The 72,089-nt window shown below is 42.1% G+C and overlaps 3 protein-coding genes and 1 pseudogene across 4 annotated transcripts; 3 read left to right on the top strand and 1 right to left on the bottom strand.

Annotated features, from left to right (window-relative positions):
* The first annotated feature begins 12,027 nt into the window (after positions 1 to 12,027).
* On the top strand, positions 12,028 to 15,183 carry LOC148879523 (uncharacterized). Its single transcript, XM_088961076.1, has 4 exons — positions 12,028 to 12,385; positions 12,505 to 13,183; positions 13,279 to 14,666; positions 14,762 to 15,183. Exons 1-4 carry the CDS (start codon positions 12,272 to 12,274, stop codon positions 14,840 to 14,842), a joined length of 2,262 nt encoding a protein of 753 aa, XP_088817202.1. The 5' UTR covers positions 12,028 to 12,271; the 3' UTR covers positions 14,843 to 15,183.
* Positions 15,184 to 47,247: 32,064 nt separating this feature from the next.
* Positions 47,248 to 54,535, top strand: LOC148879522 (disease resistance protein RUN1-like; annotated as a pseudogene). The gene is made up of 4 exons (XR_016104262.1): positions 47,248 to 47,857; positions 49,565 to 50,655; positions 54,032 to 54,310; positions 54,388 to 54,535. The product of XR_016104262.1 is annotated as a disease resistance protein RUN1-like (transcript).
* Positions 54,536 to 54,617: 82 nt separating this feature from the next.
* Positions 54,618 to 56,321, top strand: LOC148879521 (disease resistance protein RPS4B-like; the record flags this gene model as incomplete). The annotated part of the gene is made up of 1 exon (XM_088961074.1): positions 54,618 to 56,321. A coding segment is annotated over one exon (1,284 nt), but the record flags the coding sequence as incomplete, so codon positions are not given.
* Positions 56,322 to 62,482: 6,161 nt separating this feature from the next.
* On the bottom strand, positions 62,483 to 70,686 carry LOC148879520 (binding partner of ACD11 1-like). The gene is made up of 5 exons (XM_088961073.1): positions 69,945 to 70,686; positions 64,111 to 64,214; positions 63,938 to 64,013; positions 63,350 to 63,433; positions 62,483 to 63,250 (listed from the first exon to the last, which is right to left on the bottom strand). The coding sequence occupies exons 1-5, from the start codon at positions 69,948 to 69,950 to the stop codon at positions 62,681 to 62,683; spliced, it is 840 nt and encodes a 279-aa protein (XP_088817199.1). The 5' UTR covers positions 69,951 to 70,686; the 3' UTR covers positions 62,483 to 62,680.
* Positions 70,687 to 72,089: the final 1,403 nt, after the last annotated feature.

Raw genomic sequence — 72,089 nt, 5'->3', positions numbered from 1 at the left:
GTGGCCTTCTCCACCACTTTCAGGTGAGCAGCCCGCACATGGTATTGGAACCTGGTGCCCGGATCAATAAGAAGTTGGCGCAGTTCGCGCAAGCCATTGCGTCCCACTTCGTTACTAGCAAGCGGTGTCCGCGGACCGAAGAAAGCCTCCTCAACATAGTGTAGAGAGAGGGAGAGTCCATCCAGAGCTACATCAAGTGATTCAACGATGCTTTTATGCAGATATTGTGCCTAGACCCAGCCGTGCACATGGTCGTCAACCAATCGGCGACCATAACCGAATTTCTTAAGCTCGTAGACAGGTTCATAGCCACCGAAGAGGGTATCAACCAGAAGGGCCAAGGCGCACCCAAAAAAAGGAAGAGGGAAGGAGAGCCTTCCAGTCAAGGGGATAGCCGAAAGAAGAAAGATGCAGCTCGGGGGGCAAAGTCGGGTTAGTCATTCCAAGCTCCAGTAGCGGACCGAGTTGACTACACCCCACTGAAATCGAAGCGGGCCGAAATCCTGATGGCAATCAAAGACGCCCGTATGTGAAGTGGCCACCCCATTTTAGGGGGAATCCCAATGAAAGAAATAAGAATTTGTACTGCAGTTTTCACTGAGATCACGGTCATAGGACCGAAAATTGTAAAAACCTCCGCGACGAGATTGAAGAGCTCATCTGTCGTGGATATCTAAGGAACTTTGTACAAAATAGTAATAAAACAGGTCGGCAAGGGGAGCACGGTAAGGATGCTCCCGAGTCTAGTAGCAGGCTGGTCGAATAGTCACAGAGGCAGCCTCCGGAAGAGAGGCAGGTTCAGGGCACCATCCACATGATAGTGGGAGGTTCGATCGCCGCGAGTTGTACTTTAGCAGCAGCTCGGACATCAATTCGTGAAGCCGTCCGGGAAGAACAAAATCCTCTAAAGCGGCCGAGGATAGAAGAGCCAATTTTCTTCACGGAAAATGATGCACGAAGGGTCCACTACCCCCACGATGACACACTTGTGATAAAGCTGAGGATCAATGACATCGAGGTCAGGCGCGTACTCATTGACTCGGGCAGCTCAGCCGACATCCTCTTCAAAGCCGTGTTCGATCCACTTCAGTTGCAGAGAAGTGACTTGAAGCCTGCGAACACTCCTTTGGTGGGCTTTAGTGGAGAAGAAGTCCGGCCCCTTGGAAAAGTAACAGTACTTGTGGAAGTCGGCACATGGCCTTGCGTAGTCAGACTCGGCCACGACTTCCTGGTGGTCGCGACCCCCTCCTCATACAACACCATAATAGGCTGGCCGATCACCCATGTCCTGCGGGCGGTGGTCTCTACCTATCATCTAGCTATGGAGTTCCCGACAGACTTCGGTGTGGGGGTAGCGTGGGGCGACCAGCTCGAGTCCCACAAGTGCTATGTCGCCGCCCTGAAGTGAAAGACCAAGGTGGCCGACGAACTCGGACTGGAGCGGCCTATGGAGCACGGCGAAGAATGATCCATGCCCATGGAAGAAATAGTCACAATCCCGACCTCAGCAGCGGACCTAGCCCGGACGCTTCAGATCGGTGCTTCCATCTAGGAACCTCTACGATCCGAACTGGTAAGCTTCTTACTTCAAAATTTAGATATTTTTGCATGGTCCGCGGTAGAGATGCTCGGTATTGACCCCGACCTTATAACTCACAAGCTGAATACTGATCTTGTAGTTAGGCCCATTAGACAGAAGAAACGCAACCTAGCCCCGGAGCGGTGGAAAGTGATCGACGAGGAGGTCGAGAAGCTCCTCTTAACTGACTTCATAAGAGAAGTCCACTACCCTAGCTGGGTAGCCAACCCCGTCCTGGTAAAGAAGGCCAACGGCAACTGACGCATGTGCGTCGACTAAACCGACCTAAACCGGGCTTGTCTAAAAGACTGTTTCCCGCTCCCAGAATTGACCGCTTGGTGGACACGACCTCAGGGCACGAGTTGCTACGTTTCTTGGATGCCTATTTGGGCTATAACCAAATCAAGATGGACCCAGCAGACGAAGAAAAGACTGCCTTCATCGCGGAGTTCAATCTATACCATTACAAGGTTATGCCCTTCGGGTTGAAAAATGTGGGGGCAACCTTTCAAAGACTTGTAAATAAGTTGTTTGCGCCATTAATTGGCAAAAAAGTAGAATTCTATGTAGACGACATGGTCGTCAAAACCCAATTCTAACATGAATTAATACAAGACTTGAAGTCTGTTTTTGAAATTTTGCGTAAGTTTAATATGAGATTGAACCCAAACAAGTATGTATTCGGTGTGACCTCGGGAAAATTCCTAGGATACATTGTTAACCAGCGCGGCATTGAAGCCAACCCAGATAAGGTTAAGGCCATCTTAGATATGAGACCACCCCGGAAGTTGAAGGAGGTTCAGAGGTTGAATGGCCGCATAGCCACCCTGAGCCGCTTCATGTCCAAATCGGCGGACCGCTGTCTACCGTTCTTTAAGGCAATCAAGAGCAAAGGGTTCGAGTGGACCCAAGACTGTCAGCTCGTGTTTGACGAGCTCAAAAAATACCTTGCTAGTGTGTCGATCTTAACCTAGCCCGAGGAGGGTGATGTTTGAGTATCTCTCGGCAAGCGACAAAGTGGTCAGTTTGGTACTATTAAAAGAGGTGGATCGGGTTCAATGACCCATCTATTATGTTAGTAAAGTATTGTAGGGAGCAGAGACGAGATACCCGGAGATAGAAAAGCTAGCAAACGCACTGCTAATTGCAGCTCGGAAGCTCCGCCCGTACTTTCAAGCTCACACTGTTATCGTTCTCACTGACAAACCTCTGAAGCAAGTCTTACTTAAGCCCGAGGTCTCTGGTCGGTTGACGAAGTGGGTCATTGAGCCCAGCGAGTACAACCTCTAGTACAAGCTGCGAACTACCATCAAGGCCCAAGCCTTGGAAGATTTCATCACCGAGTGCACATTCAGCTTCGAAGTCCCCAGGCCGGTTGAGCATGAGGCTCCCAGCTCAGGTGAGCTCGAAGCTCCCAGGCCGGTCAAGTTCGAGCCCCGTGAGGTAGCAGCCAACGTGGCATCTCTCCTAGTTCGGCCAAGCGCGAGCTGGGATGAGGAGCCCTAGATCCTTCATTTAGATGGCTCCTCGAACCAACAGGGCAGCGGAGCCAGAATAGCTATGCACGACCCAAGTAGCACGAAACTGGAGTACATGCTACGCTTAGAGTTCGTGGCATCTAACAATGAAGCGGAGTACGAGGCGTTGATAGCTGAACTAGTTCTAACCAGAGAAGTAAAAGCCAAGCACATTGTTATCTGTAGTGACTCCGAGCTCGTGGTCAACCAGGTCACCAGTGAGTACGAAGCTCACGAGCCAACAATGATCACCTACTTAGCGAAAGTCAGAGAGGCCCTGCTCAACTTCCAGTCACACTTTATCAGACAAATCCTAAGGTCAGAGAACGCTGAGGCCGACGCCCTGTCCAGATTAGCCAGCGCTAGCAACATTACCATGAGAACCGTGTACATAGAGGACTTGCCTCGGCCTATCATTCTCGGGGGCGGGGGGGGGGGGGCAGAGGAGGTTGCCATCGTTCAAATAGTGCCGAGCTGGATTGATCTGCTCGTGAGCTTCCTGCTACACGGGACCCTCCCTGTAGATCGCAATGCAGCCAGAAGGGTGCAGCGCCAGGCAGCCAAATACGTCATGATAGACGAACGGCTGTACATGAGATCCTACACGCTCCCCTACCTGCGTTGCTTGCGACTTACTAAAGCCGAGCTCGTACTCCATGACACTTATTAGGGGTTGTGCGGCGGGAACTTGGGGGGCAGGGCCCTCGCCCAGAAAGCACTTTGACAGGGGTATTATTGGCCAACAATGAAGGCAAATGCTATTAATCTTGTTAGAAAATGTGACAAATGCCAGAGACATGCCAATATTCACCACCAACCTCAATCTACTCGACGAAGTAAGGGACCTCGCGTACATCAGGACCGCAACCTACCAACAAAGAGTAGCTCGGTACTATAACGTCAGGGTCAAGAAGCGGAACCTCCGATTTGGTGACCTGGTCCTTCGTAAAATTATGGTACCTGAGCCCGACGCTGGCAAGCTTGGGTCCAACTAGGAAGGTCCTTACCGAGTGAAACGAGTGCTCGGGGAAGGAACGTACGAGCTCGAGACCCTCGAAGGGAAACAAGTACCTTGGGCATGGAATATTATCAACTTAAGACAATACTATTTGTAAGAACTGAGTAGGCCACGAGCCGCTCCCAAAGCCTAAGGGTCAGAATACCGAGATAACATTGCCTCGGCACAATAGGACTTAGTCGCCTCTATGGCATGGGTAGACTCCGAGAGTGGGCCACGAGCCACTCCTCCAGCCTAAAACGCAGAGCTAATGACAAGGCCTCGACAACATACAAGACTTAGTTGGCTCATCAGAATGAACTAAGTACGTGCAACGCCCAAGGTGCAGACAAGTCGGGCATGTATCCTACTATGTCACTTGCCTCAGTGTACGTAAGGCTACCCCTACTGAGTATCGGAATGCAGTCGGGACCACGACAGCCGAGAAGTCCTACTTTGGGTACGTAGCTCTAATAGCTTGGGTGTTGAGATTGCCTTATCAAAGACAAAGAGTGCACACCACACTTAGGAGAAAAAGAATAACTTTCATTACCACTTCAAAAAAAAACCGAGTTGAAACAGCTCAGAAAAGTTCGACAAACATAGGGCATAACCACCCTACAAAAGACCTTTGAAAGACCGGGTTTATGGCACCCAGAAGCCATCAGAAGTCCAGGAAGAACACCGCCTCAGGGATCCGCCTCCTCATCCTCATCCTTCGGGGAGTCAGGCTCCTCTTCCTCCACTTGATCCGCCGTCTCAAGAGACAGGCCCTTCATAGTGATGCCGTCAAGGTTGAGCCCGGAGAACTTCTTCCATACCAACCACCGACAGAGCTTAAACCCGAAGCGGTATGAACTCGAGCCATAATCCACTTGGAGGTCATGGTATTCCTAGGAGTCTTTGAAGTCTCAGATCGCCTTCTCTCATTCAGCCTCCACCATCTGGTCAAAGTTTCAAGTCCGATCTAGAAGAGTGGACTCCAAGTCCCGTACCTGCTATCGGAGAAGCTCCCTCTCCGCCGCCACCCTTGACGACTCCTCTCGGTAATGCGTGCTCTCTTCAGAAAGTCGGGCAATTTGAGCCTCCTGGTCGCGGACGAGGAGCTCCTGAGACTCGCTCCCCTTGTGAGTGTGATGGAGTTCGCCCCGGATCTTGTCGAGCTCGCCCTGGAGCTTCTTATTAGTAGCCCGCTGGTTGAGGGCGTCAACGCGGTGGATGCGCGTCTGGAGAGCCATGGCATGGATGGCAGTGTTCACCTGCCAACATGAAGGAAGATCAGAGAATAGTAAAATGAAGCAAAATGGGAAGGAAGAAAGGTAAGAATCACTTACCACCATGCAGTGGGAGGAAGCGAAAGCAGCGAGGTCCCTGGGCTCTATATTCCCCCAGCGTGGTCCCCGGGAGCAGCATTTTTTATACAAAGAATAGAAGCAAAAATATCGAGGGAGACTATATCTTTGTGTCATGAGTACTGTCTTCCCTTGAACCTCGATATTTTTGCTTCTATTCTTTGTATAAAAAATGTTGCTCCTGGGGTTCCACCAGAGAGGCACTTTTACTACCTCTCTCCTCGCTGCGGCTATAAGCTCTTGCATGGGCTACCGAATAAGATTCCCGCCTGGAAGCGGGATTACTTTATGGTTCATAACCCCGAGTGGTGGCCCTTCCTAACTTTTTGGAAGGGCGCCATCCAGGACCCCGGGGCCGAGCTGGACCCCAGAACTCGAAAAATGATGTTGTCCTGGGCATCGGTAGGCTTCCTCTGTTCGGACTACTTGGCCGAGGAGAAGCTTGTGCAGGCCGGCCTGAGACCAGGTAGGTTATCCTTTTAGGTCGCATCGTTTTTGTCACGACATTTGTGTTCACATGCATATATAATTCATTTTTACCGAACTAACATTGGTTTCTTCTTGGCAGCAATCATTTTGGTATCGACTCGCGCTGTCTTCTCTCAAGCAACCAGAGGCGCCAAGTGAAGAGATCGCACCCTGACCGGACTCCTCGTTCGGGGGGCATTGAGTTCGGTTCCACCGAGCTGGTTTTAACCTTCCCCCTGTCTAAGTTCCCAGCCCCTCCGCCTAAGGGAACTAGTGGGGTTGGTGTCGAGGGGACGAGCTCCTTCCGCAGGGGGCAGTTCCCAGTAACCCCCTCCAGTCGCACCCTTACCCTCTGTTCCCAACAGGGAACTGGGAGGGGGTGAACGACTACCAGGTGGCCTGCCGGAGGAGCCGGAAGGCGATCAACAACGACGAGGTCGCTCACTGGGGGAATATGGAGCCCAGGGACCTCGCTGCATTCGCTTTCTCCCACTGCATGGTGGTAAGTGATTCTTACCTTTCTTCGTTTCCCATTTTGCTTCCTTTTACTATTCTCTGATCTTCCTTCATGTTGGCAGGTGAACACTGCCATCCATGCCATGGCTCTCCAGACGCGCATCCACCGCGTTGACGCCCTCAACCAGCGGGCTACTAATAAGAAGCTCCAAGGCGAGCTCGACAAGATCCGGGGCGAACTCCATCACACTCACAAGGGGAGTGAGTCTCAGGAGCTCCTCGTCCGCGACCAGGAGGCTCAAATTGCCCGGCTTTCTGAAGAGAGCACGCATTACCGAGAGGAGTCATCGAGGGTGGCGGCGGAGAGGGAGCTTCTCCGGTAGCAGGTACGGGACTTGGAGTCCACTCTTCTAGATCGGACTTGAAACTTTGACCAGATGGTGGAAGTTGAACGAGAGAAGGCGATCTGAGACTTCAAAGACTCCTAGGAATACCATGACCTTCAAGTGGAGTATGGCTTGAGTTCATACCGCTTCGGGTTTAAGCTCTACCGGTGGTTGGTACGGAAGAAGTTCTCCGGGCTGAACCTTGACGGCATCACTATGAAGGGCCTGTCTCTTGAGACGGCAGATCAAGCGGAGGAAGAGGAGCCTGACTCCCCGGAGGATGAGGATGAGGAGGCGGATCCCTGAGGCGGTGTTCTTCCTGGACTTCTGATGGCTTCTGGGTGCCATAAACCCGGTCTTTCAAAGGTCTTTTGTTGGGCGGTTATGCCCTATGTTTGTCGAACTTTTCTGAGCTGTTTCAACTCGGTTTTTTTTTTTGAAGTGGTAATGAAAGTTATTCTTTTTCTCCTTGTGTCACTATTGAAGTGGTTTAGCACCTCCACTATCAGGAGGTGTAGAGGGAGACGCAGACCATCCTCGAGCTGTTCCTAGTAAATGACTATGTCATTAGGGTCATGCTCCCATGGAAAGTTACAAGTGGGAAGGCAGTAGAGGAGGTCCCTAGGGAGGTGGAAGTAGCTGATCAAAGCCCTAAGTCTCCCCTCTGTCATGGAGGAATGGCCGAAAGTATCGGGCTCCCTTTCCCAAAAAGTAGAAGCTCCTTCTCTGGAGAACTCCCTAGCCTCCGGAACTTGCTCCCAAGCTCCCCCCAAGCTCGAGGGAGCATCATCATCTTGGCCATCGCCGTGGTGACAGACATGGTACGAGTATCCCGGCATGACTGACAATAAGCGAGACTCACCGAAAGGGGGTGGGATGAAATGAGTTGAGGAACTCGGGTAGGCTTGACAGGTGCACGAGCTCAGAATCCAAAGACAGCAAGTTGGAGTTGGGGGAAACGAGGCCGAGAGGGCCCCCCTATTTATAGCCCCAGTGACTCCAAAGCGACGACCCAGATTTAAGTAGATCCAACGGCTCGCAGGTATGCTGACCGCACACCTTCTGAAGACTGAAAGGTGATTGACGGTTCCCTAAAGCGATGACCCAGATCTTAGTAGATTCAGCAGCTCGTAGGCAAACTGACCGCACGCTTTCTAAAAACCAAAGGCGATTGGCGGCACGTCTTCCACGATTAAGGCAATGACGGCTGCACAATGCTCGAAATTGAAAGTCACTTCTACACGTTTTGGGAATCCGAAAAGTCAGAAAATCTCTTGATTCTCGCGAACGCATTTAACGCAAGTTGTCAATCAAGTTTGAATTTTGGTCAAATCAGTCCATCACGCTTCATGAACTCCTTGCGCAAAGGCAATGCTCTCAGCAAAAGGAGTGGGGGCAATTGATGGAGGACGGTTTTACCCAACCTATGAAACAGTGACACATGGACACTGACTCAGCACAAGCAACAACTCAGCATTATAGCCTAGTGTCGGGCCCATAAGGGAGCTCGTTGTATCGTAGCCCACAACAGGAGAAGCTCGCCACGAGGCGAGCTCCAGGTTCCCCGAGCCCCCTCTAAAGGAATGCCCCGAGGATGCTTTAGCTCGCAAATAAGTCACCCGGCCAGCATCCCCTTCCCAGGGATAAGGCACCCCAAACTGCTTCCGAGCTCGGGGTCACTTGACCTTTCCTAATAACCGAGCTCCTCCCAATGGACTTCGGGTCACCCCCAGATAGGAACACACCGATCCGCCTATAAACACCCGAGGTGAAAACACCCCGGGCCAAACAGCTCGGCACAGTTTGCCACAAGTAGCTCGCCGCTTACAAGATATCCCAGCACAGGGTAACTCGCGAAAGGATAGTCCGGCATATCGTAGGAAGACCTCCTGCGCTACCACCATACCCGACAAATCTAGTGATAGCAGCCATGTCCCCCGTCAGGCAGCATCGTGCCTACCATCTTTAAAGGGTGTCTTACGCCTGACAGGCACGTACCCTACGGTGACGGCCCCGTGCGTGCCACCCCAGCCCAGCCAGTAACGGTTGCGGCAGGTTGATAGTGGCGGTTATACCCACCCTATCAGAGGCCAAGGGGCCAGGGGCAACCGATTTCTACTATAAGGAGTTTAGTATCAAGGAGAATAGGTATGATCTTGATTATCATCATCCTCAATACTTGCGCTATCTGCACTCTTAGCCTTCATCTTCTCCTTGCTTCTCCTACTGAGTACTAACTTAATCATCGGAGTGTCCCCGCCGGGTAACTCCCCCCGGGATCCTTCTTCTTCTTAGGTATCTTTCAGGAGCCACGTGAGTGCCAGCTAGGAGTGACCGGATTGCGCTACTTCAATACCGAACTGGAAGAGAACTCAGCACCTTACGGGCAGCTTGCTTACAAGCAGCTCCCAGAGCCTAAGAGACTGAATCAACGCTTACGAGCTCGTCGAATTACGAGCCAAAAGGAGAAATCTACTCCCTTCGCCGAGTTACTTTCAGCTCGGGAGTGGGGAGCAAATGATGAGGGCGGATTTGGCCCTCAAATGACATTGTGACACCTGGCACCTCATGACAACTAAGTGCGGCCTCTTGATAACTAGGCAGCTCACCACCAGGAAGCTCGCCACAGGTAGCTCGCTACAGGCAGATCGCCACAAGCAACTCGCTACAGGAAGCTCGCCACATGCAGCTCACCCTCATGTAGCCTGTAACCTCAGAACAACTAGGTGACACCCAGGACCACTTTGGCAACAACTTGCCTTTGCTAAGTTGATAGTGTCCCACTAGACGTAGCCTGGCACGAGCGCGGCCTGGAACAAGCGCATCACGGCACAGGCACGACCTGACGTGGGCGCGACCTGGTGGCCTGAACCTGGCGCGACCTGGCCTTGGCATGAGCTGACAGCCTGGCCCTGACGCGAGCTGGTGGCCTGGCACAGGCGTGACCTGGCGTAGGCGCGACCTGGTGGCCTGGCCTTGGCACGAGCTAGCAGCCTAGCCCTGGCGGCCTGGCACAGGCGCGACCTGGCAGCCTGGCCCACGCGCCAACCTGACAACCCCGAGGAGCTCACCACCGTACCCCTCATTTTACGGGATTGTGACTTGTAACGTCTATATTAGCTTACCCACTCCCCGACTTAGGCGGAAATGGGCAACCTTACCAGTTGGTGGCTTTATCCCCACCTAACATGAAAGCAGGTCCTGTCACAGCGGGAATCCAGGAATTGCTCCACCAAACCCACGAGGACTCCAGTATATAAAGACCTCACGCCCAGGGGCAAAGGTATGCTAAAAGAGGGGTAATCCCTGCTCTCTAGCTCTCTCATTCTCTTATATCATTTTCAGCTTCCTACTAAGTGCTAACATATCCATCGGAGTGACCTCACCGGGTAAACACCCCTGGGTTCTCTAATTTAGTTCTTACAGGTCCCTCAGCTCCCGCCGCCTACAAATATGAGCAGATCATCGCCAGCAGGGAGTAGCCAGTTCATTTCCCGTCATTCCTAGTAGCCAGATCATCTCTTGTAGGGAGCAGCTGGGTTGCGCTACGCTCGGGAGCTCCACTTCAGCCCTTGAGTCACAGGCCACTTGGGAGCAGACGAGTTGACGATGTTCTTAGCCAAAAAATTGATACGTGACCAAAAAACGTGACATCAGCTATATATGTTGTTGAGTTTCATAAAGTAATATATATATTGATTAGAAATTGTATAATCATAAAATGTTTAAACTCAATTTTCAATAATAATAGTGTGGTTTAAAACTTATCATTATAATTTACATTTTGTAAATATTACTCTTTATATTACTTGTAATACACATTTAAATATTAAATTGAAGAAAACTATGAATTCACTTAAGTGGCTAAATGGCAGATATTTTTGTTTTAAAAAACAACACCAATCACATTGTTACGGACCCCTTAAAGGTGCCAACTACCCTATTGGTAAAGTATCTAGGTTGTTTTAGCAATGACTTGGGATCAAATCCCCCCACCTTCACTTATTGGGGGTTTAGGGGTTTGGGGGAGGGTTACCCTATAGTGTAGCCCATTAAATAAATAAATAAATAAATAAATAAATAAAACCTTTCGAACTCATCGAGTGCAAAACTGACTAAGGTGGGCTTATTTTGCACAAAGAATCAATAATAAAAGACAAATTCCTGCATTGGATTCATAATGACACTTCTACTTAATATTTTCATGTAGACACCCTTGGTGAATCTTGATAAATATTATCTCATTGGTAAGGGTGTTCATGGTCCGACCAAATCTGGTTCAACCGTCTGGTCCGGCCCGATTTTCAAAACAATGACAAATATAATTCACATGTCAAATTGAAACAAGTACCAGCTATTATTATATAAATTACAAATTAAAGAATTAAAACGAACAACAAACAACAACAGTGTAGGAAATCATATAGAAACATGAATCGATGAGACATAGAGGAAAAGGTGAGATTCTAGGGTTTGAGAGTTTGAGTGTTAGAGAGAAGTTAATCGTTTATTTTATTTTATTTTTATTTTGGCTGCAGATGTTGTTTGATTAAGGTGTTTGGTGATCAGGTTTCCAGTCATATTAGATTTATTAATAAGATTATGGTCTAGACTGGTTTTTAAAATTCAAAAACCAGACTGAGACCATAAAATCAAAATTTAAAAATTTTCTAGACTAATCTAAACCAGGCCCTTTTTAAGATCAACAAAACGCATCGAGATTTCTTACTCACTTTTTTTATCCACTCTCTACCCGCCTGAATTGCAACTACACATCTTTATTATGAATTATGAGATGTGTGGTTGGTAGAGAATGGGTAAAAAAAGTGAGTAAAAAATATGGGTTCCAACAAAATTAAACCATCAATTTCAGTTTGGTTCAGTTCGATTTAAGGGTTTGGACCGTATAAGGAAGACCCTACTCATTGGTTATCACTTTGATACCGATTGATCGGTCTTCCCTCCTTCCCGGTATCACAAATCTGGACCCGAGGGAAAAGAATGGGACCCACTGTTAAGATCTTAAGATGACCAGATTCATGTAGCTTTTAATGGTGCTTTTTCCACCGTCCAGATTCACTGTTACATTACAACTCGAAAGGACAAGGGCCGAAATTCGGAAGGTCTGGATTTAATAGTGATGCCAACTAGATCCCAATCGGACAGTAAGGAAAATGCCCATCTAAACGAGAAAACCCTAATTGAAAATGAAGTGACAAGTGCCCGCGACCGGGAGCGTTTAAAAACATTCCGTTAATGGCCCTTCTTGTCCCTACGCGCCGCACTTGACAACCATAGTTTCCTTTCATTCCGCAGAATTTGAATTTCAAATTCCCCAACGGTCATTTCCTCGCCTGGTTTACTCACAACGTCTCTCTAGCTTTCGCTCTACATAATCTCTCTCTTCCTTTCTCCTCCCTTCTCATCGAGAAGCTCTCCCGCTCCATCACCCATATCGATTTCTTCTCAATTACCAGCCCCTTCATTGGGATTTCAGTTTTTTCCCTTCATCGACGATGGATTTTCACAGCCTTACAAGGAAGGAGCTCCAAACTCTTTGCAAGAAGAATAAAATTCCGGCCAACATGACCAACGATGCCATGGCTGACGCTCTCAAGGCTCTCAAGAATGTAAGATAATTCTTTAATCCTATAAACCAATTTACGTTTTTTTTAAGCAGAATCTTTCAAGTCACTGTCTCTTTATTGGTTTGATCTTTTCTCTCATCCTTCCGATGTTTATTTATCAGGTTGAAGGAATTGAAGATGTTATAGTACCGACTACTGTGTCTGAAAACCCACAATCGTTGGCAGAATCGCCACAAAAGACAGAGAACCGATCTCCGGATCTCCCTAAAACCTGCCGCAGAACTTCGACTCGCCGGAAACCCGTTAAAGATCAGGACGTTCTGATCGAGAATGAACCCCCGAGTTCTCTGCCTGTTACTCGCACTCTCCGGAGTACAAGAAGAAGAACCGTTCAAGAAAAGGAACAAGAGAAAGAAGACCCCAACATTTTAACCGAAAAACCAGCTGAAGATAACGTATCGGCAATACTACAAACACCCATTCCCCAAAATTCACGAAGAAGAACGACAGTCGTCGCTTCTCGCCAAAGGGTTAATACCCATATCAAAGAAGATAAAGGAGGAAAGGATGAGAAACAGGAGGAGAATCCTCCTTCTCGTGTTTACAATACGAGGCGATCTACAAGGTTGTCTGAGAAGAAGCTACTCGAATCGACTCAGAAGAAGGGAAGAGGGAAAAGAGAAGCCATTAAGATTGCCGCATTGTCGGAAGAAGAATCCGAAGAATCGGAGAAGAAAGAAATAGACGCATCTGAGAAATCTGATGCTTCTGAAATCGTCTTGCCCGGACAGTCACCCAAATCGATGTGCAATGCAAATGACGATGTACAGGAAGACAGAGGTATGCTGCTTTCTTTCATTCTTTCTGGGTATGTTAAAATCCAAAGTCCTCATCCGATTATTCAGAACGTGAATTTTGTTTGTTCACGTATGCAGGGTCTATTGATGATGTTGTTCTTGTTGCTTCTGAATCTGTGCTTTTGGATGGGGTTTCGTTTAGTGAGTTTCCGGCAACCAAGGAACTTGATGTGTTGCCAGAAACCAACAACCATGACATTTGTGAAAAAGACACGTATGCTGCTCAATCTGAGGATGCTGCTGCAAGTGATGAGTCTATTGTTGAAGTTTCCAGTGGAATCAAAGAGCAAGATGAATGCAATGCGGATGATTGCTGCCTTGAGATTGTGCAAGACAGGAAGTTTGAACAAGTTCTGGAGAGCAATGGTTCTAATGTAGATGCAGTGGAAGACCACCAAAGCACGACCTGCGATTCGGGAAGTGAAGTTACTTCTCAAGATGATCCGGAAGTGTTCGATGAAATTATGTCTGAAGCTGAACAATCTTCCTTGCTCCCATGGGATTTTCAATCCATGCATGTTGCAATTGTAGAGTGCCAAAGTTATTTAGAGTATGAATATAGTGCAGAAGCAGAAGCGGATGGTAAAAACCCAAATATGACAGAGGTTCCAGCTCTGGAATGCCAGAAAACTGGTTATGTTTCAATTCCAGAGCAGGAGAATGGAATTGATCAGTTGTCTGCAGAGGGTCCAATCAATATGCAATTTGAAATGGAATACTCTGTCCCTGATCAATTGCAGAAATGTGGTCCTATTATGGAGCAAGAAAACGTCAAAGAAGAATTCTGTGGTGAAGTTTCAGTTGAAGAAAGTATAATGGAAATTAATTCTATCACAGGGCAATCTGAGACAAGCGATGGAATTCTGGAGTCGGGTTCTGGTACTGATTCATTGCCACTTGATGGTCCAGATGATGTGGTATTGGAGGTTGAGAGAACTGTCATTTTGGAGGAAAAGAAAGCTGTCATCGATCAGTTTGATGGTGCTGACCATGAAAGTCTGAAGGCAGAGAGTCCAATTGCTGAAGATCTCTCAAGTTTGGAGCAGACTCCAATGTCCCATGAAGACATTTCAACCACAGGAAGCAATATCCTTGAGGCTACTGTGACCAAGGTTCCAATCAGCTTTGCAGCACCTGATTCGGGTTCTAATCGTCATCTCCCACTTCAAATTGAAGTGACACCGAAGAAGTCATCCAACATGAAGCCAAGAACGCCACTTCAAAGGACAATCAAAGTCTTGGAGGATGATGAAGAGAACATTGACAACTGTGCCAGAAAATTGGGTGTTGGCAGTGGAATTAGAAATGCCAAGCTGTTAACAGTTGTTGCAGAAGAGAAGGAGAACAAGAACAAAGGTGAGGAAATTGCACAAAAGGCACTGAAGGAAATCAGTCTAAGGCAACTGAGGAAGATGTTCAAAGAGAAGCTGCAGATTGAAGGGGCAAAAAACAACGACAATAACAAGGTGAGAAGATATTTCTTCTTTGAGGATTTGCTAATATTTTTAGGTACAGGATTACTGACAGTAGGGTGGCTCACATTGCTTTTTGGTGACTGCAGGAGCAGCAATTGGGAGGGACAAGAACAGCTCTGCAAGATCTGACAGGGAACCAGTTGGCTTCGGAAGGAAAAGAAAACTGAGATCACTTTTGGGCTTGATTTTGGTGTGAGGGACAAGAACAGCTCTGCAAGATCTGACAGGGAACCAGTTGGCTTCGGAAGGAAAAGAAAACTGAGATCACTTTTGGGCTTGATTTTGGTGTGGTTACAAGTTTTGGTTAGGCAGCAGTATGGTACTTGCAGTGATGGGGTTGAAACCTTGGTTTGCCCCACATATACATTTTTCTTTTCAGTTTTCTTGGGTCGGTATGGTGCAAGCAGGACCTGGCTTGGCAAATAAGATCAAGAGGAGTGTCAGTTGATGATTCTATATTCAAAAAGATTATACCAATAAATTGTATGGCCTTTGATATTTCACTAAATTGCTTCCCTGCTGAATTCTTAAGCGCTATTTAAATTCTTCAAAAACTATCACCTTTTAGAACTTGCACATGGATAGATATAATAATTAATGTCTAAATTCAATAAATCATGTTCATAAGTTCATTCTTAAAGCTGTGATATTTAGAAGATGCTGAAAGCTTGCCACTCTATGTGTTTTGAGTTCATGCTGCCACATAGGTATGCGCAAGTATCGATGCTTGCAAATAAGGGTGTCAATGGACCGGTTTTGGATTGGACCCCATCCAGTCCAAAATCAATTTGGATAGATTGGATGGACCAACAAGACATATCGGATTGGACTAATCCGGTCCAACATATTTATTAGATTTGGATTGGACCTGGCCATTCGTAACAAATTTATATTGGATAGGGTTGGATTAAGCCAATATCTGGTTCATAGATATAAAGATAAGAATATGTGTCAATGAACGAAGTTTGGGTTGAATTGAATTAGACCGGTCCGAATTGATCCAAAACATTCATTGGATTGGATTGGACCTGGTCCATTTATAATGGACTCACATTGGACTGGTTCGGATTGGACCAAATCCAGTCCAATTGACACCCCTCTTTGCAAAATATTGATTTCCGTGTGCCTCTCCCGTTTCAGGAAGCTTCATTTTGGAGCTTCCCCTAACGACATTTGTTTGGCACCTTTGCTGATGTGGTGCCTAATGGCTCCTATGTGTCATCAATGCCCTCATTAATTGCTTTTCTCGATTTTACAGCCACACAATTACAAAATATTTAGAAAGGAAACCAACACATACTAAGTGTTTGTATAAGAGCAAGTGTTTCATTGTTCAAGTATCTTTACCAGTTGAGTGCCATGCCCCAAGCAGCTTGCTTGGATTTTCAAGTATCTTTACCAAGCCAACTAATATCCAGCTTGGAACTCTAGCGTAGACTTCTTATTTTGTGACTGAACTAGTTGGGCACTTGTGGTGGATGGGAACTGGATGTGTAGAATATAAGTGGAGTGACAAAGGTGTTGGGAACTTAGCTCACCTTTATGCCACTCCGGACCTGCTACCCACTACTTGTTCCCATTTCCCACATTTATACCCACCGAACACCGCCTCCCTCCGTGTATTGGGAACATCTCCCTATCAATGAAAAGGGAGATATTCCCAATGTGCAACTGTTGTGTCCCATGGGTTGAGATGTGGGAACAGATAGTGGGTAGCAGATCTGAGCCCCCTTTATGCAACATGTTTATCTGACAAGGATTGTTTCTGTGCTGCAATGTTACAACTTCTCTTTTTTACCTTTGGATTCAAGACAGATTGTGATGTTGCTATAGGTTATTGTGAAATATCCTTTAGTTTATTCCTAATTGCTAGAGTGTCCAGACAAAGGCCTAAAATTAAGAGAGCCGCAATAGCCTGCTAAGACATCACAGAAGAAACTGGCTGGGACAAGGAAATAAAATTATAGCTGTCTTCTATATATAAATCACTAGATGGTCAATAAATTCTTTATTTCTTTATTCTGTTTTATTACTTCCCTTTAACTAAGTCTGCTAAAATCATCCAAATACATGCATCTTGAAGCAGTGAATGCAGGAGTACTCTGACCTAAGATGAGAGCTGTCATTAGATAACTCACAACTCAACTCGTTTTTTATAAAAAATTAATTACTAGAAAATTGCAAAATAAAATCTATACAGCCACATAAAACGCCTAATCCATCTAAGTGAACACACTCAATCTTCATAGAATGGCAAAATCTCTTCCATGTTTGTTGTGTATTATCTATGAGAAGAACATTCCATATTTTATGCTTTGTTTCTGTTCTTAGCATTTGTGGGCCAGAATTCTTGCTTTTCTTAAATTCCAAAATTCAGAATCTGAATTTTAGAAAGGATCCCCCCCCCCCCCCCCCAATGAAATTAGAAGAAATAAATGCTCCTGCATGCAAACCAATTTCAACCAAAATGAAGTAAAGCACTCTTCAAAGCCCATTACTTCTCTATTTCAATCTAGATTTGTTCTTTTTAATCCACAAATTCTTCATTCTTCTTTCTCATCCCCTTGATTTTTTTGTAGGAGGAGGGATCTTGTTCTTGGACATTCATTGATGGTGGAAAGGTCTCTATATTACTTTAAATGCTATGTGGATTATTTAGTAAAAAGATGAAAGGGAATTGAAGAAACACTTAAACATACTATTGATGATTAGTTGGAGGAAAAGCCGATGAAGACAGACTTAACATGGAATATTAAGAGTGTCAAGATGTTCCAATAGAGCTATAAAAATTTCATCAAGCCAAATCTGGTCTTACTGAAATTGCTACTGAACAACTAAACTATTAAATACGTATTCAAGTTATCATGTTAATCAATGATCAAGTAAGACATGCTTATGGTTCATAGATTTCAAATGACTACCAGTTTATAATTGTTACTCACCAAATGTTAAGTCCCGTAGTTGAGATAGAAAAATAAATACGGCTTCTTATGTGGTTGGTACATAACAATACGACCAAAAGTAATGTTCTATAAGGCTAACAATGTTATATGGAACAGAGTTTTGGACAATAAAGAAATATGCTCAGAAGAGTATGTAGCTTGGATAAATATGATAAGATGGATTAGTGGCAAGATTATGAATGTCTGAACCAGTTAAGAACACATTTGGGAAGACATAGGAGTTATCCGATTAGTAACAAAATGAAGAAACACAACTAAAGATGTCTCAGCATTGCACTAGTGAGAAGACTGACTTGGTGCAAATAGAAGGCTTTAAAAAAGCTAGGGCAAGACAATAGCAGCATGAGTCAAGGTAGTTAGAAATGGCCTATAAATGTCCAATTTGATTGAGGAAATGACTTGTTGATAGAGTACAATGGTCATATAAAGATGCTACATCTGACCCAAAATTTTTACGGACGGGCATTGATGTATAGAATAGGTGTTGATGAATCAATTTTTTGTGCTAAGTACCTCGTCATTTGGTCTGAGCTGGGGGCAGATTAGGTGCCGAGTTAACTGGGCTGAGCCGGGCATGTTAGGTGCCGAACTGACTGGGCCGAGCTAGGCAGGTTAGGTGACAAACTGACTGGGCCGAACTAGGCAGGTTAGGTGCCGAGCTGACCAGAGTGCCGACCTGCCTATTAGGTGCCGAGTTGACCAGAGTACCGAGCTGACCAGAATGCTGAGCTGCCTATTAGGTGACGAGCTTCTCAGAAGGCCGAACTGCCTGGTGGCGAGCTGGATTGATTGTCGAGCTTCATCGTTCTTTAGAGACTTGCAAGGAATCAATGTCAGAGGACCTGGGGTGGCTAACCCAGTGAAGTCACTCCGATGCTTAAGTCAGTATTTTCAGAGTAGACTGTGAGCTAAAAATCACAAAGTATGAGAGCTAGAATATACTTACTTACTCCACCAATGCCATTGGGGTTGGTGCCTTTATATAGGCATTGTTTGGATCCGAGGTCGCTCCGAGTTTCCAAAAGCAACGTAAGTGTTTTAAAAAACCAATGTTATTTCACCCTTATTAACATTTAAATATATTAAAAGGTCTCATTACCTAATAAATATTGTACCAATGACCTTGAAAATCGATATGTATCGTATGTTTCTATAATTTGAACCTTCATAGTGATTTTAGGTAAATCCTGGTTTTATGTAATTTGTTTTAATTATGATGTGAAAGATACTAGTTACTTCTAATCATTCTCTCTCTCTCTATATATATATAAACAGGGTTTTAGAACGTGAATGGAACTCAATGAAAACTTGTGAATAGCCTCACACTTCATTAGGAGTGTTCACTATATAATTTAGACCACAAAATTGAGGGGTGGCTCAATTGATATGTTAGCTCCTTCTTTCCCAATATAAATGTGGATTCAATTCTTACATCCACCGACTTGGGGGGTATGGTACCTATCACCAAATACCAAAAAAGAAAATGACCGCCAAACCAGATCAAACCAAATTGAAATTGTCAAATTGGTCTGGACCAGATTTAAGAATGCTTTGATTTAGTTTGGAAAATTTTTAAATTTCGATTTACAATTTAAGTCTATTTTTTAGAATGGCTTAAACCATATTAAACATTGGGCCAAGTTATAATAAAACAGTTCAATTAATTTACTGGTTTGGTATGCAATTTTCTCCAAGCCAAATTGGATTGGACCATGGGACCATATACTTGACAATAAGGGCTGTATTTGGTTGAATGAATATCTCGTGAACAGGACTGTTTTGATCCCGTCCATGAGACATACAGTTATTTGGTTCACCATGGACAGTCTCCATCCATAATATATTGTGGGTAGGGACCATCCCTTTTCCAATACATTGTCCACAGGTAAAACTTGTGAATGGAGACCAGCCACCCCATCCATGATGGGAATTTTTTCTTTTTTTGTAAACATCCATGATGGGACTATAGTCCCATTTTTCATAGTTATATTTTTAGTTTATTTTCCTTCTAAATTTATTTATATGTATATTATTTTATTGTGGTAATTGTTTTAACATTGAACAATTTCCATTATTTTTTGTTAATAAAAAATATTTGAAAATAAAAGGTAATTGCTTTTAAATTATTTTTATTACCTTTTGTATTAATAGAAATGGTTTTTTATTATTATATAAATTCATATTCTATACATTTTATTCTCTAATGTTTGGCATTTATTTGGCATATTCAATAATTACATATTGGTGTTTTATTTTATTCATTATTATTTTATATTTTTTTAATTTATTATGGGCTTAAAATATAAGAGATTTTCACTTATGATCAATTGCATAGGTAATCTCACAAGTTCTACCCAAAAGAAAAAAGTTGTATGTGAGATATATGAAATCAACATGGATGATCTGGTCTATCCATAATCCAGAACAATTACAATACATTAGACATCACTATAGTGCACGTACCAAATTTTCATCTACATTATAGAACACCCCAAGATGAGTAAAAATTGAATGGGAGTATGGAATACTATCTCCTTTGCACTCTTTTGTAATAGATTTGGCAGTGCTATGCCAAGTTACAAACTCAGGATACCCATGAAGCCTAAAAAATAAGAGTGAAACGAATTTGGATTAAGTCCTCACAAAACTGTCCTAATGCCCTCTTCACGAGACCGGGTCTACTACTCACACCTAGCGCCTCACATGCACATCTTATCATGCATTGGGAGCATCTCCTGTATTTATTAATTATTATTCAAGTGAGATGTTCTCAATGCATGGTGGATGTGCCTCTGAGGCGCCCATTTGTGAGGAGTAGATCCCATCACCCTCTTCACAGCCTTTTGCAACCATACATTGGAATTGTATTTTTTTATTCGTGAGAAGATATTCTTAATACATGGCTACAAAGGGGTTGTGAGCACAGCATGAAGACAGTGCTCACATCATTTGCACCAGCCCCTTGCAGCCTTGCATTGGGAATATATCTCTATGAAATCAGATTTGATCCTTACAAGACCATGTTCACATCATTCACACAGCCCTTCATAGGGAATGTCTTTCTATGAAATTAAATTTAATCCTCACAAGTCTGTGCTGACATAATCGGCACACTATATCTCTCCATAAAAAACATTCAATTATGGAGATATTCCCAATGCACGGCTGTAAAAGTCTGTCCGAACGGTATAATTTATAAACACAGTGTTGTGAGCACTAAAGCCGATCTCTACGATAGGAACAAGCAAGGGCCATGTTAATGCTGCCTTGTGTAAGGCCCAGGCCTCAGCAGACGACTCAGGTCGGTCTCGGTCTCGTTACGGGGAAGCGGAGCCATAACTTATAAGCGCCTATCGATTTGCAAGCGCAAGGTGAGGAGAGAGAGCGATACGATCCGTCTCGTCTCAATTAGAAGAATCCAAGGCGACACGCACTCCAGGAGCCAGCGAGTCCAAAACCATCCGTCAAAAGAGGAAATAATGAATGAACCGAAATTTCTGAGCGAGGAAAATCAAGTAGAACTACGAATTTTCCCTTTTTATTCCACCCTCCCTTCCAGTCGTTGTGGGAGGGATTTCAAAATCCAATCCCTTCGAAGGGCTCTGAAGAATGCAACAGTGCCTCTGTCAGTCAAACCCAGATAGATGACTTCTCCTTGATCAGTAATTCCTCACTCACAGGTATGGATTTCTAGGGTTTTGTTTGTTTGTTTCCCCAAACCGATCCAAATAGATGGAACCCTGAAGTATTAACCCATGTTCTTGTCTGTAGCTTGAGAGATCTTCGACTAGCTGGTATTTTGTGGGTGTCCTGATTGAAGGGGAATTAGGGTTTTGTACAGTGTTTTTTACCCCAGCTAGCCTCACAATTTTGGGGTTTATTTGGTGTATTTTTACCTCTTTCGTGTTGGCGTTTTTCTTTTTTTTTTTTTTTTAAGATCATTAGCTTTCGTGTGCTTGATTTTTGAAAAACCTTCAAAAAGTTACGATCGATTGAAAGCATGGAGTTCTGGAATTAAGAAAGAAATAAGAGATTAGGGAAATTTTGGGTTATTGGATTGGTTTGGGGATGGCCGATGCGGGAAATGAAGACCAAAACAGGAGAATGGATTTGAATTTGTATCTGGGTCTTCCTCGTTCACCACGTCGTAGAGAATTGGATCTTGGGTCTGATCTTGCTCTAGGCTCGCTACCCGTATCAGGCGAGGCAGAAGTTCGTGGATCAACAGAGATGTCTGGTTATGCAGGGCTCTCAGATTCGCATGCACCCTATTTCCCATCACATGCTTCACACTCCCCGAGTCCGCAGGCTGTTGAACCTCTTGACCGAAATGAAAACTCATCTTTCACCTATCCTGATTACTCTCCTCCGTCGCCATCTTTTCCGTCTGCTTCTCAAGCGATGCAACCTGGGGTTGAATCTCTAGTTGGAGTAAGCAGGTCCCATCCCGAGTATAGCCCGTACTCGCCATCCTATGATCCTGTTATTCCAACAGCAGAAGCTCGCCTGGAACCTGCAGGACAGGGCGTAAATGACCCGATAGACCATGCTCCTTATTCTCCATCGTACGCTCCAGTGTCCGCATCTGAGCATGAAGACACTGAAACTGTGGTCCATGAGGATGGAAATCATGTGGAGTATGTTCCATATTCACCGTCTTACGTGCCTGCATCGTTGTCGCCCCCAGGTCCTTCAAGTGAACCGTTGATCCAGGAAGAAAATCCTCATGTCCCCTATATCCCAGTTAGTCCATCTAACCAGACTTACCATGGCCAGTCTAGTGGGTTGGTGCCTGAAGTAGCAGGGTTTGGTGCAGAACAGGTAACTGCACAGGGTAGAGATACTCCAGTTGGGGATGGTTCTTTTCAGCGAGAGCTTCTTCAATATCCAGAGTTTCGTATCCGGAGATTGATTGAGTTGAGCCGCAGATGGGGGGTTAGGAGGTTCAGATCCACAGTTCCTTACAATCTCAGTCCTAACCTAGATGCAATTTCCTCAGAGAGCCATGCTTTTCGCACTATGGAAACAACTGAGGAATCTAATGAAGCAAATGGTGAGAATGAGAAAACAAGTTTGGAAGGCAGTGCTGCTCAGGATATCAAAGACGGAACGAAGGAACAAAGTAGTGGAACCACGAGTTTTGATTGCAATATCTGTTTGGATGTGGCTAAGGAGCCAGTGGTTACTTCCTGTGGTCATTTATTTTGTTGGCCTTGTTTGTATCAGTGGTTGTATCTTCACTGTGACCATAAGGAGTGCCCTGTATGTAAAGGGGAGGTGATTGAATCAAAAATAATTCCTATTTATGGGCGAGGGAACTCTGAGATGGGGGTTGAGCAGAAGGAGCAGGAAGTGGGGAATTCAAATTTGAAGATCCCTCCTAGGCCCCGTGGACACCGTTTTGAGAGTTTAAGGCAACAGATAAGAAGACCACTATCCCGAAGACTGGAAGAAATTGGCTCATGGAGGTTTATTTTTGGTGAAGAAACACACAGTGGAAATAGAGAAGGGCAAGAGGAGCCAAGCACACAGAGGATTGTTGATGGGGTTAGACGTAGCCGTAGAATTGCCAGGTTTATGGAAACTCAGCGGTTTCATATGGGGGATGGTTTGGAAAGTAGATTCAACTTGAGGGGAAATGAAACATCTAGAAATGCTATTGAGATGGCTTTAAACTACACACAAAGTGGTAACTTGCCTCCTGACGGGCTTCATGGGAGTGAATCAAGAAGTACACCGCCTGCTATTGCACGACATGGAATTAGCTTCTGGCCTGGGCATCCTTTTTACAGCGTTCCTATTTCTGAGAGATTGGCTGCTCTGGCTGCTGATGTTGCAGGGAGGATACAAGACAGTAGTAACCATTCTGGTGCCTCAGCATCTGTGGATCCACAGGATTCCAATGCTAATGTTCAAAGCACCAGAGAAGCAACAGTAGCTGCAGATCAAGTTTCTGCTTCAAGCACAATGGCTGTGATACAGGGTGATGCTGGGGTTCCTGTTGACGCCCCGTCAGAGCCAAACAGTGGGAGTTCTTCTCGTAGCTTCAGACGAAGGAGGAGAAATAGTGTGTCTGGATCTCTAGATGTAGATGGAGGTGTTCATCATGTGCGTAAAAGGAGAAGACTAAACTAAATTTGAATTTTATTACAGAATAACAATATCCAAATAAAATTCTTAGCTCTTTTGTTTGTGATATGGGTATATGAGTTGTCTTCTAGAGGATGTACCATAAATTAGTTTCAAATGATGCTGTATGTTGTTGTTGATCAATGTAATTGCATTTCATTTTCATCTTGGTTATTCTTATTGTCCTGTACTGTGGACATAGTTCATTCTACATTATACACTGACTAATAAAAAAGTTTTACCAAGGTAGGTGGGAAAATGGTTGATGCCAGGTAATGGTAAAAGCTCATGGCACTGCAAGAACACATTTAAGGAGTTAAGGGTGTAAACAAGATAGATGGAAGTTGATTATGCTTGGATGTACAGATCAGCAACCATTTTTTATGATGCACCATCCAAACAGGGGGTAAATAGAGGCCACTTATCTTGGGAAGGGTTGGGAACTGAAATCTAATTTTGAAAATTGCGTTTGGTGGCAGTAATCATCCAAAGTTGGGACTGCAAGACTGTTTGTATACACAAATTATTCTTTATTTTAATCAATAAAGCCATCAGTTACTCTAACTATAAGTGATAGATGTTTTTTCGTTTTTTGACTTTTTAATAAAAATTTTATTAAAAAGATCACAAGGATACATATTACAAGATCCCACAAAGAGGCGTGAGGTGCCACCTCTAAACTGTATCAACAAGCTTACAATTGAGCCCGAAAAATCTGATTCCTATATACCCCTTGTTTATCTAAAGAATCTGCAAATCCATTTGTCAATCCAACTAAAAGTGATAGATGTTAAGTGATAAATGTTTGAGCATTGTGGTTTGTAGAAGATAATGGAGAAAGCAACATCAGGAAGCTCCAGCTCTGAGGACCCTGCCCCAGCTTTGATGCCTCAGATTTGAGAATCTAGTTTTATTGCATTTTCTTTTCTTTGTGCTGCTGATTTTTTTCCCATTGAAATATTGAATAGGGAATGACTAATGGAATCAAAGATAGAGGGATGGCAGAGTCTCTGCTATGTTTAAAAAAATCAACAGATTAGCCAGTTGTGGTAAGATCACATCCTCCACTTCAATCGACATTAATATCTTTTTGTTTGATAATTAAAACAACAGATCTTATTTTTTAAAATCAGTTTTCTTTTCCTGGATATGATGGTCAACGATTGAGTATGTTATTAAAATTTCAACTAAATACTTCTGTTTTCCTTTGCTTCTACTTATTTAAATATTGTAGTAGTGAAAAATGAGGTCCCTTCATACCCTAATTTTCACTGGACAGACTTAGAAAATTGTTTCTTCAATTTTTTGCACCTTACTTCAATATTCTTTGCCTTCATTGTATTTCCTCTAAAGAATTCCATGAGCAGTGAAGGCCAAATTTATTTCTCTCCTATTTGTTTCCAAATGAAATTTCAAAAAGCCTTGGTTTGGAATCATTACAAATCCAAGTTGAAAGGAAAATGATTAAATACTATAAAGCTAGGCTATTTAAATCCTTGATGAAATTTTAATTTCCAATGAATATGTAGAGGATAGAAGGAAACGTGTTGAAAAGATATGAACTGTAATCTAGAAAAGGTTCACGACAAGATAGGCTTACAAATTTCTTGACCTTATTAGCATATAAGAATGTTATCCAATTCACCTGTGCTAAGACACTGTTAGAACTAAAGCTAATTTCTTTTTTTTTTTTTTCATGTGGTAGCTTTTATATTAATGTGTTTGTAGTCCTTGTTTAATTTACTTCTAACCAAAATAATAAATGTAGCATAAAAAGATAATTTTGCCTTTCACTATTTATAGAATTTAGGTACCTTGGAAAGCAAGGTGCCTATCTAAAGGTGGTAAGGTAACTCTCAAGTGTTCTGCTAAGCCTTCCTGCATATTACATGTCCCGTTTCCAGTTCCTTCAAAGATCGTTGTGAGACTAGAGAAGATGAAAGATTGTTAAGCCTGTGGTGGAATGGAAATCACTAGCAAGTCAGGGATTGAAACTGAACTTTGATGGGAGCTCTTTAGGCAATCCAGGCCTGATACAAATTGGGGAGTCATTAGGGATGAAGCGGTGCTATCAAGTCGATGTATTCAGGTCTCATTTGAGTTGGAGGTTTTGTTAAAGCTTAAATAATGGCGCATTGCTACAAGGGGTGAGGATAGCTAAGAAACTTGGGTTTCAATAAGTGGAGCTGGAGGGAGATTCTAAATTAGTCATTTCATGGCTAAATAGCAACATTCCAGGAGCTTGGGTTTATAGGCAAACAATGATGGAAATTGATACACTAGCCAAGGAAGTGGGAGCTACATTTAGATGGGTTGGGAGGACGACAAATGTAATGGTAGATTTTTTGGCCAAGCAAGTGTTTCACAGGGAACAGCTGTTTCGGGATGAATTGTAATTGGGTTGAAACTGGAAAACCAGAATGGGTGGCTGGGTTAACATTCCAGCTCTGTTATTCTTTCTCACGCTTTAATTTAATGAAATTTTCTGTTGTTAATAAAAAAAAAGATGTGGCCCTTCTTGATGTCCTAAAAGCCATCTGCTCACTTTCGAGTATAGATTTCAGGTTGTTATTGTCTGTATATCTATACCCTAAACCTTATCCTCCTATGACTTTTCTTACAAAATTATGGTAGGTGGTTTATAAGAAGGGCAAGTACCTTCAACTCAAACACATTTCAAAGTGGGAATTCTTGGATGCTTTCCTCTCTATGTTTTTGAGTGGCCTGTATTGATTCTTTATTCCTACACTGTTCAGAGATTGAAAAAGTTACAATTGCTTATTCCATCGGTCTTGAAGTTCCTTTTAATCTGCATGGCATTCTTTCACTCCACGAGATCTTGGGATTTGTTCCTTTCGGCCATGCTGACAAATTATTATGGATGTGCATGTCTTATGCTACTTTGTGGAGCATTCGGAAGAAGGAAATTGATTTTTTTTTTTTTTTATAACATGTTTTGAATGAGAATATTGTAGGTTTGGATTTTAGGGGTGTGTGTGTGTGTCCAGGAGTTGGATCTATCTGTCACTAACATGTTAGTGTCCGACACCAATATGTCCAAGTTTTTAGTGTCAATATGGGTTCGTTGGGGTAAATAGAAGGATATTGGTAACAAAATTGATATGCTATCTTAATGGTATGCCTGATGATTTAATCTTTTAAGGACTGGTGCTTTGCTGGAACAGAGTCTTGAGCTATTGTTGTTTGTGCCAAGGTCTAAAGATTTTGAGTCCATGAACTCCTTGTTGTCTCGGTTCTTGAAAGTTTTGTGGATATCTTGCCTGCCATGTTGGGCCTACTTTTCAATCCTTCATAAAATTGTTTCTCATTATCAATAACAAGTTGAATAGCAAGTGCAAAATGCATGCAAGAGGAGAGGGAGAGGATAAAGTGTGTGTGTGTGTGTGTTGGGGGGGGGGAGATGAATTAGATTTTTCATGTGGTGCTCTGGACGTGAAGCCATTGGCATTATATAGTAACAATAGTGATACAAAGGGGATTCTAAAGTGGTGGTGGGTTGGTTGAAAAATCCTGAAGATGCTATATGGCGCTACAAGGATGAAATAAAAAAATTCAGTTGGTTGACAAGGAATATGTTGGTCACGGTATAGTGGGTGGGGAGATAAGCAAATACTTTGTTAGATGTGTTAGCCAAGCAAGGGGTAAATAGGGAAGAATTGTTTTGGACTCAGCTGTGATTCCTGTATTTCTTTCCTAGTTTACTTGTAAGATTCAAGGAGGGGCTGCAGCTTGCACCTCTCCCTGGGATGTTGAATGAATTCACAACTCTAAATCAATTTCTGAATTTATAAATTTATTATTATTCATAAAAAAATTGAGACATGGCAGTTCAAGGGGTAGAGCAGGGTAGGCAAATTCATGTGGGATGTATGTCTTTGGGCAATCTGAAGGGAGAGAAACAGTCAAGAGAGCATGTGCAGGAAGTTGTGCAAGAGATTGTTGAGGTCGTGTCCTATGATTGGCTGTGCATGAAGTTGTGCAAGAGATCCGAACTCCAAAAAGACGACAATTACAAAGGCATTGCATTAGTACCGTACTTAAAAGCTGCCACTGTTTTAGCCAATGAATCAGCCATTTCATTCAGTTCGAATCCATCTGAAAGGGCAAGAGAAGGGAGCTGAGAGATCTTGGATTTTATTCAGCAGATAGGCCAATCTCCAAGGACCAACCTTCGGATTGGAGGCCCACCCAATTTCTAGAGTTACCCTCCACTACTGTAGGGGTGGAAAGAATTGAGATAGCCACCCTTAACCCTACCTCAGAAGACAACTGAGATTTCTATTCCAATCCCCTTGAAAAATCTCTAAACTGCTTGCTGATTAGTGTTTAATAGTTGATAAGATTCAAGTGTCAGCTCGGTGAGCAACTGAGGTTTCTCAATAATAATAGATGAAGGAACATGCCTGCAGTTGACACCACTACACGGGTGAGGTAGATGCTGACAACGGTGGTGGTGGTGATGATGGTAGTTGAATGCGCTTTGCTACTTATTTAATTTTAATTATTGTCACTGGAATTCGTTAGTTCTCAATCCAAATTTCAGAAATGGCTTGGCCTGTATTATGGATATTGCAGTTGACTAAAACTGGCAGTTTTCTTCGAACTGAATAAGATTTGAGACGCTTGACAGGCTTGCAGTCATGGGATTGATTGTGGGTAGGATTTTTTAGATTGGCAAGATTCTGCAGATGGATTGAAAACATTTCTTATTTTTTGTAGAATTGTTTCCTTCTTTTTCAATGTATAGTTTAATCTTCCCCGTCTAGTGATGGGAAATATAATATTTGCTCACAAATATTTTTTTAGGCTTAGTTTGGTAGGAGTACAAAAGTAAATATGCAGAGTGCAAAACCGTATATTTTATATTATTTTTTATGTATTGCCCTGTACACATTTGTATTTGTACTCTTTTTTGGAAAGAGTGCAAATACAAATATCTACAATGAAATGTAGGTTTAGAAGTACAAAATACAAGGCTTTATATTGTACATACTTGTATATGCACTCTTTCCAAACTGAGCCTTAATTTTTATTCAGGTGGTGGGATTTTAGTCATGGAACATGGCACAAGCCAAGCCTTAGGTTTTGTAAATCTTTACACTATTTTTGGTTTAGAAATATAAAATACAAGGATTTGTACTATATTATACATATTTGTATTTGCACTTTCTCCGAACTGAGCCTTAATTTATATTCAGGTAGTGGCATTTTAGTCATGGAACATGACTAAATGTTTTATATACCTTTACACTGTTTTTGGTTATGAAGAAAGTGAGAGAGAACAAAATAGAAAAGAAAGAAGAAAATAAAGCTTTCTTTTAGGAGACATAGGCTCCCCGTTTGACATCACTCCGAAGGATTGATTTTGGTGATTCTTTCGATACTTAGGATGAGAATGGCGTTTGGTCATCTCAGCTCTGAAGAAACCATCCAATTCTGAATCAAAAAGGCCTATTTCGCAGGAGAGAAAATTTCACTTCTGAGAGGCAATTCTCAGATAGGTGTTGTTCTCGCTATGTCTTGGATTAAATAATAAGCACATGTGTTACCCTTTCACGTGAAAGGAGGGGTATTATGGTAATCACGCATGAAAAACATAAGAATGCTTGACCAAACCCTAACCCCCAACCATTTCTGTCTCTCTTGTTTTGTTTTCTTCCTAACAACTCTTTCAATGGCACAAACTCCTATCGGTGGTTGGTCTCTCAGGTAAGGTTCCATCTCTCACCTCCGTTGTGTCTTTTTCTTACTTCTTATTATTTCAGTTTTGTCTTTCAAAAATGCCATAACTCTTCTTCTATTTCCAGATTGTTCTCTGTTTCAAGGGTTACAATTTCAATTCCAAGGCTTGCAATTTATGAGTCTTGTCTGTCTTCACTTGTCTCTCAGTTCTTAACCGGTTATTCTTCAGTGACAAGCAATCTCAAACGAAACGGTTACACTTTTTTCATAAATAATCACACTCGGACAGAGAGGTTACTCTTCAGCAACAATAATCAATATAGACAGCTCAGCTTCTGATTCGTATGAGATCTGAAGAGCTTGTGGAAGAAACACAACAGCAGAATATTTTAAAATAGGGAACGTCAGGTGGAATCCACTCAATCAGGAAAAGCAAGAGTGCCCTTGCAGCCTGGGAAATATGTTATGGAAATATACCTCTTTATCTACAGAAAATGTTCAGGCCCAAGACTGAATCCGGCCCAACCTTTGGGCCTAGATCTTGAGCCCGAGCCTAGCCTTTATATAAGGCCTAAAATTCGAGCCCAAAGCCTAATCTATACATAAAATGTCCTATTCTTAGTGTAATTTAATAAACTAATATTATATTAATTTAATAATAATTTAATAAATTAATTTATATTTCCTAAATAGTAAATTAATATTTGATAATAATTTTATAAATAAATACATATTATATATAAATAAAATATATTTCTATTATATGTAATAGTATCGGGTCAGGCTTATTTGAGAAAGTCCGAGCCTGATCCAAAAAATAATTGGGCCTGGTATTTAAAGCCCAAGCCTGAGGGTTTTAAATTTTGTCCAAACCCAAAAAAATAATTTTTGTTCATGTTGGGAGGAGATTAAATCAAACTATAATTTTGTGTATGGAGGGTCATTTGTACATTCTTTGCTCATAAGATAACTCATCGTACATGTTTATTTTAATGGCAATATGAAAAATGTCTTTAATAATGTTTTGACCAAATTTTTACATTTATCTTATTATTAAGAAACAATCACCAATTGAATCTATTAATTATTAATGCAATAGTTGGTGTGTTAGTTCTTTATTCCAAAAGGGGAAGGGGAAGTTATTAGTGGTGCAGGGCATCGAATACCCAAAAAAGAGTAAATTATAAAGACTCCCACCAAGAGACAAAGACCCCTTCTCCGTTATGAGTAACCAAAGGTGTCATTTGATGAAAATACCCTCCATAAATCAAATTAATATTTTCAAAATGACTAAAATAGAAACTCACCCATTATTTGTTGTTTTGAATAAATTTTACATTTATCCTAAACACTGCCTGAAATTATCTGTGTCCTTTCTCCATCGGAGACCACGCCAATACCACACTGAACATAGAAAAAAACGAGTGTCATCATCGCTGGATAAGATCTTGTCACCATTGTTGGAGAAGAAGATCTATTTTCGCCGTCTCACGGTCACAGCTACAGGAATAGCTGGTTATTCCACTCGGCAAGCTCGACCATCGTACGAGATGTGGTCGATATTCTCGCCCTCTCGGGCTCCCAGAGTCCCAGTGACCGTCTTGCCGTTACCCAACCAATGGAACGTAGTCAGGTTGAACATTGGCCAAAAATGTTTGACCAGTGGAGTGTTTGCGTCATAAAATCAAGGAGCGAAAATAAAATGAGCCAATCATATTTATGAATGGAAGTTTATCTGATGAAGGGATGAATTTGTTAGATGGATGTGGGTTACGTCGTTACGTCGCTGTGGTTCGCAAGAAATGCTTTTTATTTTTCAAAATAAGAAATGATTACAGACAGGAACATATACAGATATACTGTAATTTAGGCGTAGCGACAATTTCAAGTGCCACAACCAAATTCAACCCTTCTATCCTATCAGTACATCTATATCATAATATCAAGGTTCGAAGCATCGACCACACTGCTTTTGAAAACCTCAATAAAATTTGCAAGCGCCATGACCAAAATTAACCCCACCCCATGGGCGTCCTCATTCTCGCAATGCATGAATTTAATTCTCTTCAGAACAAGGTTTTATCCCTTTTAGCATCACTTGGTTTGTAATTCTATGGTAAAGATGCTGCAAAATTAGGTCAAATAGCATTTTCCTCTGCACCAGTTTTTACTTTTTTGCTTGATTGAAACATCTGTATATATTCTCCATATGGTTCTACATATTAAGGGAGTGTTCCATAATATAATAGCAAATTAAGGGAGTGTTCCATAATATGGATGAAAAGTTGGTGGGTGTGGATTGGTCCACACCACATCCTGTGGTAGGGTTTTTTATTTTATGTATTTCATATTTATTTTATGGGAGAGTAATGATGAAAATATTTTAAAAAATTAATATTTAAATAATGAAAAAAGAGTGGAGAAGGAGAACCATCGGACTTGTGTTATAATTAACATTAAATTTTATTAATAAAATATTAAATATTTAAAAAATAAAAATTATTAAAAGATAAAATGAGAACAATTGGACTAATGTAACATGGGTGCGTCACACTGAAACATTCCCACAAACTATTCACACCATAGTGTGGACCATCCACGAAAAAATACCATGATCTATAAATGATAAATTGGGTTGTGGCCTGCTCCCATCCACATATAACAGAACACCATATCTTACTATGGACAGGACTAAAACGGTCTCATCCATGATATTTACACACTATCAAATACCACATAAATAAATTGGAATGAGCTGCAGTGAAGTGGTTATGCCATAAAGCTTTTGGCGATATATAGAGTGATAGACATCATCACCGTTAAGCAAATTAAACATTTCATGTAGATTACATGTGCAAACAATTTGTGGAAAATAAGAAACTATGGAGGCTTATTCATATTGTGTAACAAAATTGAGCTAATCACTTTTAGGGGTGGCAATTTGTCACCCAACCCATTGAACCCGCCCAACTCATCCAGTATCTAACCCACCCAATCCGTCCATTTACTTGGCAGATTGGGAATTGGTTGACACCCATTGGGTCAATTTAAATGGGTTGAATCGGGTTGGGTTGTGGATAACCATTGAGTTAGTCACTAAAGATTCAAGTATTAATTCCTTAGCCTTTTTTTTTCTTTATTTGAATGAAATAATTTATAATTAATGTATATTATTGACTAAAATTAGTTTTGACTCGAATCAACACATTTCACCTTAATTGACATAAATCCAAATCAACCTGATCCAAGTTTGGACCAGTTCAATTCGGTCTAAATATGAATAGATCCGATCACCTCGTTTTGCTTTGCTTGGGTTGGTCAGCCCAGTCCAAACCCAACCCGACCCGACCATACAGATATGGGTTGACCCGAATGCGAACAAAGTCGGATGGTTTGGTTTGACCTAGACTCAGTCCGACCCGACCCGAAATTCAGTTCGCTTGCTTCAACTCGATTTGGATCAGCTGGTTCAACCTGCCGTACAACTCGACCCAAAATTGGACTGGCCCGACTTACTTCCCTTGGCTAGATGTGTAAAGTGGGTCGTGTGGGCCAGCATGCCAAGGCATGTGGGCAGCCCGCGCAAAGTGTGGGACGTGTCATGCTAGCCCATGAGACATCACAAGTCATGCCGCCCTCCCTAGTGAAAATTTTAGGGGTTGGCCCGACATGGCCCAGGCCCGTGGACCAAGCCTTGGACCAAGTCGGGTCATGCATCGGGCCAAAGCTATTTATTTAAAAAAATTGACAAAAAACTTAAAATTTTAATTTTATATGAATTTTGTGTATACAATAATTAAATAAATTAGTATAATAAAATTAAAAAAAATATTTATTTTATTAGTATATTATATAAATATGATATATGGATTGTGTTGGCCTGCGTACTGCGAGCAGCACAACCCGCAGACCATTGTGCCAGGTCAATCCAAGTTCATGTCGAGTCGGGCCAGGTCCGGACCCATGCGTAACCTGACATGGGCTGGTCCAAATCAATTTGCAATTGATTGAACCGGTCCAGTCTGGTCCGATTGAACTATTTTGAATCCAAACAGTTCAACCACTCTTGATGTGATTAGCTCGAAGACAATCCAATTAGATAGTTCAAGTTGGCCTGACCAGTTTGAACCTAAGTGGTTCGATCAAACCCAAAACCTGAGCATAGTCAAATGGCTTCGCCACTTGTGTATAAATAACATGCATGTAATGTGATTTGAACCTTCACCACTTGTATAAATAACAACTACTATTACCACCAAGCTATGACCAACTTATTTGTCAAATGAGAGTTAGTTTTTTGTTTTAAGTACATAAATATAAAATTAATGGGTTTAGGCAGGTTGGATTGGGTCAAGGCGGGTTTGGATTGAACCCAACCTATTTAATTTTATATAACTGGATCATTAATGGGTTAACGGGTTAGATGAATAGAGTTGAAGCTCAAAGCAAAGCAAAGCAAACCCAACCCAATCAGTCCAATTGCCATTGCTAGTCACTTTTACCAATCATATCCAAAATAGGAATAACCTATTGTACATTTTAGGGTTAAGTACTCTGCAACCCAATGCAAAATTCTGAATGACAGCTCCCCAGAAATTTCCACAAATTCTGCACTGGACTGATCAGTCATTCTCCCTATCTTTTAAAGCCATTTGGAATATTACAGGTTATAGAAAAATATTAATACATATATTTTGTGGAAAAGAGCAGAAGGTCCGCCCAAGTAAACATTTCTATGACTGATCTGCTGGTTCCCAATTCTAACGGTCCAACAACTATCCGGTCCAGTTACACTGAAAAAACTAGTCGGAGATATCAGAGTCCGTCATTTTTTGGGGACGAGATAGAAGACAGACCTTCACCCGTTATTGCTCTCTTTATACAGATAACATCAATAAGATTGTAAGAACCATGACCAAAACCAACCCCGCCCCATGGGCCTCATTCTCGCAATGCATGAATTCCATTGATTCTCTTCAGAACTAGGTTTTAGCCCTTTTAGGCAGGCAGCACTTGGTTGGTATTCTTTGGTATATAGTGCTGCAAAATTAGGTCAAACAGCACCCTCCTCTACATCAGCTTTTACTTTCCTGGATTGAAACAGTTTGTTACCATTAAATTCTTGCATTCTACACTCTTTGTGTTCCTCATAACTAATGTTTCAATCTAAGAGTCCGTTTGGTTCACGATTGGAATCGGAATTCTTTGGAATCAGAATCGGAATGGCCTATTTTGCTTGAATGTTTGGTCCAGACTAGAAATGGAGTCGGATTTCAATTTATGCTGTTTGGTTCATTAAGAGGCAGGAATCAGAATCAGCCACGATTTCCAATTTTGACCCTAATAAAAATAAAAAAGCAAAAAAAATGATTGAAAATATCAAAAAATGCAGAAATTGCAGAATTTTTGCAGCAAAATACAGAAATAAAAATATTTTTATAGAAAATTTAGAAAAATGCAAGAAAATACTCAAATTTTGCAAAATTTGCAAAAAAAAAATGTAGAAATTTTGCAAGAAAAATACAGAAATTACAACAATTTTGCAGAAAAATCAGAAAATGCATGAAAGTACTAGAAAAAATTTGCAAGAAATTGCATGAAAATACCTGAAATTTTGTAAAAATTGCAAGAAAATCAGAAAAGTGCAGAAATTACAATAATTTTGTAGAAAATTTCAGAAAAAAATGCATGAAAATATCAGGAATTTTGCAAAAATAGAAAAAATTGCAGGAAATGCAGAAATTACAACAATTTTGCAGAAAATTGTAGAAATTACAGAAAATTTGTAGGAAATTGCAGAAAAATGCATGAAAATACCTGAAATTTTGCAGAAATTGCAGAAAATTTCATGAAAATCAGAAAAACACAGAAATTACAATAGTTTTGCAGAAAAAATCAGAAAACAAAATGCATGAAAATATCAGAAATTTTGCAGAAATTGCAAAAATTGTAAGAAAATGCAAGGAGACATATTCACAGCATTTAAGTGGAGAAAATGGGGCTAAGAGTGGAGCATTACAAACTTTGTTCATGCTTTCTTAGCAGTTAAAACTTCTCAAAGAAGTAATTTAACATCAGGTTCAAAATTTGTGGAAAAAATTAAAAATTTTGCACTATATAAAGTTCTTTGCGGGGGAAAATGGGTCATGGAGTGGAACATTACAAACTTTGTCCATTCTTTCTAAGTAGTTAAAACAAAAGCACTATGAAGGTGCTAATTCCTAATGAAACATCTAGGCATTAATGTCAGGAGAACCTATGTATTTATTTCAATGTTATCTTTGTTCAACATTCTTTTTATTGATTATAGACATCTTTGATTCTTGATTTCTTTTTCTTTTAAAATTAGCACATATTTATTTTATTTGCTTCTTTTGCTTCTATTATGAACTATTTCAGTTACATGAAGGGGAATAATACAATTATCTTGGCCCAATAAATGTCAAGTGTTCCTCTATCACAGATTGTATTAATGAATCGCATCTAGGTGACTATCTAAATCCTTACTATGAAAAGAACTATTTCAGGTACATAGTTATGTCAACTACCAAGTTGGCTGAATTGTACACCAGAACTGAGACTAAATTTATTGAAATTAAAGCATCATTGTGAAAACGTAATTAAAATATTTCTTTTCTTTTGTTATTAAAGCATCATTGTGAAAACGTAATTAAAATATTTCTTTTCTTTTGTATTTAACAGACACAAAGACAGTAATCTAAATACTATTGCAAATGATTACTGATGGAGCGCGATCCGGCCGGTCTTAGCTGTCCGCTGCCTTGCTTCCGAACGGGGTAGCAGGGAACCTGAAACGGAGGAGATGGAGAAGCTCCGGGGGGAACCCGGTGTACAGGCTCCGAAGCTCAAGTTAGAATCCTTTAAAAGCAAGGTAATATCAGATAGCGCAAAGTTTGCATACCTCCGTTGTCGGGGGGCAGAGGGCTCTTATAGTCACCTCGTGCACTCGTCCCGGGGCCCTTGTCAGGTCAAGTATGACTACCCTTGTGCTTGTCAATTCGGCCGTCATCCTTTATGCTGAGACAGAACCGTCGCTGCCTAACCGTCATCTAACTGGAGATGGCGGTGTCAGTGGCGGTGGCAGGTGGCCGTTTAGGGTGCTGCCGCCAAACGTCAGATCCCAAGTCAGTCAGGCGCGGTGCCCTTGGGCACGAACTTCCTTAGTGTCAGGCGTGGTACGACTTGTTTGGTTTTGGTGCCAAGTGATGTGAAGTGCTGAGCGAGGCGGTCTTGAGCTCGGAGGTATCTATAGGGCAGGTCAGTTCGGCGAAGTGTATCCCGAGCTGTTACAAGGTCAGTTCGGCGAAGTGTGTCCCGAGCTGTTACAAGGTGGGTCGGTTCGGCGAAGTGTATCCCGAGCTGTTACAAGGGTCAGTTCGGCGAAGTGTGTCCCGAGCTGTTACAAGGTGGGTCAGTTCGGCGAAGTGTGTCCCGAGCTGTTGCAAGGGTCAGTTCGGCGAAGTGTCCCCTTGTTCCCGCCTAGGTTTGACCCCTTTTGCCGAGCTGTTGTTTCTGCCACGTGTCACATAATAGAGAGGTCGGGCCAAATCTTCCTTCATCAATTGCCCCCCACTCCTTGCGCCAGGAGTCTTGCCATGGTGCGGGGAGTTTTCACGAGGTAGCAGGTGGATTTGTCCGGTCCTTCGAACCTTCACTGCACGAGACGCTTTTGCTAGGGTTCTTTCGGTGTCCGAGAAGGCTGGAAACGTGCTTACTCAAGAATGCTGGTGGTTGTGACAGCGTGCGTTTTAAATTTCAAACCAATCTGCGGCGCTGGGACGTGACAGCGGGTCATTTCAAAAAGTCGCGCCACTGTTGTACATGCGCGGGCGACTGTCAGTGAGACGTGCAGCACGTCAGTTTTGGAAAGACGCGTGTCGAAGCGACGTCAGTTTCAAAAAGACGTGCGCTGACGTTTCGCTTTTTTCGAAAAGACGTGCACCAATCATGTCTCGACCTTAGGGGTCGTGCGGTCAGTAAGAACGTGGGCCGTCAGATCGTCTTCGATCTGCACGGTCGATTCTTGGTTACTGTAGCTATAAATAGTGGGGGACCCCAGTCGGTTTGTCACTTCTGCGGTTCATCTACTGAGTTTGCGTCCAACCTTTCAGCTCGCGTCCAAGTCTTTTCCAGCTCGTGTCAATGCCAGTTTATACAGTCTTCACGGTTCTTTGGTTTGTTCTCAAACTTTCCGGTGAGTACTTTCTTGAATCCATCTTTTCCCCAATGTCTAGCTTTGATAGCTCAGACGATTCTTCGAGTAGGGCTGACATAGGTTCCACCAACCGAGCCGTGTCCCCAGACTGCCTCAGTGATCCTGAGGTGGAGCTTGAGGACTATGAACTAGTGGGCCGAGTCGCTTCGGGCAGTTTGGCGTCTACCTCCCGCCGAGGTCGGATGCTAGACAGGTTTGGTCCTTCGACCATGACGCCTGAGGGGCTTCAATCCATACTTCTGTCTTACAATTTTCCTGGGGGGTACACATATTTAATTCCTTCGGGTAGCTTTCCTTGGGAACACGGTCCCGACGAGATCGTGATTTTTCGATAGCAGCTCGCTGCCGGGTTGCGACTTCCTTTCCATCCTCTTCTCGTCGAAGTCATAAACCACTTCGGTATCACCATTGGCCAGCTTCATCCGAACTCTATTCGGAACCTGGTGGGGACAATTTCCCTTTTTTGCGAGCAGAACTTCCCCTTAGACTTAGAGATATTCTCCTCTATCTTGATGCTCAAGAGACAGGCGGGTTCTCTTCCTGGGGGGAGACGGGCGTATTACCTTTCTCCTCGCCAAGGTTTTAAGCTTCTGCACGATCTTCCTAATAAGGTCCCGGCTTGGAAGCGGGACTACTTCGGCATGCGAAGTGCACAAGGATGGCCCTTTCAGACCGGGTGGGGTGAGGCCGCTCCCGATTTGGGCGTAACTCTTGATAAAGAGACGGTGAAGGGTCTCCAGCAATGGGCACGGCAAGGCTTAAAATGCCACCACTACTTAACGGAGGCCAAGCTTATTGCAGCCGGCCTGAGTTCGGGTAGGTTTCTAGCTATGCGATTTCTTGCTTGCTTTGTTCTTTCATTTTTTCTGATGTCGAACTCGTTTCTGTAGGTGTGATGGACGCGGAGAGAACTCGTGGGGGGCGTTTGTTCCAAGGTATGAAGAGGAGGAAGCGGGTCGCCAAGCGAACTCGTACCGAGCTGCCCCTGGATGAGGAGCCCCAAGCCCCAGACCATATGCCAGAGGATCTGCCCAGGGAGCCCAAAGTGACTCCACCAGTGCACGAGACTGCCGGGGAGCCTTACGCTGAAACCACTCATACGGGCGCTCCTACATACTCAAGTGCTCTTGTTCACTCCGGGTCTGCTCATACGCGGGCTGGGCCCTCAGGCTCGGGAGCTCAAGGGGAGTTTAGGAGCGTGTTGACGCCGAACTACGCTCTTCAGAAGAGTAGGGACGCTACTTTCCCTGAGGAGGTCGCGGCGTGGACCGATCTTCCCTTGAATCAGGTCGCTTGCCGCGCCATAACACATGCCATGGTGGTAAGTTAGATTCTGTCTTCCTTTTTTATTCTGTCGCTTCTGCTGTCATTTGCTCACTTGTTTCTTTTGGTAGGTGAATTCTTCGATTCATGCCTTGGCGGCCCAAGTGGAGAGGAGCTCGCGACAAGCGTGAGCTGCTGAGGCTGCCGCTCATGCTGCTGAATAAGCCTTCCGTGCTGTAGAGGCAAATACCCGGGCTGCTAAGGCGGCTGCTTATGCTGCTGAAGAAGCTGCTCGGGTCGCGATGGCCAGACAGGCGAGGTCTCAGCGTGACGCCGAGGCCATGGGGGTAGTTGTCAAGCATATGGCGGACTTGAAGTTGGATTTGCAGCATCAAGTCGAATATCTTCAGGAGGACATCAGGGAGAGAACACAGATTTTTTCCCAAGGCATTGAAGACGCCAAGAAGAAGGCAGTTGAAGACTACATTGCCTCTCCGCGTTTTGACGATCTGATGGTGGACTCTTACAGGAGGGGGTTCAAGTTGAGCCGGTGGATGATCTGGAATACGTACCCCGACCTCGATGTAAGTGCCATAACCACTTCGCGTATAACTCAGGAGATGGCCAATGCTGCCGATGGCGAGCCGGACTCTGAAGGAGAGGCATGGCATTCGGGTGTTGTTGAAGTGCCTTCCGATGGCGAAGAAGTGGCTCCGGGCATGTAATTTTTTTTTTGCCAATGTACTGTTTCTTGCAATGGAGTGTCTTTTTCCTCGAACTATTTCTTTGCCGGGTTATTAAATTTTCGCGGTCTTTTATGCCGCGAACTGATTTTTTGCCGAGCTGATAATGTGCTCTTTGTTTGCCGAAGTTCCTCTTGGCTTGCCTTGTGGCACATAGGGCCTGATTTCGTCCACTTCGCTTGGTAGTTTATAGGTAGTATCGCCTTAAGTTCACGATGTTCCACGTTCGAGGTACTCGTTTGCCTTCCAAAGTTTTGAGTTCGTATGCGCCCCCGAGCGCTCTTTTTACTTTATAGGGCCCTTCCCAATTAGGTCCAAGCTTGCCGATGCCGGGTTCGGGCACCATAACCTTACGAAGGACCAGGTCGCCGACTCGGAAGCTTCGTTGCTTTACTCTGCTATTGTAGTAGCGAGCTACCTGCTGCTGGTATGCCGCTGTTCGGATGTGCGCGAGGTCCCTTACCTCGTCCAGTAGGTCGAGCTTGGTGCATAACTCGTCTTCGTTCGTCCGATCGTCGTAGGTTTCTAATCGCAACGTTGGTGATATCCTCGAACTGTTTGCCGTTGTCGGAGATTAGTACCCGAGGTAACCCGAACCGACATACTATGTTCTTCCAAAAGAAGTTCTGTATGTTTCGAGCCGTAACAGTTGCCAGAGGTTCGGCTTCTATCCACTTCGTAAAGTAATCTACCGCAACAACTAAGAATTTTCTTCTGCCTGTTGCTGGTGGGAATGGCCCTAGGAGGTCGATGCCCCATTGTGCAAAGGGCCACGGGCTGGCGAGGTATTTGAGGTCGGAGGCAGGTTGATGGTGGATGTTAGCGTGCTTCTGACACTTGTCGCATTTTCTGACGAGCTCGACAGCTTCTGCCTTCATCGTTGGACAGTAGTATCCTTGTCGAAGTGCCTTTTGGGCGAGTGCTCTACCCCCCAAATGTCCGCCGCACAGGCCTTCATGAGTGTCGCGGAGTACGAACTCAGCTTCGGTAGGTTGCAGGCAACGCAAATAGGGGAGCGTGTACGACCGTCGGTATAACCGTTCGTCTATTATGACGTATTTGGCCGCCTGGCGCTGCACCCTCTTGGCCGCATTGCGTTCTGCAGGGAGGGTTCCGTCTATCAAGAAGCTCGCGAGCGGATCGATCTAGCTCGGCTCTTCTTCTAAGACGGGAGGGACCTCCTCTGTCCCCTCGAGAATACTAGGCCGAGGTAAGTCCTCTATGTACACAGTTCTCATATTGTTGTGACTCGTACTGGCTAACCGGGACAGGGCGTCGGCCTCAGTGTTTTCTGACCTCGGGATTTGCATGATGATGTGTGACCGGAAGTTCAGCATGGCTTCTTTTACTTTGGCCAAATATGCGATCATGGAGAGATCGCGTGCTTCGTACTCGCCGGTAACTTGGTTTACCACGAGCTGAGAATCGCTGCAGATGACCAAGTGTTTTGCCTTTACCTTTCGCGCTAGGTCCAGCCCAGCGATCAGTGCTTCGTACTCTGCCTCGTTGTTGGATGTCGCGAACTCAAAGCGTAGTGCGTATTCTAATTTTGTGCCGCCCGGGCCGCACAAGACTATTCCAACTCTGCTGCCTTGCCGGTTCGAGGAACCGTCCACGTGAAGGATCCAGGGCTCCTCATCCCAGTTCGCGCTTCGCTTGACCAGGAGAGATGCCACACTGGCTGCTACTTCACGGGGTTCGGACTCTATGGGCTCAGGAGCTCTGGGTTCGCCCGAACTGGGGACCTCGGGCTCGACCTGTGGGGCTTCGTGGCTGAAAGTGCACTCGGCGATAAAATCTAACAAAGCTTGGGCCTTGATAGTGGTTCTTGGTTTGTACTGGAGGTCGTACTCGCTGAGTTCGATGGCCCATTTCGTCAGTCGAACGGAGACCTCGGGTTTGAGTAGAACTTGTCTAAGAGGTTTGTCAATTAGGACGATGATGGTGTGAGCCTGGAAGTATGGGCGGAATTTCCAAGCTGCTATTACTAGGGCGTATGCTAGTTTTTCTATCTCCGGGTACCTTGCCTCTGCACCCTGCAAAATTTTACTAACATAATAGATGGGTCGTTGGACCCGATCTGTTTCTTTTATCAGTACCGAACTGACCGCCTCGTCACTCGCCGAGAGGTACAGTTCTAAGACCTCGCCCGCCTCGGGCCGGGCTAAGGTTGGCACACTAGCGAGGTAACCTTTTAGTTCGTCGAACGCGAACTGGCAGTCCTAGGTCCACTCGAACCCTTTGCCTTTGACTGCCTTGAAGAAGGGTAGGTAGCGGTCTGCTGACTTAGACAAGAAGCGGCTTAGAGCGGCTATGCGGTCATTTAGCCTCTGAACCTCTTTTACTTTCCGAGGTGGTTTCATATCTAGAATGGATTTTATTTTGTCCGGGTTGGCCCCAATACCGCGACGATTGACAATGTAGCCTAGGAACTTGCCCAATGTGACACCGAAGACACACTTGTTGGGGTTCAACTTCATGCTAAACTGACGCAGGATTTGGAAAACAGAATCTAAGTCTTGTATTAATTCTTGTGAAAACTAAGTCTTGACGACCATGTCGTCTACATAGCACTCTATCTTCGTACCAATCAGGGGCCAAAATAGCCTATTTACAAGTCTTTGGAAAGTCGCTCCGGCATTTTTTAGTCCGAAGGGCATGACTTTGTAGCAATACAGGCCGAACTCGGTTATGAAGCTGGTTTTTTCCTCATCGGATGGGTCCATCCTAACTTGGTTGTAGCCCGAGTAGGCGTCCAGGAAGCTTAGCAACTCGTTTCCCGAGGTCACGTCCACTAGGCGGTCAATTTTGGGGAGGGGGAAGCAATCTTTCGGGCAAGCTCGGTTCAGGTCAGTATAGTCGACGCACATGCGCCACTTGCCGCTTGCCTTTTTCATCAACACCGGGTTGGCCACCCAGCTCGGGTAATGGACTTCCCTTACAAAGTTTGCTGCGAGGAGCTTCTTGACCTCCTCGTCGACCGCTCTCCAGCGTTCTGGGGCTAAGTTGTGTTTCTTCTGTCTAACGAGTCTGACTACAGGGTCAGTATTAAGTTTGTGAGTTATCAGGCCGGGGCTAATGCCGGGCATGTCGACCACGGACCAGGCAAAAATATCTAAATTTTGAAGTAAAAAACTCACCAGTTCGGCTCGTAGGGGGTCTTCGATGGAAGCTCCTATGCTTAGTGTGCGAGCTGGGTCCATAGCTGAAGTCGGGATTGCGACAGTTTCCTCCGTGGGTGAAGCTCGTTCCTCACCTTGCTCCGCAGGTCTCTCTAGTTCGAGGTTGTCGGCCGCCTTGGTTTTTCCCTTCAGGGCGGCAACGTAGCACTTGCGGGACTCGAGCTGGTCGCCCCGCGCTACCCCTATACCGAAGTCCGTAGGGAACTTCATGGCCAAATAGTAGGTGGAGACCACCGCCCGTAGGATATGCGTGATCGGTCGCCCTATTATGGCATTGTATGGGGGGGGGTCGCAACTAACAGGAAATCCTGGTTGAGTCTGACCGCACAAGGCCATGTGCCGACTTCCACAGGGACAGTTATTTTTCCGAGGGGCCTGACTTCCTCTCCGCTGAAACCCACCAGGGGAGTGTTCACGGGCTTCAGCTCGCTCCTCTGTAACTGCAGCTGGTCAAATGCTGATTTGAAGAGAATGTCCGCCGAGCTGCCCGAATCTACGAGTACGCGCCTGACCTCGAAGTCATTGATCCTTAGTTTAATGACAAGCGCGTCATCATGTGGGTAGTGGACTCCTCGCGCGTCGTCCTTCGTGAAAAAGATTGGTTCTTCGGTCTTTGGTCTCTTTGGGGGGTTCTGTTCTTTGAGGGCCGCTTCGCGAACTGAAGTCTGGGCTGCTGCCGAGGTACACCCCGCTACCACCGAACCCCCCACTATTACATGGATGGTTCCCCGAACTGGCCTCTCTTCTGGAGGCTTCCGCTGCAACGGTTCAGCAGGTCTGTTGCTAGACTCGGGGGCATCCTTTTTGTGCTCCCCTTGCCGACCTGCTTTATTGTTATTGTTGTGCTGTACAAAGTTTCTCAAGTATCCGCGACGGATGAGCCCCTCTATCTCGTCCCGGAGGTTATTACACTGTTCGGTGCTATGACCATGGTCTCTATGGAAACTACAATACAAATTCTTATTTCTCTCGTTCGGATTTCCCTTTAGGCGAGGTGGCCACTTAACGTACGGAGCGTCTTTGATCGTCATTAAGATCTCTGTCCACCTCGTGTTTAACGGCGTGTAGTCCGTCCGAACTGCTAGGGGGGCCCGGAATGACTGGTTCGGCTTCGGCTCCCGGGTCGGGTTTTTTCTATTCACCGGGTTGGGGAGCTCGCCTTCTCTCTTCCTTTTCTCGTTCCCGCCTTCGGTTCGTTGGTTGATTTCTTCCTCTGTCCTCATGAACTTATCCGCGAGTTTGAGGAATTCGGCCACGGTTGCGGGCTGGTTGGCCACCATGTGCCATTTGAATTCTTTGTGCGTCACCCCTCTTTTGGCCGCCGCGAGCTGCACTGCGAGGTCCAACCGCGGTATCTGCAAGCATGCTTCGTTGAACCGCTTGATGTAGCCCTGAATAGATTCTCCTTCTCTTTGGACCACTCCGAAGTTGCTTTCCTCTGTTCTGGGGCACCGTCAGCTGGTGACGAAGTGTGTGGTGAAGACTTTCACGAACTGGGCCCAACACTTTATCGACCCGGGGGCCAGGTTCCTGTACCAAGTGCGGGCTACCCCCTGAGGGTGGTGGTAAAGGCCACGCACATGCACGATTCGCTAGCCCTGGCGAGGTGCATTTGGGACTGAAAGGTGTCAACGTGGTCGTTGGGGTTGAAGGACCCGTCGTACTTGTCCAGAGGTGGGAGCTTGAAGTCTCTGGGTAAGGGGACCACCAGGAGTTCCGATGCGAGGGGGGAAGGAACCGAGAGAACCGGGGCAGCCCCTACCTCGTCCGAGCTCGTGTCTTTGCCTCTGAATTCTGACAAGGCGCGGGTGGCGGTTCGACGACTTCGCCGGCGCCTTCGCCGTTGAGCGGGCCTTGTGCTGGCGCTGCTGGCCTCCGTGTTACCGAGCTCGATGGGCCCGAGATGCTGGTAGTCTGCCGCCAGGGCGCTGAATCGGTTTTCGGTGAGCGGGAGCTCGGGCTTGGAGCGTCGAGGTGCCAACCTCGCGGGCAAGGTTCCCGACCCGCCTGCGGGTTGCGAGGCGGGGATGACATTTTTCTCTCTTCGGCCTGGGGACGAAGCCTGGCTATTGGGGTGGTTCTGGGGCCGGGAGGCCTTCGCCTGGTGGGGAAGCCCATCCTACGGGGAGGCATTGACCGGCCTCAGAGCGGGGTGGCGAGGTGGAAGTAGTGGTTGGTTCAGTGGCAGTTGGGGGAACTGCTATTGATAGTGATACTAGGAGATGTTGTGCAGCACTTGGTGCTGGTGAAGCTGGTGTTGCTGGAACTGTTGCATTTGGGCTTGCATTGCCCGCATGCACTGCATCAGGTCCTCCAATCAGTTTTGGCTAGCTGCCAGGGGGACGGCAGTTGGTCAGTGAAGGTTGTCTCAATGGGGAGAGGAAAGGGGATGCTTGTGGTAGGAGGGTTTACGGGTGCCATTGCTTGTGGCGCGTTCAAGATGGGGATCCCATCCGCCAAAAGGGGGATGGTGAACTGTACAACGCACACTATGGGGACTTGAAGTTGCTCCCCGGTGGCGTTTGTCTCCGTGCCACGTCCGGTGTTGCTGGAGGAGGCCATGAGTGTTGGGTTTTTTGAAGAAAAAGTGGTTATCGAAGTTTGGAGGGAGGCTTTTTGAAGCGGTTCCCCACAGACGGCGCCAATTGATGGAGCGCAATCCGGCCGGTCTTAGCTGTCCGTTACCTTGCTTCCGAACGGGGTAGCAGGGAACCTGAAACGGAGGAGATGGAGAAGCTCCGGGGGGAACCCGGTGTAGAGGCTCCGAAGCTCAAGTTAGAATCCTTCAAAAGCAAGGTAATACCAGATAGCGCAAAGTTTGCATACCTCCGTTGTCGGGGGGCAGAGGGCTCTTATAGTCACCTCGTGCACTCGTCCCGGGGCCCTTGTCAGGTCAAGTATGATTACCCTTGTGCTTGTCAATTCGACCATCGTCCTTTCTATTAAGACAAAACCGTCGCTGCCTAACCGTCATCTAACTGGAGATGGCGGTGTCAGTGGCAGTGGCAGGTGGCCGTTTAGGGTGCTGCCGCCAAACGTTAGATCCCAAGTCAGTCAGGCGCAGTGCCCTTGGGCACGAACTTAGTGTCAGGCGTGATACGACTTGTTTGGTTTTGGTGCCAAGTGATGCGAAGTGCTGAGCGAGGAGGTCTTGAGCTCGGAGGTATCTATAGGGCAGGTCAGTTCCGCGAAGTGTATCCCGAGCTGTTACAAGGTCAGTTCGGCGAAGTGTGTCCCGAGCTGTTACAAGGTGGGTCAGTTCGGCGAAGTGTATCCCGAGCTGTTACAAGGGTCAGTTCGGCGAAGTGTGTCCCGAGCTGTTACAAGGTGGGTCAGTTCGGCGAAGTGTGTCCCAAGCTGTTACAAGGTGGGTCAGTTCGGCGAAGTGTGTCCCAAGTTGTTGCAAGGGTCAGTTCGGCGAAGTGTCCCCTTGTTCCCGCCTAGGTTTGACCCCTTTTGCCGAGCTGTTGTTTCTGCCACATGTCACATAATAGAGAGGTCGGGTCAAATCTTCCTTCATCAATTACCAAATGTAAAAATTCATAATAGTTGGTGACAAAAAAGCTTCAGGATCTAGGCATTTAATGTTTGAATAACAAAATTCCACAGATTTAGGAGTGGAGCATTACAAACTTTGTTCATGCTTTCTAAGAAGTTAAAACTTATGAAATTCAAATGTCAAGATTCAAATAACTCAGAATAAACTATAATCATTTCTAACACTTGTTTTTTTTTTTTTGAATTTTGTACCTAAATAACAAAAAAATGTCAACAAACAATTACTAATGAAACATAAGATTAATATATGTAGTGAAAATTGAGTAAAGATCTAAAATCGAGAAATTGTACGAGGTTTTAAGGGATGAGAAGAAGGTTGGATTAGGCCCAACACTTCAGGTTAAGTTAGGGTTCGGTAGATCAAGTTACGGGTTTAGAACTTCAGGCTGGACTAAGTTTGGCCTCAATCCGACTTAACCCAATCTGAATTGCAATTAAAAAATATTACAACGACGAACTTCTCATCTTTTTTAATGGAAGATTAATCGAAGGGGGTCTTTGTCACAGGCACCATATTAGAGGGTAGTTTTTAGAATTTAGCCCCCCAAAAATGCGATGTGGTTACTGGTTAGGTACTGGTGTAGTGGTGTGTGGAACTTCTTTCGCTAATATTATAGATTTTCGGGGATCTAATTGGCTGGGGAGTGGAGACCACTTTCGCTAATATTATAGATGGCCTTGGATGTATTTATTTGCTGTGGGACCATCGTTATTGTAAGTGGATTTACGTCAAGGATCAAAGTGGGCCACAGCAGGACATGGAAAGGAAGGGCATTTATATTCATTCGTGTTCACGGGGTTTTTGCACAGGGGCCGAAACCCCGTCGTAGCAGAAGCTCGATCTCTCTTTCTTGTGTTTTATTTTTTTGTTCCTCCCATCTGCTTCTGTTTCGGCAAAGATGATGACCCAAGGAAGTTCTTCTTCCTCTTGCAACTCAAGATGGAATTATGATGTATTTCTGAGTTTCAGAGGAGAAGACACACGCAAGAACTTCACTGATTACCTCTACACAGCCTTGGTTCAGCGAGGGATTAACACTTTCAGAGACGATGAAGCTCTTAGGAGAGGAGAAGAAATCACGTCAGATCTTGAGAAAGCAATCAAAGAATTAAGAATTGCAATCGCTGTTCTCTCCAGAAATTATGCTTCTTCAAGATGGTGCCTGGAGGAGCTTGTGAAAATCCTGGAGTGCCGGAAGACAAAGGGCCAGTGGGTTATACCTCTTTTTTATGATATTGATTCGTCGGATGTTAGAAAGCAAACTGGGAGTTTTGCTGAAGCATTTGCTAGACATGAAACACGTTCTGATTTGGGGGAGATTACTGAGAAGGTGAGGAGGTGGAGGGAAGCTCTTGCACAAGTGGCGGATTTGTCTGGTTTGGATCTAAAACAAGTCGCTGATGGGTAATTTCAACTAAAGCTCTTCCTTGTCTCCTCATGAGGTTACATGTTAATTCTTCTCCCTTAATTGGAAGTTTTCAAATATTCTACTTTTACACATAAATGATTGTTTGGTGAAAAAACGCTTACAGGAAAATATAGATATTTTCAAAATGATATGGTGAGAAGGAAATAAGTGATTAAAAATAAGCCCAATATTTTGGTTTCTTTAAAATTGATTTTATTTTCAGGAATAACCACTACTAGGCTTTTTCACTAAGCACACATAAATGCTTATTAGTGTGGATCCGGCCTAAAAAACAAGTGTGCATTCAAATAAGCACTCCAAAAGGGAGCTAACTGACTGTCATACAAAGTTAGGGATGCGTCTTTATGATCTTTAGAGTTACAGCCCCGATTTTAAGCAATTTGCTTTGGGGCTTGGAAGTGTTAAGCTTCAAATTGTTATGTTTCAAAAAGCAATTGTTACCAAACCTTAATACTCTTTTTGGCACATTTTTGTTGCAAACTAAAAAATAAAAGCTTATCCAAACGTGGGCGTAGTTCTTATTTGATTCCCTTATTTTGGTTTATATAATTCTATGGTTCAATTATGATGCGTAAAAGGCATGATGCCGGAAAAACTTATAATAAATCAACAGCATCATAAAAGTGGTAACTAATCAGCTGCATTTTTATCAAAATTCATATGGGTTTTGATTGGTCTCTTTTGGATATCATGCCTACATCATAATTTTTTTCCCAACTCTATATCTTCCCCTTTGAAGTTCTCAAGGCTTCTGTTTCACCTAGATGGTGTTTGGGATCGATGCTATTTCTTGAGAGGCGTTTTCTCAGGAAAGGTGCTGCATAAGCATGTTGACTTTTTTAGAAAACGTTGTCTTAGGTTTTTTATTTGGTACTATTGCTATTACTGCCACGTAGGCATTTTTCAATGCCACATCAGCACACCGTTGCTAGCAACAGTAAAAAAACGGGAAAACACTAAGGGGATGTTTGGAACCATGGCCGTTTTTCAAAAAACGGTGCTATGTCAGATCCACATAGACATTTCAACAAACACCCATGTATCTCATTGTTTGGTTCAGTCGATTATTAAAAAATCGGGTATGCCTCGAAAATTTGGCGTTTCATGCATCGGTCAACCATTTCCCCCCACGGTTGACTGATGTGTATCCTATGTGGTGCTTACCTGTCAGCACATGCATAAAAGCGGTGATGAAAATCATCTTACCAAACAGCATAGTTTTGCTCACTGCCTATGTGGCAGAAGCGTTTATTTGTTAAAAACGGGTCTTGGAAGCATGGGTGTTTTTTCTTAAAAATCACTCCCAAAAAGCACCCACACTTTCAAACACCATGTAAAAAGGGCATTTTCTCAGATCATACTTTTCCCGATTTTCAAGGTGTGGTCTGAGAAAATGTTTTTTTAGAAAAGTGGCCAACCAAAAAGCAGACATTCTCTTAGAAAATTGATTTCTGATGTGGAAGAAACAACGTCGATCCCAAGCACCTACCTAAAGTAAAGTTTATTGAGTTTGGTTAAAAAAAGAAACTAAGAAACATACGCTTTTTGTATGCTTATATTTGACTTGAGTGAGTGGCTATTAAAACTAGTAACCTACATCTTAAATATTTTATGGATTGTTTCAACTGATGCATGCTCTTTTGTGCTTCCTCTTCTGTTTGAATCATAATTATATTTGACAGGTACCAATCAAAGTTTATTGAAAGAGTTGTTGAAGAAGAGGTCATCACTAAGTTAAACCCAACACACTTTGATATTGCAGTATACCCAGTTGGAATAGATTCTCGTGTGAAACGCATGACTAGATTATTAGATGTGTCATCGGATGATGTTCGTATTATAGGGGTCTGTGGTATGGGTGGTATGGGTAAGACAACCATCACCAAAGCCTTCTATAACCTTACTTTTGACAAATTCAAAGCTAGCAGCTTTCTTCAAAATGTTCGAGAAGTTTCTCAGAAACCCAATGGTCTAGTTTCTTGTAACAACTTCTCTCTGACATCTTAATGACAAAAAACCTAAATATAAGGGGATCACTGTGATCCAAGAAAGACTGCACAGTAAAAGGGTTCTCATTATTCTTGATGACGTGAATCATCGAAATCAATTAAACGCATTAGCTAGAAGTCGTAATTGGTTTGGTGGAGGAAGTAGAATCATCATAACAACTAGAGATATGCACTTGCTGGAGTCACTTAAAGTGGATAAAATATATGAAGTTGATGCATTGAATGATGAGGAATCTCTTCAGCTTTTCAGTTGGCATGCCTTTGCAGATGATCATCCTAAAGAAGACTATGTAGATCTCTCAAAGTGCATTGCAAATCAAACTCAGGGTCTTCCCTTAGCTCTTGTTGTTCTGGGTTCTTCTTTATTTGGCAAAAGCACATCAGAATGGAAAAGTGCTTTTGAGAAGTTAAAAGTGATTCCTAATGGTGAAATTATGGATATACTTAAAATAAGTTATGATGCACTAAGTGATGATGAAGAGAAAGATATGTTTCTTGATATCGCATTTTTCTTCATTGGAATGGACAAGGACTATGCGAGTAAAATACTTGAAGGTTGTTATGGTTTCTCCCCAGAGGTTGTAATCAGTAATCTTGTAAGTAAGTCTCTTATAAGAATCGATGAAATAAATACATTGGAGATGCATGATCTTCTTCGTGACATGGGGAAGAAAATTGTTCATGACAAGTTTCCGAGAGAGCCTGAGAAGCGCAGCAGGTTATGGCTTCAGAAAGATGTCTACGATGTTCTGAAAAACTATATGGTAAGAGCTGTTACATTGACCTTTTATAATAATAGTGCATTTCACTGGTAAAAAAATTAAAAAAAAAGTTGAGAAAGAAGTTATCTCTATATATTTATGTATATTTTAAACTTTATTTATATAATGCATGCATGTATCAACATTATTGTTGTGTTTGTGCCTTGAGTTCTTTATTGCCATTCATTTCATGACCTACTCTGAATCAAGTTGAGAAAAACCCGAAGGTAAAATTTCATAATGATTTATGGTGGAAGCATAGGGCGTAGCCCACCACTCACTAATCACCTGTCCTGTGGCAGTGTGGACCCAATCGATATTAGCTGCCCAAAGTCACAGCCTTTCTAAAGTTCACCCTCGAGAAGTTGCTTATAATTTGTTTGATCAATAACCATTTTATCTCTCCCTTGCTTAGCTAATGCATCTGCCATACAGTTGGAGGTTTGCTTAACCCAAATTAATTTCGCTCCCATATCCTTTGCCAGCCATTTGAATTCTTTCTTCTCATTGTTGTACATCCATAATTTCATGACCACCCCACTACTAATTTTGAATCTACTTTAATAATTAGTTTCTTTATATTCAATCATTTGCGCTTTTTACACCTTCCATAATTGTAATAATTTCATCCCTAAGGGAGTCTCCCTCACCTATTGATCCAGAGAAGGGCAATTACCTTCCCTTCTTCATCCCTAAGCACCCCTCCAATTCTTAAAATTTCAAGATTTCCAAGGCTATTCCCATCAAAACTGAGTTTTATGAATCCTCTCTCCGGTGGTGCCCATGAAGGATGGGTGATACTCTTATTGCAAGAAGAATCAGCCACTTCGTTCTATTTTCTAGTAATGTCATCCATTGTAACATGTGAAAAACATGACAATGGCCTATAATCAAAATGGACTCAATTAAGGTCCCTAAATTTATCTCCTTCTCTGGAGTTCCTTTCTTTTCATATTGTCTAAATAATTGCAGCTCTTACATATCTCCACATGTATCTTCCCTTCTTTGGCCACTCAAAGGTTGTTTGAGCAAAAGGGCTTGGAACATCAGCCAGAGGGATCCACCTACACCCAAACAAAGAGAGAAACAATTCACAAATACTAAAAAAAAAAGAAACAAGAAATTAATAAGTGGTAAAATTCTCACAATTGGCCTTGCACATAATACACCAATTAGGTCTATCCTTTTGAAACAAATCGCAGGTGTTAATTCTCACAAAAACAATTTCTCAACAAAAGCTGCTACTCTAGGTGGAATAGACTTACACCACACCTCCTTTGCAGGAAAAGGGCTCAAAGAGTGGGTTGTGGGCTGAGATAGTGCTTCGAAAAAGGAGGCAGAAGTAAATAGTCCAAAGGGAGAACATGTCCAAATCTGGCCATCAATTTTGGGTGGGTCAAGAAAAATTCCTTCAAGCGATTGAATTCAGGAAAACATAAGGAATGTCAGAGTCCCTTACAGCTCTTCTAAATCCCAAGTCCCGGTTGAAGCTATTTCTTGAGTTTGGGGGAACTATGAAGTTAGAGGTAGGTTCATTATGTATTATGCAAATAGAGAGGGAAATTGGTCCTACAGTGGTGAGGTCCCTAGTCAAACTTGTACCTATAATTTGGTACGATCCCCAAAACATAGATCATATTTGACATAAGTAAAAAATAATGGTAGGACTGCGTTGATGGCCTTCTAAGGAGAAGCTTAATTTGTCATAGTCTCATTCATTGTCCAAGGAGAAGCTCAGTTTTGCACATAACCTATCTCTTTCTCAAGGCATCCTTCACAGCCACTTCCGCAACAAAGCTAGATTCCTGATTTAAATATTTCCTAATCCTATCCTCCCTTCACTTTTGCTTTTGCTAGCTATTTTCCACTTAACTTGATGGTCCCTCTTTTCTTCCTCCAGTTCCCATAAAATGGATCTCATCAACTTTTGAATTCTTTTGCTAACTCCTTGTGGGATCTTATAGACTAATAGATAGTACACAAGGAGGTTAGCTAATGTCAGCTTGATTAGGCTTATCCTTCCTCTAAGAGATAAATAACCCCTTTTCCAATAGGCTAGCTTTTTTGAAAATCTTTCTACTACAGGATTCCAAAATCATGCCTCTTTAGGATTGGCTCCAAAGGGTAAGCCTAAGTACTTCAGGGGCCACTAAGACAGATTGCAGCCCAAAATTGTTGCATATTCTAACAAATCTCCATCTTCCATATTAATCCTTATTATACAACTCTTACCAAAATTTACCTTTATGTTTGTCATTCATTCAAAGAGTTGTACCGTTGTGTTCAAATTCCGAACCTCATCTAAATCTTCACCTTCACAAAACAAGATGGTATCATTTGCAAATTGCAGGTGAATAATCGATACTCTGCCTCTTCCCACTCTCCATCCTTTTACTAATTGTCTCACATCTGCCCTAATCATCAGTCTACTAAGAATCTCTGCAATGAGTGTAAAAAGGAAGGGGGATCTCCTTGTCTAATCTCTCGACTAGCCTGAAAAAAGTTCATGACTGTTTTGTTTACTAGAATAGAATAGTGGCATGTTTAGATACATCCCACATCCACTTGCACCGTCTCTTCCCAAAGCTTCATTGTTCCATTACCTCCATTTATGTTGACCAGTCCATCAAGTCAAGCTTTTTCTGGATCATGTTTACAAATTAACCCTTTCCTCCTCTTCAACTCCTCCAAACCCTTTGGATGACCAGCTCCAAGTCTTTTAGGGATCAATGCTATAAATGTGGCATTCAATCCTGGATTGATCTCATCTCTCAAAGAATTCCTTGAAGACCTCCAAGAAGTCACACTTTAAAATCTCCCAGCAGTCTTGGTAGAATAACATGTGGTGAGAGTAAATTTCAATTTGAAGTCTTTCTTACAAATGGATGATCTACTAACTAGGTGGTTTAATGGAGTCTTAACACCATGTTTGGTTAAAATTCTGCTCCCACCATTTGAAAAATGAGTTTCAACATTGATTTTTTAAGCTAATGTATTTTAGTTCCAAAGAATCGATTCATAGAATGAGTTTAGAGACCAATAGAAGAGCTAGTTTCAGCAATTTTCATACTTCCGAACTTAAAAATGACTATTAGAATCATAAAATTCATCAGAGTTGATTATCTGAACCCATGCCAAATGAAGCCTTAAGTGACCTGGGAATATTCTGTGTAGTGGCTCGAAGAAAAGTGTCACTTGCTCATTTCTACAACTTTTGCACATTGAATGTGAACTCCAGGAACAATCAACTCCGTGGTATGCTGCTGCAAGTAGGATTCTGATTTTTTTTCACTCTTTTTATGTTGATCCATTGATGAAGTAAATATTAATTTTGTGTAAATCTTCAGCCTGTGCTCATACTATTGCCATGCCTAATTAGGGTACAGGCGCAATTGAAGGCCTCATCCTGGATAACTCATCTAGATCAATAAGGGAACCATTCAAAACTGCAGCCTTTGCAAATATGCAGAGACTCAGACTGCTGCAACTCAATTATGTAGACCTCAAGGGGAGTTTTGAACATCTTTCCAAAGAGTTAAGATGGCTCTGTTGGCATGGGTTCCCTTTAAAATGTATTCCAAGCAGTTTACATCTTGAGAATCTAGCTGTTCTTGACATGCAACACAGCAGCCTCAAACAAGTTTGGAAGAAAATCAAGGTAGCTGGTTATGAATTAATGTTTATGTCTGTCTTTTTTTTTCAATATATGATTTATTCTCATTGTTTTTCTTGCAGCCACTCAAGTTTGAAGATAGTTGATCTCAGTCATTCTCATTACCTCACCACAACCCCGGATTTTTTAGGACTTCCCAATCTTGAAAGTCTGATTCTTAAAGGTTGTACAAGATTGGTTAAGGTTGACAATTCCATTGGACATCTTCACAAACTCAATACTTTCAACTTGAAAAACTGCAAGAAACTTAAGGATCTTCCAAGTAACTTCTTTCAATTGAAATCCCTGAAGAACCTTACTCTCTCTGGCTGTTCTGAACTTGACAAACGTTTATCATTCTGGTCTTGGGGATCACCACCAACTAAGTCCTGGTGCTTACAGCTCAAATCTGGTACCCATTTCTGGCTTACGCCTCCTTAAAACACTAAAACTCACTGCTTGCAATTGGTTGGAGAGTTCAATACCGAGTGAAATTGGGAGCCTACCTTCATTGGAATTACTGAATTTAAGTGACAACTTCTATAGCCTACCGGATATATTCCGTTGCCTTGGTAAGCTAAAGCACCTAAATTTGGAAGGATTTACGAGGTTAAAATCACTACCAGCAGAGCTTCCATCAAGCTTAGAGAAATTGTTTGCTGGTGATTGTACATCTTTGGAAAAAATATCAAATCTTGGGAATTTATCTTCACTGCAAGAATTAGACTTGTCTAGATCCAACATTTGTGACCTACCATGTGATATAAGTCTTCTTTCTTGTCTCATTACTCTGAGTTTAGAAGATTGCAAAAGGCTTCGACTACTCCCAGATCTTCCATCAAACTTAGAAGATTTGTTTGCAAAAGGTTGCACGTCCTTGGAAAGATTGCCAAATCTATCAAATATGCAGTACATATGGGACTTGCAGTTTAATGATTGTTACAATCTAATGATTCAGAAGTTTTACATGGCAAATATCCTAACCCTCTTTCAGGTCTCTCTCTCTCATATTATATTATGTTATATTATATATATTATATGTAAATATTATCTGATGATGGTACAGGGATCGGAAACACGTCATATCTTTCTTCCCGGGAGTGACATTCCAGATTGGTTCAGCTATTGGAGAATGGGATCTTCTGTATCTTTTCAGGTGCCTGCAGTTGTGGATTGGAAGATCGAAGGGCTTATTCTGTGTGTTATTTATGCTAAAGAAATGGATGACCATGATGGGATCTTTCGTCCTTTGATTTTTTTCAATAACAAGACAAAAGGGGTTGTCTACCGCTTCATACCATATGCCTGTGACTTACCAAAATCTAATCAAGAACACATGTGGCTGAGCTATAAACCCTGCGATGGGATGTTGGAAGCTGGGCACCAAGTGGAGGTCACGATAGGCCGCCTAAGAGGGTTGTCAACAAACAAGTGTGGAGTTCATCTAGTGTATGTTTCCAATGAGAAGGGATCAAATTTCAACCAAGTTGTTTGCATGCAAGAGAAGCCTTGTGATGATCTAACGATTACAGCTACAGGAAGATGGCAATCCTCGTTGCTTGGAGGTGAGTTGATTAACAAGGGTAAATCTGTATAGAAAATGGAAGAAAAGGGCAAAAGCAAAATTTACGTATGCTGAAGCATTACCCGCTTGGGCCCCGAGAGACATCCTCTTCTAATTGGACGAGAAAGCAAACGCTGGGTTCCTCTTTTTCACATTTTATCAAACAGCTGGAAACGCATATGCCACAATCTGAATCTCACGGTCATGGCTACAGGAGTACCTGGTTCTTCCACTCGGCAAGCTCGACCATCGTACGAGATGTGGTCAATATTCTCGCCTTCTCGGGCTCCCAGAGTCCCAGTGACCGTCTTGCCGTTTGTACCCAACCAATGGAACGTAGTCAGGTTGAACATTGGCCGAAAATGTTTGACCAGTGGAGTGTTTGCGTATTAAAATGAGCCAATCATATGTATGAATGGAGGGTTTATCTGATGAAGCGATGAATTTGTTAGATGGATGTGGGTTACGTTGCTCTTGGGTGACCTTATATGCTATTACCCCTTTTATTTTTCAAAATAAGAAATAATTACAGACAGCAACATATACAGTAATTTGGGCGTAGACAATTTCAAGTGCCACAACCAAATTCAACCCTCCTATCCTATTAGTACATCTATATCAAGGTTCAAAGTATCGACCACACTATCAAAGTTCAAAGTATCGACCACACTGCTTTTGAAAACCTCAATAAAATTTGTAAGCGCCATGGCCAAAATTAACCCCACCCCATGGGCGTCCTCATTCTCGCAATGCATGAATTTAATTCTCTTCAGAACAAGGTTTTATCCCTTTTACATCACTTCGTTTGTAATTCTATGGTAAAGATGCTGCAAAATTAGGTCAAATAGCATCTTCCTCTGCACCAGTTTTTACTTTGCTGGATTGAAACATCTGTATATATTCTCAATATGGTTCTATCATTTTTGTCACCATAAAAAGAATAATATAATAACAAATTAAGGGAGTGTTCCATAATATGAATGAAAAATTGGTGGGTGTGGACTGATCCACACCACATCCTGTGGTAGGGTTTTTTATTTTATATGTTTCATATATATTTGTAAGCGCCATGGCAAAAATTAACCCCATCCCATGGGCGTCCTCATTCTCGCAATGCATGAATTTAATATTCAAGTAATGAAAAAAGAATAGAGAATGAAAATCATCCTACAATTAACATTAAAAATTATTATTTTATTGATAAAAAATTAAACATTTAAAATTTAAAAATGATTAAAAGATAAAATAAAATAAGAATAAGTGGACCAATGTAACACGGGTGCGTCACACTGAAACATTCCTACAAACTATCCACACCATAGTGTGGATCATCCATGAGAAAATACTATGGTATGTAAATGATAAATTGGGTTTGTGGCCTGCCCTTATTCACACTATTTTGTGGATAGCGATTGTCCACATATAACAAAACACTATATCTTATTGTGGACAGGACTAAAACGGTCTCATCCACGATATTTACACACTACCAAATGCCACCTAAGTAAATCCGAATGAGCTACCATGAAGTGGTTGTGTCATAAAGCTTTTGGCAATATATAGAGTGATAGAGATCACCATTGTTAAGCAAAGTAAACATTTCATGTAGAATACATGTGCAAACAATATATGGAAAATAAGAAACTATGGAGCCTTATTCATATTGTGTAACAAAATTGAGCTAATCACTTTTAGGGGTGGCAATTTGTCACCCAACCCACTGAACCCACCTAACTCATCCAGTATCTAATCCACCTAATCTGCCAATTTACTTGGCGGGTTGGAAATGGGTTGATCACCCATTGGGTCAATTTAAATGGGTTTGGTCGGGTTGGGTTGTGGATAACCATTAGGTTAGCCACTAAAGATACAAGTATTAATTCCTTAGTCTTTTTTTTTATTTTCTTCATTTGAGTGAAATAATTTATAGTTAACGTATTAATTTTCTATTAATTATTGACTAAAATTAGTTTTGACTCGAATCAACACATTTCACCTTAATTAACATAAATCCAAATCAACCTGACCCGAGTTTGGACTAGTTCAATTCAGTCTAAATATGAATAGACCCGATCACCTCGGCTCACTTCGCTTGGGTTGGTCAGCCCAGTCCAAGCCCAACCTAATCCGACCATACAGATATGGGTCGACCCAAATCCGAACAGAGTTGGATGGTTTGGTTTGACATAGACCCGATTCAATCCGACCCGAAATTCATCATGCTTACTTTAACTCGATTTGGATCACCCGGTTCAGCCTGTATACATACAACCCGACCCGAAATTGGACCAACCTAATTTACTTCCCTCGACCCGTTTCGCACCTGTCAATTCGGTCCCAAACCCGTGCATAACATGATATGGGCTGGTCCAAGTCAATCCACCATTGATTGAACCAATCCAATCTAGTCCGACCAGACTGATCCGAATCCAAACGGTTCAACCACTCTTGATGTGATTAGCTCGAAGACAATCCAATTAGATAGTTCAAGTTGGTCTGACCGGTTTGAACCTAAGTGGTTCGGTCAAACCCAAAATCCGAACATAGTCAAATGACTTTGCCACTTGTTTATAAATAACATGCATGTAATGTGATTTGAACCTTCACCACTTGTATAAATAACAACTACTATTACTACCAAACTATGACCAACTTATTTGTCAAATGGGAATTAGTTTTTTTTTTAAGTACATAAATATAAAATTAATGGGTTTGGGCAAGTTGGTTAGCGGGTTAGATGAATTGAATTGAAGCTCAACCCAAACCAAACCCAACTCAACCAGCCCAATTGCCACTGCTAGTCACTTTTACCGATCATATTCAACAATAGGAGTAACATATTGTACATTTTAGGGTTAATTACTCTGCAACCCAATGCATAATTCTGAATGACAGCCTCCCTGAATTCTCCCCTGAATGACAGGCCCCATAATTTTCCACAAAAATTCTGACCTGGACTGATCAGTCATTCTCCCTATCTTTTAAAACCATTTTTAATATGGAAATATTAATACATATATTTTGTGGAAAAGAGCGAAAGGCTCGCCCAAGTAAACATTTCTATGACTGATCTGCTGGTTCCCAATTCTAACAGTCCAACAACTATCCGGTCCAGTCTTACACTGAAAAAACTAGTCGGAGATATCAGAGTCCGACATTTTTTTTGGCGACGAGATAGAAGATAGACCTTCACCCGTTATTGTTCTCTTTATACAGATAACAGATTCTTGCTTGCATATCGACGATACTGCCCTCGAAAATATCTATAAGATTGTAAGAACCATGGCCAAAACCAACCCCACCTCATGGGCCTCATTCTCGCAATGCATGAATTTCATTTATTCTCAGAACTAGGTTTTAGCTCGTTTAGGCAGGCAGCACTTGGTTGGTATTCTTTGGTATGGTAAAGAGTGCCGGAAAATCAGGTCAAACAGCACCCCCTCCTCTACATCAGCTTTTACTTTCCTGGATTGAAACAGTTTGTTACCATTAAATTCTTGCATTCTACACTCGTGTTTTTCATAACTAATGTTTCAGTGTAAGGGTCCGTTTGGTTCATGATTGGAATCGGAATCAGAATGGTCTATTTTGCTTAGATGTTTGGTTCAGACCGGAAATGGAATCGGATTCTGATTTATGCTGTTCGGTTCATTAAGAGACTGAAATTGGAATCAGCCATGATTTTCAATTTTGTCCCTAATACAAATAAAAAAAAAGCAATAATGCATGAAAATACCAACAAATGCAGAAATTGCAAAACATTTGCAGGAAAATGCAGAAATTGCAGAAATTTTGCAGGATAATGCAGAAATTACAATAATTTTGTAAAAATTTAAAAATGCATGAAAATACTCGAAATTTGCAGAAATTGCAAAAAGAATGTAGAAATTTTGCAGGGAAAATGCAGAAATCACAACAATTTTGCAGAAAATTCAGAAAATGCATGAAATACTAGAAAACTTGCAGGAAACTGCATGAAAATACCTGAAATTTTGTAAAAAATTGCAAGAAAATCAGAAAAATGCAGAAATTACAATAATTTTGTAGAAGTTTTCAGAAAAAAATGCATGAAAATATTAGGAATTTTGCAGAAATAGAAAAAATTGCAGGAAATGCAGAAATTAAAACAATTTTGCAAAAAAAATTATAGAAATTACAAAAGATTGCAGAAAAATGCATGAAAATATCAGGAATTTTGCAGAAATTGCAAAAAATGCAAGAAAATGCAGAAATTACAACAATTTTGCAGAAAATTATAAAGACTACAGAATTTTTGCAAGAAATTGCAAAAATGCATGAAAATACCTGAAATTTTGCAGAAATTGCAGAAAAATGCATGATAATATCAGGAATTTTGCAGAAATTGCAAAAATTGCAGGAAAATGCAGACATTACAACAGTTTTACAGAAAATTATAGAAATTACAGAAAATTTTCAAAAAATTGCAGAGAAATGCATGAAAATACTTGAAATTTTGCAGAAATTGCAGAAATTTTGCAAAAAAATAGAAAAACAGAGAAATTTTGCAGGGAAAGTGCAGAAATTACAATAGTATCCAATGAGTTTAACCAAATTTGGATGAGAGAGTTAATTGCAGAGAAATGCATGAAAATACTTGAAATTTTGCAGAAATTGCAGAAATTTTGCAAAAAAATAGAAAAACAGAGAAATTTTGCAGGGAAAGTGCAGAAATTACAATAGTATCCAATGAGTTTAACCAAATTTGGATGAGAGAGTTATCCCAGAAATATAACCTCTGCTTACAAACCCACCAAGTTCTTAGCAGAACTTAAAGAGAGAAATAATCTCCAAAGAATAGTAGAGAAAAATAGAGAAATAATCTCCAAAGAAAAAGTATCAGTCATTCTCTGTGGCCCTGAAAATTGTTATCCCCATCATGGACCTTGACTGCTACTTGAAGGGGCTGAAGCCCCTCCCTTAAATCCTCAGAAATGAGATAATATCAGGCGTAAAAGGACATTGGTTGAAGTAGTGAGAAATTATTTTGGGGCTTACAATTTAATAATGGTCAATGGATATGGCCCTTGATAGAACGGAATGACAAAACAGGATTGATGTAGCACAAACTTGTTCAAGCCACATAAGCCAATGGGTATGGCCCTTGATAATTTCTCATGAATATCTAGGAAGGCTTGACTATCTTCAACAAAATATCTTTGAGCCTACAATATGAAATTGTTGTTGTTTTTATTATTGTTGATGATAGTGGTACCATATGGCTTTTCATAGACCAAAATAGAGTAATTTTACTGATGCTTCCAATCCCACTTAAGTGGGATAAGACTGATGATAGTAATACCAAACACTAATTTTCGGTAAGATAGGTTTCACAAACTCTATTCTCCTGGATACTGAGATGCATAGAAATGAGTTTTCAATATATATTAGGATATTTGGATAAATTTACCTTTAGATAACTTGGATAAATTCCCTGTTGTTGCAGCAATTTTAAACAATATATTAGAGCCATAAATGCTGCTCTCAAAGACTTCCCTTACATTGGTTGAAACCATCAATTACTCGTCAAGTTCCCGCTTCACTAGGGCATGCAGTTGATTAGACGAGGATAAATCTCTGTAGATTTGGGGGGGGGGGGAGAGATAAATGTTGCTGATTAGACGAGGAGTTGTTTTAACCAATAACCACGGTTTTCCTTTCAAGAAATTAACATAAAGCACAGACATACAAAAAAGGAGTGAAAGGAAAGAAAGAAGGAAATTGATTCTTAGGTAGCTCTTGGGTATCTGAGGCAAGATAGGTTCTCTTGTTCTGCATTGAGTAGCAAGGTGCAACAGATTAATTAGAAGCGACACCAAATAAAAAAATAAAATAAAATGAAGGAGAGAGTAGGGTCTTGGGTTTCTTCCATTATCTCTTCATGATTTGATTATTCCATGTACTTACTGATTTTGTGATGCTTGGAGAATAAACCTAACACCGTTTCAGCCAAACCGTCGATCACTGCACTAATACGCATATAATTCTCAAAGGGCATGCAGCAGTCATGGTTGGAAAATGAGTAGCCACACACGGTTCCCTTCGCTTGGAAAAGAAACTGAACATGAGATGGGTTTCGGTTCTGAAGAGAGAGAGAGAGAGAGAGAGAGAGAGAGAGAGAGAGAGAAAGAGTTGAGGGTTTTTTTGTCAATTTGTTTTCTTATGTGAAAGAGCGGGAATGAAATTCCGATTCCGGGGGGCTGGGTCAGGAATAGCCATTCCCGAAAATGGGGATTGCCATTCCACTCGGAATGGGAATCGGATTCCAATTCTGCCCAACCAATCACCCAGAATCGAAATGGTCCATTCCAATTCCGATTCCAAACCTCTATTCCTGCGAACCAAACGGACCCTAAAATCTTCATTATGGCATACCTGAAACATCTGTATATATTCGCCAACATTTGAATACAACTAGGATTCTTCTACCATTTTTGTCCCCATAAAAAGAGTATGTAACAGCAAAGTCAATCGGAATGAGCTATGGTGAAGTGGTTGTGCCACAAAGCCTTTAAACAGTGAGCAAAGTAAATATTCCATGTAGGCTTACATAGGCAAACAAATTTATGGAAAATAAGAAATTATGGAGGCCACACTGAAAGAAAGAGGAAAATGAAGTTCGGCTTATTCAGATTGTGTAACAAAATTGAGTCGGTCACTTTTACCAATCATATCCAACTATAGGAGTAACCTGTTCTACATTTATCACTTTCAAACTAAAAGAACAAAGCAGGTAAATCATAGACAAATAAAATCCCAAGACTAGACAAAGATATTTACAGAATTTCAGTCAATTAAAGAATCAACCCTTGTGCAGGTGCAGGTTTGGAAGGCTGCTCATCCGGTAAAGCTTTTGGTGACTCAGAGAGATGAATCCGAGCATAGTCCTCCACCATCCCTCTTTTCTGCTCCTCTTCAGCCATGCCGACCTTCTCTTTTGCTTTCTGGCCCACCTCTCCTGCTGCCTTAGCAACCTTATTGAATGCATCAGTTACCCATGAAGCCCCAGTGAACACATACCTGTTCTTCATAATAGCAGACCCTGCACTACTGACTTTCTGCTCAGCAGCGGCAAAAGCTGATTTGGTCTTCTCTGAAACCTGAAATCTTTGGTCCATTTCTCTGACTTTGTCATTGACAACAGATGTACCAATGCTTATCTTCTCACTAAGCCCAATCTTCTTGTCCAGAGAAGTGACCTTGGCGGTGGCTGTGGATGTGAGTTGGTGTTTCTCATCAAAGGCCTTTGCTTTGCTAAGGGCATCTTTTCCCAAGATGAAGCCTTTTGCAAGCATGCTGCTAACAACATCTTCTGCCTTTTGAACAGCAGATTCAGCACCACCAGGAACTTTGGTTTCCTTCGGCTGAAGGAGATTGAGAAACAAGTGAGTTTACCACATTTATTTGGAAACTGTCACGAATAAAATATCTCAAAGAAAATACAAGCTCTTTGCACATCTTACTTCAGTTGGGGCAAAAGCTGCGGGTGGCAACTGGTAATCTGGAGCTGGAGTTATTGTGACAGACATATCAACAATTGTTGCTCCCTGTGATATGGGAAAGATAGAATTATATCACAAGATGAAGCATCTAAGGATCCATAGACAATCATCCAAAAATATCCTTAACACATGATAATTTCAGTCAACTGAATTGTTCAGTATCATCCAATAAATAGAATTTCAACCAACAATTATATCAAACTTTAGCAAAGAGTAATCCCTTCTAATGGAAGACCTGAGCACAACATGAGAAGATGGGACTTCCTAGTTCTCATCATTAAAAGAAATGGTCAAAGATAGGTAGGTATTCGTAGCTAACCAGACAATGGTTATGGGTTTCATTATCAGGCTTTAACATATGACATAATGTACTGGAAATATTAATCCAAGTATAACATTTCTTGTTACAATTTCAGTGGTATAAAAGGAACCACAGGTTAATCATTTATGTCTTGAAATATTTGTTCCTATCAAATGATTCAATGTTGCAATCAATGGAAATCAAAACCGGAAATATATATATATATATATACTGAGAAGTGAATGCACCGAAAGAAGCATTGCAGTTTCAGCTCCCTGAGCATCCTTGAAGGTAACAAATGCAATTTGAGACCACTCATTCCCACTGCAACAAGCAAATATGTTCATCACCGTGAAATCCAATAAAAAAAAGAAATAAAAGTGAAAAGAAAGATCATGAATTGCATAACAGATCAACCAACCTCTGCATTTCAACATATTCAATATCACCAGAAAAGGAAAAGAACTCCTTGATATCTTGCTCTGTTGCACTTAAGGAAACATTGTTGATTTTCACTGTTTGTATCTGTAATATCAAAGAAACAAAATGAAGAGAGGATAGTAGTACCATGTTAAGTGCTTATGTATAATATTCTGTCAAGCATAATCCATGAACACAACCATGGGGTACACACATGTAAGGGAAATAAAAGTTTTGACAAGTCTAGTACGAATTTCAATGTACTCAAAGTTTTGATGGCAGAAATGGAGGTAACCCGGGCCCATCTAGAATTTGGAGGAACCTTTAGGGATGAAGAGGGAAGAGTCATTGCTTTATTTTCTGGTCCTATTGGTGTTGGTGACTCACTTCACGCTGAGATCTTGGCAGTGATGCAAGGGATGAAGAAGGCTAAGGAGTTGAACTATCGCAAGCTCATTGTTGAAGGGGATTCAAAACTGGTTATAGGTTGGCTGCAATAAGAAGAATGGTCTATGGAAGTTTGCTAATGAAAAGATTGTTCAATCGGCTAGCACAAGGTTTGGAAATTCAGCTACGGTGGGTAAAGAGAAGTGCCAACTCCTTTGCAGATACTCGTGCTAAGCAAGGGGTGAGAAGGGAACACATGTTCTGGGCTATGCTGTAATTTGCTTTTTGTTTTTTTTTCCCTGGGGGAGGGTTAAGGGAGCTTACCTCTCCCCTACTCTCTTTGTACTCCACTTTTTTATTAAGGCTAAGTTTGGAAAGAGTACAAATGCAAATATGTAAGTGCAAATACATAAAAAATAATACAAAATGTAAGGTTTTGCACTCTACATATTTGTATTTGTATTCCTTCCAAACTGAGCCTAATGAAAATCTTCTGTTATTGATAAAAAAAATTAAATTTGAAACACCAGAATCTAATACATAACTGAAAGCTCAACCAATTCAGAAATCCAATTAGAACTGCTAGACCCTTTTCATAAAGAAGATGGAGATAATATAAGACAAGCATATAGAATAAAAAAGGTCATCATTATCCTCATCTGTTTTCCCCATCTATGTCAGGTTGTTAGTATGAAAAATGTCCATCCATTCTTCACTGAGACCGTTTCCATCAGAACTCAAAGATGAACTAACATTCTCTCCAAACCAGAATATTTTTTTTTTTATCAATATTCTCCAAACCAGAATTCATCCGCTTTTCCTTGCCCTTATAGAACATTTTATTTGTACCAAGTCATCCCTTAAGACTCAGTTTGGGTAGAGTACAAATACAAATATGTACAATACAAATATATACAAAACAATACAAAATACAAGGTTTTGCACTCTACATATTTGTATTTGTACTCCTCCCAAACTGAGCCTAAAGTGCATTGCATTCATTGATTTATTTTCACATGGCCAAACCATCAAACTACTTACCAGTGATTTAAAAGGCATGCCTAGGCACACAAGCGAGGCACCTAGGTCCTAGGCGCAACCCTTTCAAAAGGCGCACGCCTGGTGCGCAGCCTTGCGCCTCAGCCCAGGCATGCACCTTTTGAAAATTTGATGCTTTTTTGCTTTTTTTTTTGTGTCTAATGGCTGAGTCGGGGGCTCCGCCCCCAAACCCCCCATGCCACGCCCCTCGAGGCAAGCCCAAACAAGTCCATGTTGTTCATTCATTCATCCTAATAAAATATCTTCTTAAAAAGCAATTAAAACTATAAAATCATTATTTTTTGTGTGAGAACTAAGAATTTAAAAGACCTAACGTGGACTTATTTGGGCTTGCCTCGAGGGGTGTGGCACAAATGCAGCTCGTAGAATTAGGAATGTAATATGTTTTACATCACATTAGCCACTTGAAGTAATGCAATTGAAAAAAAAAAAAAAGAGATTGTGGGTTTTATATGCTTGAAAATGTTTTATATATTTGACTTTATTTTTAAATTCTCATTTGAATATGCTTTACATGTTATATTTATGTATTTTAAATTTAGATAATAGGTTTTTTAAAACATTTATTTTAAAATTTAAGTTTATATTTTTATTAATATTATGGTTTATAGTTTTTTGGCCTTTTTTTTATTTTGTAGCTTTTTTTTGAGCAAATTGACTCCTACGCCTTTTTTGCACCTTGCGCTTTTAAAACACTGCTACTTAACTGCATTTCCAATTAGTGCAAAGATTGAGTTTCATCAAATACACTCATTTCTCATTTTAGCCCTCTCATCCATTTTAATCCTCCCCTAGACTCCTACACTTTTTATGGACTTGCTGTTACTCCCAATATTCTGGTCCATAAAGTATGATTGATCTTATGTTGTTTTATAAATGAGACATGTTAGATTGTTAGTGAAATTCTGTTTGGTCGGCTGATTTAAGTTTCAACTGGGTTTAAATACATTTTAAGTTTTCTTGGTCATTATGAAGCAATTATACAATTGTGTTTGCATAGAAGGGTAGCAAGACAACAAAAGTGGTTTAATTGTAAAATATGTACTCCTTGCACATTGAAGCCAAGACCATCACATATGTTCTTGCGCATTGAAGTGGATTCTGACTATCAGTTGGTCATTGATTGGAATAACAGATGCATTTGATGAACCTTGATTCAAATTGAACATATTATTCAGATGGATTCAGAAATCTTCCATCTGGTTAGCTGGCAGCCTCATCAAAGGAAGACTGAAAAAAGTTGCATCAGGATCTTCTCTCTGATAATCTTTTTCTATCTTCATGTAACTGTATTTTTCTTTAGTTCTGTTCTCTTTTGGAAGTTTTTTTACTTAGGCCTTTGTTTTGTGTTATATAGTTCTTGCATTTCCATTTTCTCTTTTTTAATATATCATATTTTTCTTCCTAATCTTTAACCGGATTAATTATGCTTATGCTGCTGTTTTTTCATTGGGCTACAAACTTCGGGGGGTATCCCATCCACCATACCCATATACCCATAACCCCCCAACACCTGGTGGCAGCAGAGTCAATCCCAAGTCTCTGCAGGAATGAGCCAGCAACCGTACCAACTGAGCCACCTATCAGTTGGTTGCTTATGCTGCTATTTTTGGAAGAAACAAAAGAGAGACTTCAACCATAAGAGATTTTTGGTGATTGTTGCCATGGGCAAAGTAGAATATGGCATCCACTTTTAGGTCTGTGTTTCAGAAGATTTTTGTGGATTGGACCTTAATCAGTTTCACAATTTTTACAACATTATTTTTTCATTCCCTGGGTGGAATGTTAAATTGTGTATATCATCATTCTGTATGAAGGAGGTTTCAGCCCTTCCCATGCAAATCAAAGTTTTAAAGCACAGAAGTGTGACACGGGCATTTCACCACCTAGAGACATGAGGCATGGTCCAGAACATGAGGTATAAGACACCTGAGCACAACGAGATCTGCATGAGGTGTACCAGTGGCATACACCTAATGCAAAAGGCATTTGAGGCATATGCCTCATGCTTCTGAGGTTTAGGTTTCAGAGGCATCCATGCCTCTACCTTATGCCTCAAACGCCTTTCAAAACATTAACTCTAATTGTTAACATTGTTGCACTTTACTTGTCAAAATAAGAATTGTGGAAAGTCGTAACTACAAGCCCCCAGGGTGGCAATAATTCCAAGGGCAGACCAAATCCATGACCAGGCCCCTGCATGAATTAAGGGCCACAAAAAAGCCCCCACCCCCCAAATAAAAAACAAAAACAAAGACAAAGACAGCCCCCTTGCTCAGCTATCAGCTGCTAGGTTGGAGTCTTGGAGAATCTTCAGTCTCAGAACACATGAAAATGGGATTCATTATTGTGTTCAGTGAGATACCAGAATGCTTCTGTTTACAGCTCCATTATCAGGAAGCAAATTGATATTCCCAGATGGATGGGATATGAACCAATCACACATTGCCTGGACTATTTCTATCAATGTGCTCAGTGGCAATAGATAGTGTCCTAGGAGAGTTTTCATATGGAAAATACATGGTGGATGCACCATGTGCTTGGAGGAAGAAATGATGCCCCATCAACTTGTATATTGTCAGGATGGCTACTGCATTAAGAACTTTTTTTGCCATTTCTCAGTGGCAAGTGACTTTTTTCTCATCACCCAAGTTACATGACTTCACTGCATGGCCTCAGAAGCTTTTTTGAAGCTAATATAGAATATTATAGAGTCCAGAAACCATTTGAGTATAAACTTGTGATACCCAGATGCCTATACATGCTTAGGAGACCTATCTGGGGCACAAATCCGATATAGCACTAGATACTGCATGGACACTTCTAAAGTATCCTTATTAGCATTAACACTAGTAAAATATGTAAAATGATACAAAGTTTTTTTATCAATGATACAATGTTACAAAATGTACAATTAATTTTGAATATGTTAGAAGCTTAGTTAAATTTGTCAAGATATAGCTACTGAGAAAATGACACTCGGTTTAAAAAGCTAGATATACAAGCAGGCTTTAAGCATATCAAATGGGATAACCATACCCATATCTGTGTTTTGGAACTCAAGAAATGGAGAGTTATATCCCCATTCCTTTTTCCATCTCTGTGTCTGCTTCTATAACCATATCTGACCATCTCAGGCATAAATATCACTTCTCAGAAATCAGTAGTTCCATTTAACAATTTCCATAGTTTAGATTATTTCTCTCTTGAAAGGGAACATGAAGATGTACTAGTTGATGGAGTTATATATTTAGTTCTTACCTTTCTTTGACTAGCACAGTTTTCCCCGTAATAGGGATCTACAACTAAAAGGTCATAAAGATGGATGAAATAGAGATCTATTAGCAGTAGTTGTTCGCAGGATAACGATTTCAAAGAAATTAAACACAAAATTACTGAGTGGCCCTCCAATTTCTGGACTTCAGTATATACCACTCAGCGTTGTTGAAACTAGACCAAGTAAGGATTCATAACACCAAGTCCAAGGAATTGATACTTTCCCAGAGAAAGGTTTCAGAAGAATCATTGAAAGCAACAAAGAGAATGTATTGTGTACCCAAATGGTTATTTGTCCGCAGGATACGAGGAACCCAAAGATGCAGAGTCTGTAGCTCTAGTTAAGAGTTAAGGGACCTAGATCAGTTGTTCTAGAGATGTTCCAGATGTTGAGGAGCATATTTCATAACACTTTGGCATGGGGATTTTGTATAGCGACACTAACAATAGCAAGAGGAAAACAATATGTCAATATGGAACACCTTAGAGCTATCTGATAACCAGTAAACTTGGAATAGCATCTCTAGTATGCCCAAGAATTATTTACAAAAGGAACCGTGCTATTCAAAGTTCACATGCAGGATTTAAGGATTTGAAAACTTCACACTCATAGCCAGATAATATGGACCAAGGGAGCTACTTTTGTCATTTAGCTAAGTAAACAGATCAGCCTTTAAGCCAGAAGATCCCCTGCTCTTCAGCTCTAGGATATAAAGGATAAAGTATTCCATCTGTATTCCAGCTTTTCTCTTTACCCACCAACCGTGCTCAAGCTGCCTCGTCTCGACAAAATTCTTAATCCGCCAGAAGTCGAAGGCATGCAAATCACACGGATCTGGACTAATTACTAAATTGGAATTCGAACCAAATTCAAATCCAACTGAAATCAAAGCAAAAATTAAGCAACACAACAACCATTTACGATTCCAAATACCATCCATAATCTAATACTAATCAATCTGAGCTACATGAAACACCTCTAATCATTCAAGACACGCCTCACAGCCCTTAAAAGCAATCTCAGCCAAAAAAACAAGTAAATAGCTAAATCATCGAAGAAACCAATCAACAGACGTCGGCATCGCTTACCGAAAGAAAAAAAAATATACTCACCGACATCGAGACTACTACTGGGGCAAGTGAAAGCTCGATCAAAGAAGGTAAGCTGGAGGTAACCAACTCTGGCGTGAAACAGTCAGAAGTTCACCAGAGAGCTTAGACTAGTCGGGAACCTCAAGTTCTTTCTTGTTTCTCGTGCTGTTAAGGACTTGAGTAAGATACTTATAAGGCGAAGACTTCGGGGGGACCCAGCCGTGATTAGCTTGTCCCAGTATACGTTGCTTCGGGAAACACCTTGCCGGGAATTCTTTACACGTGGTTTGCTCCGACGGTAAACTAATCCAAGATACCGGCGCAATTTTCGTTTCGGCGACGACGGCAGCGATGGCGGATTCAGTCCTTACAAAATTGTGCTCACTCCGTTCTCACAGTCTTTTCAGCCGTGGATTGAAAACATTTTCATACTTTTTATGTTTTATTCATGCGATATATTCTCAATACACGGCTGAATAAAACTGTAAAAATAATGTTAGCACAATTTGTACCAAATCCGATTTCGAAGGGAACGCGTTATATTGTCACTTGTCAGACTCCGTCACGCGGTTTGCTCCGACGGTAAACTAATCCAAGACGTCAGGTACCGGCGCAATTTTCGTTTCGGCGACGACGGCAGCGATGGCTGATTCAGTCCTTACAAAATTGTGCTCACACCGTTCTCACAGTCTTTTCAGCCGTGGATTGAAAACATTTTCATACTTTTTATCTTTTATTCATGCGAGATATTCTCAATACACGGCTGAAAAAAAAACTGTGAAAACAATGTTAGCACAATTTGTACCAAATCCGATTTCGAAGAGAGCGCGTTATATTGTCACTTGTCAGACTCCGTCACGCGGTTTGCTCCGACGGTAAACTAATCCAAGACGTCAGATACCGGCGCAATTTTCGTTTCTGCGACGACGGCAGCGATGGCGGATTCAGTCCTTACAAAATTGTGCTCACACCGTTCTCACAGTCTTTTCAGCCGTGGATTGAAAACATTTTCATACTTTTTATCTTTTATTCATGCGAGATATTCTCAATACACGGCTGAAAAAAAAACTGTGAAAACAATGTTAGCACAATTTGTACCAAATCCGATTTCGAACGGAGCGCATTATATTGTCACTTGTCAGACTCCGTCACGCGGTTTTTAAACTTCGATACGGGAAGATTCTTACGGAATGATAAAAAATAAGCCTTGAATTTTACGCCCTTGGATTCAACAAATTTTCCGCGCCGATGTTTTGAATTTCGGCACATCCCATCCACCAAAGACAAGGGGAGCTATGTTTGCTCCTAGTCAATTGGAATGTGCCCAGATCACTTTTTATTTAGAAATAAAAAGAAATAATATGAGTTCGATGTAATGTATTGCGATGCAAAATAATAAGTAGAACCATTAAGTGGGGATGTATTGACAATTGACCTGATTAAGCAATAAGCATTTTCCTTGGTGATGATTTAAAAACATCATCATAACCGCACGCTTCGTGCATGTGCAATAAGGGTCCCACTCAAGTGTGATGTGACTTGGTTAAATAAGTATTATTATTCTATGTGATGATAGCCATCCGCCAGTGGTCGATGGTCCAATCCAATGCTACCTGCCCACCGGCCACCGCAATTCATTGGCTATCATGTGTGGTTTGCATCGTCTACGGTTCTACTCGTAAACTCGTAATATCAGCGGCCAATGAATCATTATTCGGTTATTTTATTGGGTAAGAGATCGCATCTCCGCCCCACAAGAGTGACGGAATCTGCACCTCAGGGCGCCACATAGGCACATCATAGGAGATCTTTCCGATGCATGATAGGATGTGCGAATGAGGTGCCAAGTGTGAGGAGTAGATCCGGTCTCTCAGGAACCGTTTTACAATACCCCATAGTATATCTCTGTTATGTATTAAGAACATCTTCCTATGATATCATCGGGATTGGTATTATCAACGGGAGACATTCTCAGGAATGTGTTGTGGGGCAGAGTCCAGATGCTCACACGAACTCTGCCACTTCTACCCACAACACACTGTACACACTATCCCTACTCCCCTTTATAATACTATGCAAGGATGACAGACCCCTTATATTATGGGTCTCTGATAAAGACCCTTGCACAAATAACCCACAACACACTATACACACTATCCCTACTCC

This window comes from Nelumbo lutea, chromosome 1 (assembly GCF_056320005.1).
Source record: "Nelumbo lutea isolate HS-2025 chromosome 1, American lotus-T2T, whole genome shotgun sequence".
In the NCBI taxonomy this organism is placed as follows: Eukaryota; Viridiplantae; Streptophyta; class Magnoliopsida; order Proteales; family Nelumbonaceae; genus Nelumbo; species Nelumbo lutea.
The sequence above is the reverse complement of the archived record's forward strand: the minus strand, read 5'-3'. Positions and strand labels throughout refer to the sequence as shown.

What these genes read in the sequence shown, in the direction of transcription:
- LOC148879523 (XM_088961076.1), top strand. Translation starts at nt 12,272, where the DNA reads ATGGATTTTCACAGCCTTACAAGGAAGGAGCTCCAAACTCTTTGCAAG. An exon ending in CGATGTACAGGAAGACAGAG is followed by an intron (nt 13,184 to 13,278) that starts GTATGCTGCTTT and finishes TCACGTATGCAG; the next exon opens with GGTCTATTGATGATGTTGTT. An exon ending in AAAACAACGACAATAACAAG is followed by an intron (nt 14,667 to 14,761) that starts GTGAGAAGATAT and finishes TGGTGACTGCAG; the next exon opens with GAGCAGCAATTGGGAGGGAC.
- LOC148879520 (XM_088961073.1), bottom strand. An exon ending in AAACTGCAATGCTTCTTTCG is followed by an intron (nt 63,434 to 63,937) that starts GTGCATTCACTT and finishes CCCATATCACAG; the next exon opens with GGAGCAACAATTGTTGATAT. An exon ending in CAGCTTTTGCCCCAACTGAA is followed by an intron (nt 63,251 to 63,349) that starts GTAAGATGTGCA and finishes AATCTCCTTCAG; the next exon opens with CCGAAGGAAACCAAAGTTCC.